General features: G+C 38.0%; 3 protein-coding genes and 1 long non-coding RNA gene across 8 annotated transcripts; 3 read left to right on the plus strand and 1 right to left on the minus strand.

Moving 5' to 3' along the window:
- Positions 1-688: 688 nt before the first annotated feature.
- LOC132048987 (receptor-like serine/threonine-protein kinase ALE2) lies at positions 689-12,286 on the minus strand. The gene is made up of 4 exons (XM_059439667.1): positions 12,082-12,286; positions 11,821-11,975; positions 1,190-1,421; positions 689-876 (listed from the first exon to the last, which is right to left on the minus strand). Exons 1-4 carry the CDS (start codon positions 12,284-12,286, stop codon positions 689-691), a joined length of 780 nt encoding a protein of 259 aa, XP_059295650.1.
- Positions 12,287-12,653: 367 nt separating this feature from the next.
- Positions 12,654-15,163, plus strand: LOC132050376 (uncharacterized). Of its 5 annotated transcripts, none has more exons than XR_009413395.1 (4): positions 12,654-12,921; positions 13,335-13,448; positions 13,638-13,680; positions 13,919-15,163. It is a non-coding gene; the product is annotated as an uncharacterized LOC132050376 (long non-coding RNA). The 5 variants fall into 5 exon arrangements; XR_009413396.1 differs by having other exon boundaries at positions 13,641-13,680; XR_009413392.1 differs by having other exon boundaries at positions 13,638-15,163.
- Positions 15,164-15,525: 362 nt separating this feature from the next.
- Positions 15,526-17,121, plus strand: LOC132050375 (uncharacterized). The gene is made up of 2 exons (XM_059441610.1): positions 15,526-16,090; positions 16,213-17,121. Exon 2 carries the CDS (start codon positions 16,354-16,356, stop codon positions 16,981-16,983), a length of 630 nt encoding a protein of 209 aa, XP_059297593.1. The 5' UTR covers positions 15,526-16,090; positions 16,213-16,353; the 3' UTR covers positions 16,984-17,121.
- Positions 17,122-44,689: 27,568 nt separating this feature from the next.
- Positions 44,690-48,265, plus strand: LOC132048988 (uncharacterized). Its single transcript, XM_059439668.1, has 7 exons — positions 44,690-44,876; positions 45,353-45,651; positions 45,880-46,326; positions 46,680-46,860; positions 47,068-47,231; positions 47,714-47,802; positions 48,004-48,265. The coding sequence occupies exons 1-7, from the start codon at positions 44,690-44,692 to the stop codon at positions 48,263-48,265; spliced, it is 1,629 nt and encodes a 542-aa protein (XP_059295651.1).
- The last annotated feature ends 23,824 nt before the right edge of the window (positions 48,266-72,089 follow it).

Below are 72,089 nucleotides of genomic sequence, written 5' to 3' on the forward strand. Positions count from 1 at the left end.
ACGACCGATAAACTTGATCAACCATAATAAAATCTCCGACCGGAGTAGACACATGAACAGATATAACTATGCTATCATAAGGCAAATCCCAATCAACGACATATTATGCTGACACATACAAATAAGTGGATCCAGGATCAAATAACACAGATGCTGCTCTATATCGGACAAAAACCGTACCTAAAATAATAACATTTGAGGCCTCTACCTCGGGTCTATCTAGGAATGGGTAACATTGGGCCCCACCACGTTCGGACTGAGATCCACATCTCGAACTCTGGGACCCACCTCTACCAACCTGGGATCCACCTCTAGAAACCTGAGAATCGCTACTGCCTAACTGAGCACCGCCCCTCTAAGAAGTAACTCCTCGACTACTTGACGATGCCCAGTCTTCTAGGAATGATGATCCTGCTTGGACTGGGGATACCTCTTAGAAATGTGGCCAAACACTCCACACACAAAATAACCCCTAAAAGGCGGAGACTGATAGGCTTAAACTGAGGACCCGACTGGAATGACCCAACTCGTTCATCGGTTGTGAAAATGATCTCTCGGGGAGCTGCGCTCGGCGGCTCGGCCGGAAAAAGCTTGCAAAGAATGTACAGTGGCGAAATATGGGCGAGACTTAAGCCCTGTAACATCGACCGACACCCCTCGAGCTAGAACCACTATAACTCCCAATCTGTCACTGCCTCTTCTCATTACCCTCTCCAAATGCACGGGCCTTAGCAGCCTCAAGTAAAGAAGCATGCTCAACGATGGACTGGAAAGAAGCCCCTATAGCCTCCATATGAAGGCACGAAATCTGAAGAGAACCAACAAGCCCACCAACAAAGCGCCAAATCTTGTCAGGCTCAGTAGGAATCAAAAGAGCTGAATAACGGGCCAGATATAGATAGTGAGTCACATAGGCCTCCACAGACAATCCCCTCTACTGAAGATGTAGAAACTCATCCCTACACGTCTCTCTCAAAACCCGAGGCACATACTTCTCAAGGAAGGCCTGGTAGAACTGAGTCCAAGTCAGGGAAGGAGAGCTCTTAGGTCTGCAAGTAAAATACCTCCACTAAGTCTTCGCGAAACTGGTAGGACACATAGTCAACTCCATGGGACTCTACAATCCCCATCCTATATAACAACTCATGCATATCCAAGATGAACTCATAAGCGTCCTCTATAGAAGTACCTGAGAACCTCGGCGACTCCAACTTTCTAAACCTCCCAACTAGATCCGGATCAGTTAAGGTCATAACAGGGCCCACCATGGGTCTAAGATCATCTCTCGAGGCCGGCACTGCATCAATCTGGGGAGCCACAGCTACAGCGGGGTGGGCTACTCGAGTGGGTATCTGTTCAGAGGTCTGCGCCCCAACCCTAGTCTGTGAACCTCCGCCCGGAATAGTAACACCAGCGGTAGCCTGTTGGGAATTTAGATAGAATAGAACACAAGCCATAGTATTAATAAATAACTAAATAAGCGGAAGAGATAGAAATATATAAGTCTGACATAATAATAGATAGAATATGCGGAATACATCAAAACCACCGCAGAAATCTATTTAGTCATACAAGAAAAACTAACTAGAATCTACGAGTCCGGAAATATAAATAATACATCAATAATCTGAATATGTCTCAGAATAGTAAGTAAGATATAAAATAAAGGAAGAATTTTCAAGGCGACGGACATCCCTGTGCTCACCCTATAAGACTCTAAGCAGCAACTCTAGCACCAAAATCAACCACAAAGAGCAAAGGTCGATCCTACCTGGAACTCTGCATTCATAAAAGAATGAAGCAAGTGTAGGTCAGTACAAACAACAAGTACTGGTAGGTATCATAGGCTAACTAAGTTTAGCTAACACATATTAAGACAACAAAGTAAGATAAACAGGTAAACCAACAAGCTATAAGTCAACACAAACCGTAAAATGAAGCACATGTCATCACCTATGTTATAGTATCTAAACCCAATTGTGTCAAGTCTCAAATACTTAGTCCGAATCCGTATATCACGAATACATCACAAGAATATCATAACAGAACCTATAATGCAATGCAATGCAATGCAATGCAATGCAATGCAATGAAATGTGAATGCAATGCATATGTTGTGTACATATGTACTCCAATGATGGAACATCACATCTCGGTAGCACAACCCATGGGGAACCCACGAAGTCCATGTACTTCACGGTTCCGACAATAACCTCGACAATCGCTACACACAATCTCAATTCCAGGACAGCCATCAAATATAGGTCCTCACGTCACTCTAATCCAACTAAGCCCAGCTCATCACATTGTTTCCTCAAGTATCATCAATGTATCAACAATATATCATGAAGGATGAGAATACATGCAATGTATGAGTTCAATATCAACAATCAATCAATATCACAAGTACCACGCATGGGCACACCAACAATATCATGAAAAGGCTACATAATAAGCCATAATAGAACACTATCCTCGTATCAAACGTCAACACGTAAGATACTACAACATCATGGTCAAGATATATCTACAGTCTCCAATAATTACTATCTCCACATGGCATCAAGCCAACAACAATAGAACAAGATAAGTCACAACACAACGGGGTGGCTATCCCCAATCACACAACAGGACCCAACCTAAGACAATATCCAACCAAACTTCATATCTGAAGGTTTACATGCTTTCTCTGACAATATCGTCTAAATAAATACTTCGCTAAATGAAGTCTCACTATAGGGTAAATCGTAACCTACCTGGAAGGTCGAACAACAATATCACCAACAATCACTCCTTAGACTTCCATTTCCTTTGAGCCTCGAGATAAAGAAAGTCACAGCACATTCGAATCAAGAAGAACATCAAACGAATCCTACTTCTATTCAAGACCCAAATCCTCAACCCACAGAATGGGTTTTATGAACTAGAAGGCTGAAATTCAGAATCTGAAGGTTCCAACATGAAATTGAAGCTCTAGGTGATCAATTCCCATCAATAGCCAGCTAGAACAATCAACAATTCACTCAAATTCAAATTCTAGGCAAAATCCCCAAATTTGGGTATAAACCCTATCTTTTAATTCCATAAATTTAGCCACTAGTTAGGAAGAATCATGAAATACAGTATTCTATTCATTAATTCAATGCTTAAAGAAGCTAACCCACCCAACAAATTATAATTTAGAAGCCTAGAAAGAATATCATTGAACCTACTTTTAATCTTCAGTGACTTAATGAACTATCAAGGTGGAATTCTAAGGTGATTAAGGACAATTGAATAGAAAAGGGATTAGAAGAACTTACCACCAAGAATATCCTAGAATTGCTCCCAATAGCCCAAATTTTGGAATAGTAATAAATGAGAGACCTAGGGCTTTTAATACACATCTAATGAAATAACCAGCCCGAACGGCAGCGGGACCGCTGCGACGGCCACTCAGACCGCCATGATAGTCCACTCCCAAAAATACTTAGCCGCTTCAGCAGCTAGACAACTGCTATAGCGGTGCCGCTATAGTGGGCACTAGAACTAAATTCCCCAAAATAATCACAATCTCAATCCCGAAATCTCCACTAATACCCGAGGCCATCTGTTCACAAACCACATATGCAGACATACATAAAAAGATGCTATGAACGCGTTCGCGGCCTCGAAATTCCCAATGGAGGTCTCGTTGCCCGAGTCAACCCCAATACCTCAATTCTAACTTCCTAACCCAAGTCCCAAAAGGCAACCGATTGCATTGGGAACCGAACTAGGTATGCATACAAGTTCTAAATGACTATCCAAACTTCTTGGAATCGACAGATTTTCAAAAAAGTTCTGTTTACCCAAAAGTCAACTTTTAGTCAACTCTTTTTTGCTTAAAGCCAAATTTTCCCAAAAGTCACCCAAATCAACCTTGAACACCTCGGGAAGCATGTCAATGGTCCTCTCGGGTAAAAAATGAGCTAACAAGCTCGGGGAAAGGTTAGAAAATGCCAAAAAACTATAACAACCAAGCGGGTCATTACATTTATGTAAAAGGTGCCTTAGCAAGTATAGGCCTTTAGGGTTAGGAAAAGTTGTCTCAATCCTCACATGACAGTAGGACAATGTACCTTTTCAGATTTTATGAATTTTACAATATACACTAAAGGTGCTTCAGGAGGGATGAACCTTTCTCCAAAATTTAAAAATTTCACTGAAGACTCATGGATAGTAGAGCACCTTCAGTGTAAATATATTTAACGGACCATTTATTTTTAGAAGTGAAAGTTGCACACTGAAGGTGCTCTACTAGGCATGCGTTTTTACCATTTAAGTTACTAAATTTCTGACAAACCCATTTGTTGGATTTGTCCCTCGAAGGACACCATTTCAGTCAAAAAATCTTTTTTTTTTGGCTTCCTCTCCTTAATTCCTATCCTGCCAAAAAATAAGAGAACTTTTAAACTAAGAAATCGATATTTTCAGATCACAAAACAACAAAACACACTAACTATTAAAGATCTTTCACCCACGTGCATCTGCAAAGGTTGGTTCCAGATGGAATAAAAGGATAGTTTCATGTCCATTATAAGTCAAATGAATGACCTTTAATAAATGAATAACCAGAAGACACTTGCTAACAGAGTAACAATCTTCATCAGGCTTTGATTTTAACTTTCTTTGTTCGAAAAATTTCTAGAAAGGCTACCTATTACACACAAACACACATCGATTTCCAGAAAATACCACTGTGTCAAGGAGTTCCAAGTGTGACTACGAAATTCAACGAATTGTTACAACCAAAAATTTTCACGAACACCTAAATGTCATCATAGCAGCTTAAGCCTTGAAATTAAGTATAGTGCAATAGGCATTTTGCATCCCTTAAGAAAACACTTCGGACAAGCACCAAGGTCCCAAGGCACACACTTCAACACCTATAGGTTCGTACTATCTGGGCAGCACTAACCAAAATATAACTGGCAAACCACTATAATATTTCTTCAAACGACATTATAAAATCATATCTTGGTGAGCAATAAGGGAAGTTTTGAAATTTAGTACATTAGAACTAGTAATTGTAAACTCAAACTATATCGATGCATCTACAACAATTATGGATTTGATTGAGGGACGCTAGGTAGAACTGATCGGGGAGATGCTCTTGAAGATCACTTACCCAACTTTGGAAGGACATGCGTGGAGAATTGTCGATAGATTTGTTCCAGAAAATACAGGGCAGTGTTACCTTATTTGGTGACTCTTGGTGGGGTTAGTGTTAAAGGAAGAAAACCTTATTGTCGGTTATTTTTATTTAAGTTGTGCCAAGTTCAGAAATAAAAGGAAAAAGATGCTTGTACGCACATTTGATTTTAAACTTGTTTTTGGACATGGTTGACATGACTTTACTTCCTATATTTTGCCTGATTGCAGATTTCTACAGTTCATTTATATAGTTATCTATTTACTTTAGAAATGTTTTTTCTACATTACATAAATACTTTTGTTCCTTCATATTGTACTTACTCCTATAAAACTTGTGTACAATTGTGCTCTATACTTATAGCTCCAGTAGAACTTTTGGTGCGTTTATACATGCCGCTCTTTTCATAACACTGCAAAGGCGCTTTAGTATTCCTATTTAGCTTATAAACAATCTTTATCAAGAAACCAACCAAATTGGACAAATTTCGGTTGGTTAATGTATTGGCTATCCGAACTTTTACGCTGTTGGCGAGGGGTCAAATCCCCCCGCGTTGTAAACCCCCTTCCTCTAACCCCCCCCCCCCCCCCTCGCCCCCCATGTAATAACTTCTTTTTTAAAAAAGAAAAAAAATCGGGCAGCATCCGTTTCGAAAGTATGTTCTAAACATTGCCATAAAAATCATCTACTCTAAGCTTTAGTTACTAAAGGAATCTCTTTTATTAAAGCTTTTCTTTCATTCAAAAGGATGTTTGAAAGACATGTTTAAATGTTATACACGATGTATCTCACATTGTGTACCCATTCATTTTTTGACTCTTGTTATTTTTGTCCTCTATTTTTCCTTTTCCTCTTTGTCGCCATGTCTTGCTAGTCTCTATTAGAGGAATCTCTTTATACACATGTTTTGAACATTGTACAAAATGTATCTCACGTGAATCTGTATCCATCAATTTTCTAACTCTTGATATCTCTTTTCTATTTCCCTTTTCCTACTAATATACTACCTGATAGCTCCATGGGCAAGGATGGTGCTATAGAAGCCCTAAGAAGATCTCATCAAGGTTAGAAGCTAAGGAGATGCAAGCCAAGGTTCTTTGAACTTCAATTGGAGATCAAGAAGATACTTATCATGGAAGAAAAGCCCAAGAACGAGTTCAAGAATTGTGAAAAGGAATGGATCCAAGTCCAAGAGGAGGAAGATTGGGGCCCACATAGAGCCCAAAGGGAAGCACAAATAGCTGAAAATCAGACCCATAAAAGGGCTGAAATTCTGCCCAAAAAGGGCAGCAAACTCACGTTTGAAGTGCCCTAGTATTAGGCAACTTTTCCTATTTTGATAGGGAGTAGTTTGGGCAATTATTTTACATGCTTTCCTAGTTTAATCCTAATTAGGTTCTAGTATTTAATTATTTCCATAAAAGTAGATTCTAATCCCATTCTATTTGGGATAAATTTTCCCTATATATAGGGGTGGATTTTGTTATTTTCATTAGACAAATATTATTATTATTGAGAGTTTCTCTACTTTACACCTTTGTGTGGCTACTTAGGATTTATCTTGCAACCTTATAAGAACGATTTTTTTAAGAGGTGAGATTAATTCGTACTTGATATCTTTGGTTCTTATTCGTAAATTAAATAAGGTAATTAGTCTTATACTAATTATTGTCACTAATTTATTCGAAATAGGGGCCTAGATCACCTTTCGATATAAGTTCTTGAATTGACTCTATTAGTATCTTAATTAGTCTTAATCCGCTAATTTTGAATACTAAGACAACTAGGGTTCTTATCATTTAATCTTGAAATTTGGGGATTTTATTCTTGAATTTCTCCTATCTTTACATTCTTGTCTTTAATATTCGTATTTTCGCTTCCGCATTATAATCTTGTTTTGTTCAAGTAACCCGATTCTTATCACTACCTCTCTCCACTACTAATATATAGAGGTGACCTATATATATATATATATATATATATATATATATATATATATATATATATATATATATATATATATATATATATATTAAGCACCCCAAAAACACAAGGTTGGTTGGGGGAGCCTTTGGGTAATCATTTGTAAGCTTTGCTCATGTTAGATGGCCGGTTTCGATTCTTAACTCTAGCAATACTTCAAAAAAATTTAGTGGGCCATCGCTGCCTTCAAATCCTAGGTTTTTCCTCAGCTAATATATTGCTAATCTCCATCAAAGGAATCTCTTTTATGAAAGCTATTTATTATCCAAATGGATGCTTTCAAAGCACGTGATTTGAATGTTTTGCACAATGTATATCACATGAAGTTGTACTCATCTATTTCTAATTCCTGCTATCTTTGTTTTTCTCCATTTCCGTATTCTCATGAATGCACTACCTCTCGTTTTCTCACCTCACGTGTTTTGAACATTACAATCCATTTTAAACTCTTGCATCTTTGTTTTTATCCATTTTTTAAAATTAAAACCATGAGGGGTTATTTTTTATTAATAAAAAAGAAAGAGGTTCAAATCGCAAAAGGTCCAAAGAAATAAAAACACAAAGCGTAAAAAAAATGGGAAAGTAAATGCTTTGTGAAAACCCTAGATTTGTTGTGATTTATCTACAATGTTGGCTCTCCTTATTCGTCTATTCCTCACATTGAGTTGGATTTCATCCTTCTCCAATCTTTTCTTGAGCTTCTTTGTGCCTTTGCTTGCCTATTTCCCACCTTTGTAGTTGTATATGCATGTTTCTTCCTCTTCTCTTTGACTTGGCAGTGCTCAAGTGACCGACTCTTCTCCTCTCATATTTCATCTTTATTTTGCTCTGCATATCACCTGAAAATTATTTTCTTGCATCTTCATATACCATCCAAGCTCGATCTAGCTCAAACACTTGAATCTACTTTGTAACCCTTCATCAGCTTTGATTTTGCTTCACCTCCTGCTGAATCTGGAAAAGGTGAGATCTCTTTCATAGACTCTTAGATGTGTGAACCTACAACTTCTTTGAACTTTCTGATTTGTGAATTTGTGACCCTTCTATTTCTAGCTGCTTTGTTTCCTCTGCGTATTAGCTTTCCATGTAGTGACTTTGCCCACATGCTTAATTTTCTTTTCAGATTTCTCCTCCTCTGCTGTGACTGCCTTGTGATCTTTCTGCATTTGATTCCTATGTTGGTATTTGCATTTGCACTTCATGATTTTCTCATTTCATATTCCTAATCCTCAAATGTGGTATATGTGATTTATCACTATTGATGATCCTCCTTTGTGCACTCTCCAATTCCATAAAATTGTGGCACCTAAAATTCCCTTTATCCAGTGTATGATTACCTAGAGAATCTGCTAATGTGTTCCCATCCCATAAAATATGGGTATACCTGACTTGAATCCCTCTACTAATTTCCCAAATCTCCTTATATGACATTCCAGCTTAGGAGGAAAGTCCCACATCGGCAAAATACAAGAAAGACGTTGGGTATATAAGTAAGCAGGCCTTACACCCCAGTGACTCGCTTTAAAGACGTGTGGACCTAGGACCAAGGAGGACAATATTACTAGCGAGTTGGGTCATTACAGATGGTATCAGAGCCACTCTTGTGTCAGCTTTTTTATGGTGGGTCAAAGTTCAATTGAGTTTAGGCAAATCCCGAGTAGGCGAAAAAAACCTCAGTGCTGAGTCTAGAAAAATCCCATGCAGTGGGGTAAACCTCGGCAAGGATACTGAGTTCATAATAGGGGGGTGTATGTGACACCCCAACTTAGGTGGAAAGTCTCACATCGGCAACACACAAGAGAGATGCTAGGTATATAAATAAATAGGCCTTACAACCCTAGTGACGTGTTTTAAAGCCGTGCGGGCCTAGGTCGAAAGTGGACAATATCACCAGCGAGTTGGATCATTACACCTCAATCCACACAGCAATGTTCCAAAGTGTCTTTTATTCCTCTAATAAAATTTGTTATACCAATTTTTGAATCAGTCTGAATGATTATATTTTTTATCTGCTTATTTTTCACAAAATTCGAGAGATTCACGGATAGCAATAGTCTCTATCTCAGTATTAGTTGAGTAACCAAACTCTTCTAATTGGGGCATAGATTAGATTTCCTTCTGAATCTCTCAAACAAAAACCATATGAGCAAAAAATGTGTTTTGAACATTATACGTGTGATACTTCACATGTATTTGGTCTTTTCTTGAATGTGAATAATTATATTCATAAACGACACAAAAGTAGGTGAAGAATTTTTTGTACAAGTCACAAAAAAAAGTATATCCCTCTTCTAATATTAGAGGAACTCTATAATTCTAGTGAATTTCAGACTCATTTGCATATTCCTTCTTACACGAAAAGTGAAATAACAAGATATAGTCTTAATCCTCTCAACTGACTTTTGCTTATCTTCAAAACATCTACAAATCACCCACCACATACAAGGAGGAGTTGTATGCCACCAATTATTTCTTACTTTGTTCCAACTCTTGCCTATACCAATAACTAAAAAAAAACTCGTGTATTCCCAAGCACAAAGCATTTGATTTAGGCAAAGTTGAGAAATAACTAACATAACTGGTCAATAATAGGTCAGTGCAAAAAAGGGTGATTGATGGTTTCTGTTTGGCATCCATATAAATAGCATCTGTGATGTATACATGATTTATCTCAAATGATGTGTATCGTCCATTTCTAATTCTTTCTATCTTTGTTTGTTTCCATTTCCTTTTTTACATACATCCATCTATTGCCTCTCTTGCTAGTTTCCATCGGTAAACATGTTCTAAGTAGTAAATAGGTTGCACAAAACTATATAGTTTGTATTCATCCACGTTTTAACTCTTGCATCTTTGTTCTTCTCTATTCTCTTTTCCCACTACCACTACCTCTTTCTATTGCATCTCCTGATAGTCCACATAAAAGGAACATCTTTTAAGGAAAGTTATGTTTTCTTCAAAGGATATGGTTGAAACATGTGATTGAATGTTATACCTGTTGTATCTCACATCATAGATACCCATCCGGTTTTAACTCTTGTAAACTTTGTTTTTGTCTATTTCCCTTTTACCAATGATACACTAGTGCTCTCTGTGCCGCATGTCCTGCTTTTCTCCATTAGAAAACATGTTTTCAGCAGTACGTAGGATGTATCGCACATAAATATGTACTCATCCATTTTCAATCTCAATCTCTATTTTCTCGTTTTTTTTATTCACTTGCTCACTACTACACCACTTATTGCCACTATAAACAGGTTCATCACTAATTTCACTTATTGCCATCTTTGCACCTCTCAATATTTCTTTTCCCATCGTGATACTAGCTTTCTTAGAAAAAGTTATCATTAAAGCCCATCACAAATAATCATTGATAAACTACCATAAACCACCAATAACATGCTATCCTTTGTGAGTCAAAGTCTCCTAACTGACAAAGTTATGAAAGTTATTATGCATCACTTAATTGTCAATCTTAAACGTAAGTTCAAATGTCCATATGCAATAGTGGCGTAGCCAGGAAGTTTGTTAAGGATGTTCAAAGTTAGGTGTAAAATATATATTTTTAATAAATGGGTGCACCAAAAATTTAAATCAAACTATACAATATTTAGCTAAATGACTTTTAAGATTTGTTTGTTTGAAATAAGATTAATTAAAAAAAGAAAAAAGAAAAGTCAAACAGAGACATGTGGTGAATTGGTACAGGTAGTTTAGCTTTTTAAAAGAGTAAAAAGTTGTCTTTGGGAATTGAACTTGGGTCTGCAAGACTTTCTGAACAACCTTCACTACTGGACTACCATCTCCAAATAGTCCAACTGTGTTCAAAATATCATATATACTGATATAAGATAGTATTTCACCTATATATACAGTATAATTATCCGGCGAAAGATATTGCTGAACACCTGTATTGGTGTATTCACTTTGATGCACGAGGGGAATATATTCTACGAAGAGAAGTTATTGAAGTGTGCATAAGAAACTGGGTATTGACTCTGATTCTCCTAAAGCTAAACCTCAGATTCTCAAATTTGCTTGTCGAATTCATTGATTCCCTCTCCTTTGGCATAAGTTCTTCTGAAATGTGAATGACTTCGTTCATCAAAGTACACTTTCTTTCCATATCTAGTTGTTCCATGGATATCAAGAAGGAAAGTAATTAAGAAGCGTGAGGGAAAATGTAGCAACATGTTTCTATCCCTTCAAATCATCCTGGAAGAACTTCAGCCTATTTGACATGAAGAATGGTACCAGTAATTTTAGCAAAGGTATGTGATTTTTTTTGAAGTCTCTATTTTTTGCATTGAGGCTAATATATTTTACATCTACTACTCTTTCATGATGCTCCCATGAGTCCATTTCATTTTTTAGTTAGTTTTAGAGCATATATGTGTATTCCATAGTTAATCTCCTTTTTTGATAGAAAATTTGATTAGGAAAGGAGGGTGTGCCGATGTTTACAATGATTGTTTTCCTGATGGTCAGCTTGTCGTAGTTAAGCGCCTCAATAAAGGTACACCATAGGAAACTAGAACAAAGCTTCCTATGTGAAATTGGTACTATAGCACATGTAGACCATCATAATACACTTAGAGAAGACCAGATTATTTTACCAAAATTGTAGATTATGGAAGATTTAGTAATGCCAGCTAGTATAGTACCTGAGGCACAAAATCTTCCGTAAGTAGAATATTATCAGCTTTGATATCACTGGGTACAATCCACCTTTGGCAATTCTCATGAAGATAAAGTAGACCATGTGCTATTCCAAAAATTATTTTGTACCTGGCGGCCCAATCTAGCTTATCCCTTGAGCCTAAAAAAATAGAAAACGGTAAAGTACCTTGTGTTAGAGCAGAAAAGGGCGGTTAATCAAATACAATAAAAAAAATTGTCTTGTAATGAGAAACTTTGAGACAAACCATGACTAAGTGATCCTAAGCTTCCTTGAGAAGATAACTGAAGAACAAGATATGTGCGTCCTTCCACTCTATAGTTAACCATCCTTGCAGTATTAGGATGGTCTACATGTGCTATAGTACCAATTTCACATAGGAAGCTTTGGTCCTGCTCACTTGGAGTACCTTTATTAAGGCGCGGGCAAACAACCCTTGTAAACTTCAGCATATCCTCCTTTGCCAATCAAGTTTTCTGCCAAAGAAAGAGATCAACTCTGGAATACACATTTATGCTCTAAAGCTTTCTTAAAAATGAAATAGAATCATGGAAGCATCATGAAAGAGTAGTAGATCACTACCACAAAAAGGGCCTTTAGCGGCAATTATTTAATGGCAATAAGATAATTGCCAGCATTTAGTCTTTAAACAATAAGTATTGCCCGCAAATATACATTGGCCAGAAAACACTACATTTTTATCGGCAATTAGAAGAAATGGCCATGAAAAGAGTCAAACATTTATTTTTAGTATTCCCTCCAAAAGCAAACCCTATGTTTGCCCATTTCCCTCTCTTTCCGGGACTCGAATTGACCACAAACCTTTTTCATTAAATCCCCAATTGACTCCCTCAGTCGTCCAGTTATTCATCGATTATTTTTCCGATAAAGTTCATAAATCTAACTTTATCAAGGCTATGGTGTGCTACTTCTGGTTTGGAATGCGGCTTTCAAGCGTCACCATTAATTTATTCGCCGACTTCTTCTTTACTTCTGCGTGAATCGATAAATAAGGGGACAATACGGTGCGTTTATTGAAACAATGGAACTTGATTTGACCCAGATGCATACTAAGTTTAGTACGAAGGTTTGTTGTTTTTCTTCGAATCTTTCCAACGAGTTATTTCTTAATATTTTTCTAATCAATTCGGAATACAAAAAGTTGAGCACAATTTGTTTATTACAATATTGCTTGTGGTCAAGTTCTGGTTCATTTGTTTAATCTTTTGTATTACTTGCGGTGTCCGGAAGCCTATATGATGTTTGAAAAATTGTCTCTCAGAGATGTTGTTACTGGGACAACAATATTTAATGGAAAAGAAGCTACCAACAATTAGTATCTGTTTTTGTCTATACCAAAAATGAAGTAGTTTACACACTTGATTTGGCAAGTTCTTGGTCAATTTGTAAATCATGAGAGGTTGGGATAGTGGAAATACTTCTTATGAAAAACTAAATAACTCTTCAGAAGTTACTGAGCTGATCTATAGAATTTTTCAGAAAACAGGATGATGCTCTATCTTATGGACAGTTGCAATGCTCCAAGCACTATGACATGCTACTCGATATCTTGTGTTAAAAAAGCGAAGAGGTGGCTTCTTTGGTCTGGCAAAGGTAATTCATACATGTATTATGTTCTTGTTTGTTGTCACATGTATAATTTATTCATATGTATACGCAGAGTATAAAAACTTGTTTGTTTTGTAGTGAAAATATTTATTATAAAAACAATGAATCAATATTAGTTCTTGATTTTATTTGGTTTCTTTCTGAAATATTGGGTACTGGATTGAACAAAACAAGAAGGAATAGCAACTGGGAGCAACGACCTTTAACTCAGTATCAGGTATATGTAATAAATGTGCTACATTTATACTATCACAGATAGAGTAGTGCTAGTATGTGGAATAGCTTCCCGCATGTATTTCACATCTAGTATGTTGACTGTTGTACTTTTCTAAAGACATAAGGTTAAGATCTGTGGTTTGTCCTTGTGAATGATATGATCTGATCGCCGTGCATTATTATGGTTTTTGGTTCTATAGTAATTGATAGTCATACCTCTTATTTGTACGGTTATGCAGCTAGAATATACTACTCTTGATGCTTCTGTTCTTGTTCACATATGGCTACACACAAACTGCTGGTGACCGAGATGGGCATTCCAAAATTGAGCGGAAGTCTCCATTGTACGAATAGAGTACCTCTTGCTTTGTCTCTTGTGTTGTCTTTATTTCATCAGGCATTGTGTTCTTTTGTTGTGTATTAATTCTATCAACAAATTTTTATATGCTCAGTTTTAACTTGTTTGTACATTCTAATGTGGCTATTCTACATTTCATAATCCTATCTATATTCTTGTTATGTAAGACTGAAATCCGATGGTGAGACTTTCATATTGTCCAACTTGGGCGTGTCTCGATATGGACAGGTTCGATGTTATTCTTCCTCTAGGCCAGGTTAGAAATTAGATACTGATATTTCATCTATTTCTTATTACAAGATATTCAGTTCATAGAAAGTAGCAACTATTTTAAAGGTGGGATCATTATTCAGGGGTCTATTATACCATAGGAAGTAGCAACTATTTCTCGTATGCTTTAATTCCTGTCCATTTCTCTCGATTCATGTTTCTATTTGTTATCTAATTAAAATTCTTGTTGTCTGAAAACTTATATTCCTTTTTTATTTTTTTTTGAAGCTGGTACTATTTTGTCTGAAAACTTATGTTCTTGTCATCACAGATTGAGTTTATTTTTCAATAATGACATGCATTTTTATTCTTAGATACATATCCTCTTTGTTGTTGTATTATACTAGAATTTGCATTTTCTTCCTAGTGATTAATACCTCAATGTAATGTGGCATAATGGTTTTGTAGATTTCTCTGCAACTATAAAAACCCAACTGATTTAGAATCGTGGAAGGCGAAGAGATATAGGTGACATTGCTACGAGAAGACAAGCAAAAGAAGTTCAATGGGTTGAAGACTTGATAATGGTCCAGAGCTGGAGAATGTCAATAAGCTTACTATAGTCTTGAGTTTAGATATTTGCTGACACTAGTTACTAGACTCAAAATAACACTACCTGAGAGATTCAAATGGTGTATTTTTTTTTTTTTTTAATGTTGTTCACTCTGAAATTATGAGAAGTTGTCTTTGTTATTAATTTAATGTAATATATTATGATTGGATGAATTTAGCATATTTTGTTATGAATATTTTATTTCGTTATGCATGTGTGAATATTATCACAAAAAAAAACATTGATGATGTTGGAATCACCTTCATTGACAAATTGACATATTTATTGTCGATATAAGCATTAACCAAGAAACAAGAAACTAAAAGATAAACTGCAATTAAAATGTGTTAAAAAGCTCATCTTTCGATCGGCAATTATTTAGATATTTACTGGCCATTACAAAAGCCATTAAAACCAAAACAAAAGGCCATCCAAGGTCAGCTTTAGTGGCTATTTAATTGCCGCTAAATAAATGCCACTAAAATCTAGATCTTTTAGCGGCAATAATTGAGACCTTTACCAGCGTTCAATTTAATGGCCGGCAAAGCCTTTAGCGACGGTGGATTCAACGGCAAATAATGAATTGCCGGTAAAGGTTTTTGCGGCAATTCTTATTGCCGCTAAAATGAATATTTATTGCCGCTAAAAGCCATTTTTCTAGTAGTGGATGTAGAAATGTATTAGCCCGCATGCAAAAAAGAGAGACATCAAGCCGGATTATAAACCTTTCCTAAAATTATTGGTAGCATTTTTTAGGTCAGATAGGGTGAAGTCCTTCCAGGATGATTTGAATGGATCAAGACACGTCGGTGCATTTTCCCTCACGCTTCTACTTTTCCTTCTGGATGTCTTTGGCACAACCAAAGTTGGAATAGAAGGTAGTCTTTTGCTTGAACTTCTTTTGCATATTTTGAAGAACTTTTGCTAGCGAGAGGACATCCGTGGATTTGACAAGCAGAGCTGAGACGTTGTGGGTTTAGCTTTAGGAGAACTGGAGCCATTCTCCTGGTTTCTAATGCATGCTTCAATAACCCCTTTAGGAGAAGAATCATCGTGTTTCTCGTTGTCTATCTCAAACAATTTGCAGTCTACAACAAATGATAATCCATCAGAGGCAAAGCAAAAGAAAAAACACACAATCTCTTTGGAATACAGCTGATGTCACCTTGAGCAAAAGCCGAGGAAGAGATATTATTATTCTGTCCAGCAACAACAACTTTGTTTTCTGAGGTACTTACTGCATCCATACTGATTTGCTTAGTAGTTTTACTGTAAATCATTCTAAATTATCCGAATCATATCAAATCACAAAAAGCTAAACTAAACAAAAAGATTATTCCTTTTCTTTTTAGCAGCTGGAGTTTTCAAAAGGATACCTGCACTTCACATAGATGGTGAAATTTATGAAGTTTAATGAGTCTCTATGTCCATGAAAGATGAGAATTAGGGTAAACTAGCAGTGAATTTGTTGTTGTGAGCTAAATTCCATTAAAATGGGGCGACCAGGATTGAGGAATTGGGATATTTTTTATGAAGCAAGACGTGGAAATAAAAAAAGAGAGACTATTAGTGATAATATTCGTTTCATGCAAAACATTTCAAGTTCAAAGAATGTCGATGAAGATTATTTCGAGTTTTTAAAGCCTCTCTATAACTACGATACAAATTCTCTGTCATACACAAATGAACATGGAAATGATGGCAACTATTATGAGGTTGAGATTGAGTATGAGGAGGAGGATGAAGCTAACCTGCAGTACAAGATGGTTTTGACTAATGCTAAGCCAGATGGGAAGTCATATGTGCTTGAAGCTGAAACAGAGGAAGGGTTACCTGTGTTCATAAAGTATGAAAAAGAGTGTGACTGTAATGATGAGTATGTATGTGCATGTTGGAAAAAACAGAAAGATATAGAGATGCAAAAGGATGAGAAAAACTTGCTTCCTACTCGTCGCAAATTTGAGGTAAAAAAACAGATATTTTCAACAGCTAGATCCATGGGAGATGTGGATGTGATATCAAAAACTCTGCACCTACGTTTGTCTCTATCAAATCACAAAGGATTCTTAGTTTCTTACTGTTCATATATTTTTTTTTTTATAACATATTCCGTTCACAATTAAGCCTACTGCTCTAAACTTCACTTAGCAATTGACCTCCTAAAACTTGGAAGGTTGTTACAACATCGAATAGACAGATTAATTTGTTTCTTTTTAGAATGAAGCAATATTAGAAATAAATTTACACCTTCCTTGGAGTAACTAGTCAACAGTCAACTTAATTATGCTATGGCCTATGGGTGGTATAAATGAATAAAATTCCATGAAATCTTACAACCAACCTATTCTTTTAATGAAAAATCCCTTTGGACTGGTCATCCTTTGTACTAAGTGAAATCTCAAATCATTTTATATTATTCATTTACCTTGACAAAGATAATTTACGTAAACTAGCAAGACATCCAAAGATGAAATCGTAGATCGGAAAATGTATAGTGTTTCACAATATACAAAGGAAATTACTCCAAGCAATTTGAGTGCAATGACAGGTGACAACAATTATCCAAATTTTTACTAATGTTTGAGTGGCTATTAATTCACCATAACAACACATTATACTAGAGATACTCCAAAACTCTGTAAATAGCGAAAATCGTATTATCGAGAAGTCTCCCATGCTAATCTTCTGCCTTGTAGTCCCATTTTTTTCTCTGAGAAGTCGGATCAGAAGGCTCAAATATCACATCCACATCTCCCATGGATCTAGCTATTGAAAATCTCCGTTTTTTTACCTTAACTTTGCGACTAGTAGAAAGCAAGTTTTTCTCATCCTTTTGCATCTCTATATCTTTCTGTTTTTTCCAACATGCACATACAAACTCATCATTCCAGTCACACTCTTTTTCATACTTTATCAACACAGGTAATCCATCCTCTGTCTCAAATTCAAGCACATATGACTTCCCATCTGGCTTAGCATTAGCCAAAAACATATTTTTCTGCGGGTCAACTTCATCCTCGTCCTCATACTCAACCTCAACCTTATAATAGTTGCCATCATTTCCATGTTCATTTGTGTATGACTGAGAATTTGTATCGTAGTTATAGAGGAGCTTCAAAAACTCAAAATAATCTTCATCGACATTCTTTGAGCTTGAAATGTTTTGCAGGAAAGGAATATTACCACTAATAGTCTCTGCCTTTTTGTTTCCACATCTTGCTTCATAAAAAATATCCCAGTTCCTCAATCCTGGTCGCCCCATTTTAATGGAATTCAGCTCACAACAACAAATACACTGCTAGTTTACCCTAATTCCCACATTTCATAGACAAAGAGACTCATTAAACTTCATAAATTTCACCATCTATGTGAAGTGAAGGTATCCTTCTGAAAACTCCAGCCGCTAGAAAAGAAAAGGAATAATGTTTTTGCTTAGCTTAGCATTTTGTGATTTGATAGACACAAAAGTAGGTGCAGAGTTTTTGATAGAAGTGAGCAAAAAACGTGTTCTGAACGTTACATATGTGATACTTCACATATGTTTGTTCTTTTCTTGAATGGTAATAATTATATTCGTAAACGACACAAAAGTAGGTGAAGAATTTTTTTTTTTTTACAAGTCGCAAAAAATGTCATGACCTATTTTGCCTAAGCCGTGCGGGCACTTACCTTCCCATCTCGGTAAGCAAACCCTCAACCCAACAACACATAAAGACATAAGTAATGAAGCAATCAAGTGGAAAAGTATAGATACTTAAGTCACTTAAGTCTCACAATAGGTATATATAATAAGGATAGTGCGGAACAACAAAATCACCCCCAGGGTCTAGTCTGAGTAATACACGAGTATCTAAGGGAATAAATACATGTCTAGGATAATAATACATAAAAGTCACTATGTCTCTGAATAGGAATAAGACATAATGATAGAGAAGTCTTCAAGGCAGTGAACGGCCATGCTCACCCTGGAAACTCGAAGATAATGCAGAAGCGACTATTAGTTACATGTAACAGAAGCGAATCCAACATGATGCTCTGCATTCATAAAGGAATGCAGCAAGTGCAGGTCAGTACAATACAACAGTACTGGTAGGCACCATCGGCCAACTAAGCATAGCCAACACAATCTAGATAATAAAGCAGATAAGCAAATAAACTAACAAGTATAAGTCAATATAGTAGAAACCAAGTATACGTCATCACCTAAGTAGAACATCTAATCCCAAGTATGCCAAGTCTCAATACATGGATCCGAATCCAACATCACAAGTACAACATCGAATCATCTCCAAATCAAGCCATAATGCACTGCAATAATGTATGAATGCAATGCGATGCCATGCAAATGCTATGTACACGTGTACTCCGGACGAAAATATCGACATCTCGGTAGCACAACCCAAGGTGACTCATGAAGTCTAAGTGCCACCCATCGCGGATCTTTGCTCAACAGACAAATGGGACCCCGGATCTTTGCCCACGGGGGGTTCTCACTGGCACCACCCTGGGGACCCATGGAGTCCATGCACTCACTCAATCAACGATTCCGGAACTAATATCGAATATCAGAATCTCACGTCACTCAAGTAAAACCGAGCCCAGCTCATCAACAGTGTATCATGAAAAATAAGAGTGTGTGCAATGCATGTATCATCATTAATAATCATACTCAATATCACAAGTACCAACAATGGGTACGCCAATAATATATATGAGTCATAAGTACCAATAGTGGGTACGCCAACAATATATCCGAACCACAAGTACCAACAGTGGGTACGCCAACAACATCGTAGTCAAGATGATAAAACAGAACCCAATATCTATCAACAACTCATGGCATCAAGCCAACACAATAGAACAATCAACTCACAACACAACGGGGTGGCTAGCCCCAAACACACAACAGGGCCCAGCCTAAGGCAATATCCAACCCAACTTCATACCCGAAGGTTCACAAATAAATGAATAATCATAAGACACTCTCTAATAGAGTAACAATCTTCATCAGGATTTGATTTTAACTTTCTTTATTAGAAACATTTCTAGAAAGGCTACCTATTACACACAGACACACACATCGATTTCTAGAAAATACCAGTGTGTGAAGGAGTTCTAAGTGTGACTACGGAATTCAATGAATTGTAACTATCATGACCCAATTTCAAAAAGTCGCGCGGCACCTACCTATCCACGTCAGTAGGCGAACCCTTAACCCAACATTCACAAACACAGTATAAATAGCAGAAGAAGATAAAGTAATGAAGTCTGTCATATGAATATATTATATATGCGGAAGTAAATCAAAAACCACTCCAGTATCTGGTCTGGTCATACAAGAGCATCTAACTAAAATCTATAAGGCTGGAAGTAATAATAATACATCAATAGTCTCAATAATGTCTCAGAATAACAAAGTAAGACATTATAGAAGAGGAGAAGACATTATAGAAGAGGAGTCTTTGGGTGGCAAAGCCTCCACATACTCACCCCAACAGACTCGAATCAGCAGCCTCGAACTCTCAGCCACGAAAGGTAGACATTGATCCCACCTAATACTCTACATTCATAAAGAAATTCAACAAGTGCAGGTCAGTACAAAACAACGCGTACTGGTAGGTATCATAAGTCGACTAAGATTAGCTAACATATACCAAGACAATAAAGTAAGATAAACAGGTAAATCAATAAGATATAAGTCAATCACGAGCCAGTAACCAAGTACAAGTCATCACCTATATTATAGCATCTAAACCCAACTGTGCCAAGTCTCAATATATCCAATTTGAATTCATCTATCACAATACATATCACGCATATAAAGCCCAATTGGGCCAAGTCTCAGTATTTCAACACCGAATGCGTATATCACAATGGTATCACAATAAATCACAGGAATATCATAAGAAGCCAAATGATACAATGCAATGCAATGATGTATGAAGTGTGAATGCAATGCATATGCACCGTACACATGTACTCCGATGATTGAACATCATATCACGGCAGCACAACCCATGGGGGACAGCGAAGTCCATGTACCCTTACGATTCCGGCAAAGACCTCGACAATCGCTACCAGCACCCATACCTCGATTCCTGGATAAACATCGGACAACAGTCCTCACGTCACTCTCATCCAACTGAACCGAACTTATATCAGTGTTTCCTTGTATATCATCAATGTATCAATAATATATCATGAAGGATGAGAATGCGTGCAATGTATGAGTTCAATATCAATAATCAAGTCAATATCAACAGCAACACACATGGGCACACCAGCAATATCAATAAAAGGCTACACAATATGCTGTAATAGAATCACAATCCTCGTCTCAGAAACAACAACAACTAAGGTACTACAATATCATCATCAAGATATATTACTAGTCACCAATATCTACTATCTCCACGTGGCATCGAGCCAACAACAAATAGAACAAGATAAGTCACAACACAATAGGGTGGCTAGCCCCAAATCACATAACAAGGCCCAACCTAAGGCAATATCCAACCCAACTTCATACCCGAAGGCTTACATGCATTCTCCAATAATATCATCTATATATATGCTTCGCTAATTGAAGTATCCCCATAGGGTAAACCGTAACCTACTTGGAAAGCCGAACAATAAGGTCTCCATAATCACACCTTAATCTTTCTTTCCTTTGAGCCTCGGGATAAAAAAAGTCTAAGCACATTCGAATCGTGAAATTAGAATTAAGAAGAACATCAATCAAATCCTACTTCTATTCAAGACCCAAATCCCCAACCTATGGAATTGGATTTATAAACTAGAAAGGTGAAATTAGGAATCTATAGGGTTCAACATGAAATTAACACTCTAGGTGATCAATTTCCATCAATAACAAGCTAGAACAATCAACAATTCACTTAATTTTGAATTCTAGGCAAAACCTCCAAATTTGGGTATAAAACCTAACTTTCAATTCCATAAATTAGCCACTAATTTGAAGGAATTCATGCAATAAAAGATTCTAATCATTAATTCCATGCTTACTAGAGCTAACCCAACCAATAAATCAAGATTACAAAGCCTTGAATGAAAAACCCAAATGGACCCTCTTTCAATTCTTAAGCTCTTAATGAACTAGCATGATAATGAATCCTAAGGTGATAATGAAATCATGGAATAGCAAAGAAGATAGAAGGACATACCATCAAGAATTCCCCCCCCCCCAAGAATCACGTTGAAATGCTCCCAATAACTCTAAAGTTGAAATAATAAAGAATGAGGGACTTAGGGCTTTTAACATTTATTTAATGAAATTAACTGCCCGCTTCCGCGTCCTACATACTGCTTCAGCGGCACCTTTTCGGCGGTTCCATGACCGATACAGCGGTCCTGCCAAATCTCTTAGGCCGCTTCAGCGGCAGGGTGACCTCTAAAGAGGTACCGCTGCCGCCATAGAAATTCCCAAGTTTTTCACAACTCAACTCGTAATCCTGACTATCACCCGAGGCCATCTGCTTACATACCATACATGCAGACATACATAAAAAACACACTACAAATGCACTCGTGGCCTCGAAATTCCTAACGGAAGCCTCGTTGATCGAGTCAACCCTCGATACCTCAACATCAACTTCCCAAATGAAGTACCACAATGCACCCAAGTGCATTGGGAACCGAACCAAATATATGCACAAGTTCTAAAAGACCATTCGGACCTCTCAAAATTGACGGATTCTCGAAAAGGTCCGTTTATCCAAAAGTCAACTTTGAGTCAACTTTTTTTCGTTTTAAGCCTAATTTTTCCAAAAAGTCACTCACATCAAATTTAAACACCTCGGGAAGCGTGTCAACAGTCCCCTCGGGTCAAATGTGAGCTAAACAAGCTTGGGGAAGTGTCAAAAGTTTCAAAACAAACTATAACGACCATACGGGTCGTTACATCAGATACCCATTAAACAAGCGCTTGTCCTCGAGCGACAAGGAAGAGAACGGGGAAAGATACCTGAGCCCGCAAAAGCTGGGGATATCTCGAACACATATCCGGCTCTTCCTACTAGGAAGGATTCTCATCCCTTAGAACTGAGTACCAATGAATGATACAGGAACTATCAGAATGGTACTTCTGCAACAGAGAAACATGGAAGATCGGATGAGCACCTGACCGTCCTGGTGAAAAACTAACTCATAAAACAGAGGATCAATACAACGGATAGTCTCAAACAGGCCAATATACCTCGGGCTCACTTTCCCTCCTTCTCGCATCGCATGACACCCTTATTGAGTGTAACATTCAGAAAAACCTAATCGCTCACTTTACTAGTCTCCTACTCTCCAAACTTAGCTCAAGCTCTAATTCTCATATCTCCGTATTCGAATTTCCCTCGCAACTGATCCTTGATCAAATTACTTTGCTCGAATTCTCTGATTTGATAAAATCGCAAATCTGAACGCGATCAATAGGCCTCACAAACAATTTCCTAAACCAACACAATCTTTTGAAACATGGTCACAAACCATAGCCCATTCTAAACCGATAAAATACTCTGATTCCGCTAACTCTTTCTCCCACATCTTCTAAGGCCATTACTCGCACCGTGATTTCTTAGAGACGCATGAACACACACTACAAGCCCGAAATCATGACTTACTCTTGCCAGAAATGAATCCTTGATTCACCTGAGTTCTTTATGCAATTCCATTAAAACTGACCTTACTGATAGCCAACTTGGCTAGTTCCAAGTCTTCTTAAAACTTCAAATCACAATATAGGAGACATACCACTGAATATATCGCTGAGGAAAGTCCGTCGAAACTCAACTGGTCACTATAAAGACCTCTCGCACAACAGTTCCTCTTTAAATCTGCACTAAGCTCATTGTAAACCACTATTCTATCCAAGTAACTATTCTAAAAAAATATCATCAAATCCACTAGGAAGCCTTAACAAAGCTCGGTAAATCTATCATACCTCAAATCTGAGCTGAAACACATCGAATCTTTAAATATCTTCCTGGAAATATAACCATAGACCATTAAGCTTAACTCGGACCATGTTGACCTTGAATGAATGCATAACTCTCGAATATCACCAATAATCGTTTGAACTGACTCCGAATTCCCTAAACCAATCACAGTCCTATCGCGCCTCTGTGGCAGTCAATTCTAATCTTTTCCTTACGTATAACAAATCATGTCTATCACTTTCGACTCCACAAGTTGAGTCCTATCCAAGTTATCAACTTAGTACCAAAGAGCTCTACCTTACGATTTAAATCTTCATGTTTTTCAACCTTTACCCGACACGCAAATCCGATACAACCCCAAACTTTTCGACCCAAAACATGAAGCCTTATATAGTAATTATATAACCATCGATCCTCTTATAATGTCACCTCGATATGCCCATAAATTTTTTGAATGTATCCAATCTTTCAACTAATGCTCTAAACCTCACGTAATTACTCCCAAGTCCTTAATATCCAAAGTGCGCACCCAAGCTATCCAGTCAATAATACTTGTAACATAATATATTACCACGAGTAGGGTCTCACCTCGAAATTATACCTCTAGTCTTCATATGATAAGGATTTCACAAATCTATTCTCTTAAAGCATGCTAACCCATTCACTGTAGAATATTACAAAACTTATCCAATGGTGTACCACCAAGCCACTTTTTATAAACTTCAACATGTCAGTTCACTAAAATATGCTTATCACTAGTTGCCGATCATGAACCCCACGGGATCGTCCTCATATCACATATTCCATTTCTATAGGCTTTCTTCCTTAAGCTCATACAACAATCACATCTCATATGAGTATGCAAGACAATGACTCCACAATCAAATTGGCTCAAGTAATCCCAAGATGTACCTCATTCGTGCCGACTCTAGATCAACTATACCTTTTATCGACTTGTCAATTTACCAATTTCTAATCAATTCACGATTATCGATACCGTAGTCAAACCTCAAATCCACTCAATTGAATATCGCATAATCATAAGTTTTGCAAGCTAGCCGAATCAATCAGGGAGATAGGATCATACCACACACTCTGCACATTAGAGTTTTCTTAACGCTTACAACTCTAAATTGAACACTCTCTAGATCCAGCGTATCACCCACACAGTCTCACTAATATCCTCATGTATTTCACTGAAGCGTTCTTGCCCGAATTGCCTTGCTCAATTTTTGAAATGTTATCCCGAACTCAACTCAGTTAACCCATCATTGATCTACCATTTCAAGTATCCATGTCCAATAATGCTTTACTCAAATCCTTAACGTTACTAGTCCTCGAAGAATCACCTTTTACCTCAATTATTGAAACTGAACACCTCTAACCACTCGCACGTCAATCCCTCTTCTAACACCACATAGGCCGAGTAATAACACCACTAGTAGCGGGATCTAGACAATTTTACACAACAAATACAAGGTTTCCAACCTTAGTTCGCCACTGACCTCTATTAGTCTATGACATGGCTGAACATACCAACTCATCCATAAACTCTCAAGCCCACTCTACACTATACAATCGCAACTAAGCTCTTACATCACTACTCACCTCAAGTCTTACGGACCTTAATCTCATGAACCTGATAACAAGATGCCTCATTGTAATCCTTCAGTTCCCGTATTTCATTTCAAATCACTTTTATCACAATCAACCAACTAACGCTAAAATGCACTCGATCCTCTAAACTAATCATCTATCTAAGCAAAATGAACCACAAAACAATATCCATATTTCTTCTCAAATCCCAATGAAACAACCAGTAACTCCTCAAGTCATTAACTCATCGCATTCGCCCATAATTGAAGTCATTTCTGTCAGTCGATTACTAGCTCCTCAGAAGCCTACAACCTAGTCAAATTCACCGATCAAACGATGTGACCATAGCATTCGCTTAATAACAAAGTAGTCCTTTAGCATCAACGAGCTTATATCAAGAATGACTTTTAGTACGATATCCCCGATATATCACGCGACCCTATAAGTACGACCGTTACCAAACCATGCCTAATTATTCTCACAAGATTCAATAATCCATAATCACCATAACTCAGACGACCACCTCTATCGGTACCATTCTATCAAGACGAACCCCTTTACCCTTCACAATCGAACATGAAATTCGCCCTCGCATCAATTGCAACCTTATCCTGACAACCATGTCAGACACCAATTTGAATCTACTAGATACCATTTTGAATAAAGTCGCACTAGGGAAAGAAAGAAAGTGAAGTTTCCTAGATATCCTATAGCCTCTCGCAGATAAGTACGGAGCTCATCATACCAATCCACAAGACTCTACTGTCACGACCAAATTTGACATAAGTCGTGCGGTGTGGGCACTTACCTTTCTCACCTCGGTAAGCGAACCCTCAAACCAACGATAAATAAAGACATGAATAATTAAATCAAGCAAGCGTAAAAGGATAAATAGGTAAGTCTCATAATAATATATAGTAGGATAGTGCGGAATAAGAAATACACCCAGGTCTAGTCTAAGTCATACAAGAGCATCTAATGAATAATATAAAAGTCTGGAATAATATTACATAAATTTGTCTATGTCTTAGAATAGCAAAAATAAGACATAAAATGAGAAGATTCTTCAAGGCAACGAACGTCCGTGCTCACCCAGGAAACTAGCAACAATGCTGAAGACAACAATCAATCACGAGAGATGAAAGCAGACCCAACCTGATACTCTGCCTTCATAAAGGAATGTAGCAAGTGTAGGTCAGTACAAAATAATGGTACTGGTAGGTATCATTAGCCGACAAAGCATAACTAACACAATTCAGATAATAAAGTAGGATAGGTAGATAAACCAAGTATAAATCAATCATAATTGAAGCCAAGTACATGTCGTTGCCTAAGTAGAGCATCTAATTCCAAATGTGCCAAGTCTCAATATCTCAAACCCGAATCCTATCATGACAAGTACAACACCAAAACATCTCAATGTAAGCCATGATGCAATGCAATGCAATAATGTATGCATGCAATGAAATGTAATGCAAATGTTGTGTACACATGTACTTCGGACAAAAATATCGACATCTCGGTAGCATAACTCAAGGTGACTCGCGAAGTCTAAGTGCCACCCGTTGCGGATCTTTGCCCAACAGACAGACATGACTTTAAATCTTTGCCCACGGGGGGTTCTAACCGGCATCACCCTGGGAGACCCGCGGAGTCCATGCACTCACTCAATTCACGATTTCGGAATTAATCATCGGATATCGGACTCTTACATCACTCTCATTTAAAAATGGAGCCAAGCTCATCACAATGTTTCATCAAGTGTCATCAGTATCTCAACAATATATCATGAAGAATGAGAGTGCGTGCAATGCATGTATCAACATCAATGATTATGCTCAATATCACAAGTACCAATAATGGGGACGCTAATAATATTTTCAAATCACAAGTACCAACAGTGGGTACGCCAACAATATATCAAGTCACAAGTACCAACAGTGGGTACGCCAACAATATCATAATTAAGATGGAAAGACAACATCCAATATCTACTAACAACACATGGCATCAAGCCAACACAATAGAACAACCAAATCACAACGCAACGGGGAGGCTAGCCCCAAACATACAACAGGGCTCAACCTAAGGCAATATGTCACGACCCAACTAGAGGGCCATGACAGGCACTCGAAGCTAACCTACCGAGCACCTCTTCACATATTCTCATAATCACATCTGGGTGAGCCACATGGCTAACTCATAATTACCACGAACCAAAAGGGCACAAGTTCTATCAAACATCGGCGCATCTATATACACATCATTAACGGTGCCCATATATACAAGCCGACAAGGCTACCAAAATGATATAAAAAAATATAGACCAATAAGGTTATGGGATATCTACCTATGTACATCTGTCCACGAGCCTCTACATGGAGTATGTAATATCATAAAGACGGGACAGGACCCCGCCATGCCCATATATGTACACAAAAGAATAATACCAACTACTGCAGCTCCGAATCAAATGGAGCACTTCTATACAATTACTGACGAAGCAGCCTAAAGATTTGGTCTGTCTCCTTGTCTACCCACGAGCATGAAAGCAACGTCCACAAATAAAAGGACGTCAGTACGAACAATGTACTGAGTATGTAAGGTATGGATAGTAACCTGATGAAAGCATAAAGATAACATAAAATAAAGAGAACAACTTATACCTCATAACACCTCTTAAGAAGATTGTCATACATACTTAACCTTTCTCTAAAGAAACATTTCATACATATACATCTAGTGATACCATACCCGGCCACAGCAAGGCTCGGTATTATCCATACCCGACCATATCAAAAATCAGTGTTGTCCATACCCAACTGCAGTGGTGTGCGTGCAATAGATATCATACTGGACATATAAGTTTGGTATCACAAAATAGCTATATACATATATGACATACATGAGTATCCAAAGGACACATTACAACTCTATCGAGGTGACATAAGGTTAGTAAACCCCCAATTTCTATTATGGAATCGCCATCATCATCGTCATCATTATCATCATAACTATGAAGATCTTTTATCAATAATATCTTAAGAATCTTGAAAGTCATGAGCTTCAAGCATTTTTTAGGAATAGGACGTTACAAATATCTTAGATGGATTCACAATAAGGAAATCATGCTAGCCTGAACATACCTTTACGTCTTCTTATTTACTTAACATTCTTCTCCAAAGTCTGCAAAATCTACATTCAAGAGAATTCAAACTAAGATTAGGTCTTAAAAACGCTCTTAAGTTCAAACTAGTATAATTGACGAGCTAATGAAATTAAAAAAAGCACTTCTCCTATTTTATTGACTTCATCCATATTACAAAATAACTCCCAAACAACAATAACAACATCCACAATATCATAATCAAGAAGTTATATTCAATTTAAACTCAAATTTATCCAAAATTCCTTTTCAAGTTCATCTCATAGTCATTTTCTTCACTTCAACACTTTATGACTTTCCACTTTAATTCTTTTCCTTTCCAAGAGTTACTAAACCTTTACATCAAATCAACCGTGCTAAACCTTTACATCAACTCAACCATGTAAATAGGAAGAACATACCTTATAATATAGGAACTTCACCTTCCTCAACTCCTTTCAAGGCCAAGTTCATCACAACTTTGAAGAGAAGCAAGAACCATCATCTTCCATGGATTTATCTTAAGGTTTTGATGTTTAATCTTCTCTCTTGATTGTATGGAAGGTTTTGGGGTATTGTGAAACCTTCAAGAACTTTCAATAACCCTCTAATAATGTGGGGAAATAAGTGAGGGAGTTTGAGATGAAAATGGGATCTTTTGGGATTTAAAAATGGGTCAAAGTCGCCTCCTGCATCAATTTACGGTGGAGATGCGGCCCAGCATATTGGATATGCGGCCGCATATCCCTTCCTCTCATTTGGGAGGAGGTTGGGAAGTGAGGCCAGCCCTTTTTGTGAGTTTGCAGCCAGTTTGCGACAACAAACAGGTCCATGAACTCCGATTTTCGGCAAAAAGTGTTCTTCTTGATTCGTTTGACCTCCAATCCTTATGGAACCTTCTTGGCACTTATATTAAACTTCATTAACCATATAAGGGGACCTATAACTCCCCATAAAAGTAGTTCTAAGCAATGTATAACTCAAATGATACGAAATCATCCCAAAACATGACTCAAATTCCAATTTCTTCAACGAACATACTTCCGCCGATTCATATGACTACAAAACCTTAAGGTACACACTTAGAGTTATAAGATACCTTACTTAAACTTATAATGGATTCATGTCCACTTTAGGCTTGTGTTAGTTTAGTCATAATGTAAATGACATGAAATTTCCAAGATGTAACATTCCTTCCCCTTTAGGAACATTCGTCCTCGAATGTTAGACTCTTGGGGATTCTATAAAAATTTTGCTAGAATTTCCCCTGTAATATGACACTAGCATCTTGTTGCAACAACCTAAAATTTGCAAAGCCTCACAGCGCTACAATATCAACAACAATAATGGCCACACACAACCAAGAAATCGTATAAAGAAAGCATTTCATACCTGAAGATAATGGTGGTTCTATCTGAACCTCCTCTGGGAGTGGAAATAAATATGGATACCTGAACTTCATAGCTTCCTCAGCTTCCCAAGTCATTTCTTCTCTATTATTGTTTCTCCATAGAACTTTAACTGAAGCTACATCTTTAGTCCTGAGTCTCCGAACTTGTCTATCTAAAATCGCATTGGGAATTTCTTCGTAAGATAATTGGTCGGTGATCTGGATATCATCCATAGGTAAAATTTTAGAAGGATATCCAATGTACTTGCGAAGCATTGACACATGAAAAATTGGGTGGACCGACTCCAAGTCCGGAGGTAGATTTAACTCATAAGCCACTTGGCCTACCTTGCATACAATCTTGTAAGGCCCAATACACCGAGAGTTAAGCTTTCCCTTTTTACCAAATCTCATGATGCCTTTCATCGGTGACACCTTCAAGAATACCCAGTCATTCACTTGGAACTCTAAGTCTCATTGGCGATTATTTGCATAAGATTTCTAATGACTCTGAGCTGTTAATAATCGATCCTGAATAAGTTTGACCTTTTCCATGGCTTGTTGGATCAAGTTTGGCCCTATTAGCTTAGTTTCTCCCACTTCAAACCACCCAACTGGTGATCTACACTTGCGCCCATATAAAGCCTCATACGGGGCCATTTCGATGCTGGAATAATAACTATTGTTATAAGAGAACTCTATAAGCGGTAAGTGATTATCCCAACTACCTTCGAAATCTAACACATATGCCCGTAGCATATCCTCGAGAGTCTGAATGGTGCTCTCCGCTTGTCCATCAGTCTGTGGATGAAACGCTGTACTAAGATTGACCCGAGTCCCCAATCCTTCTTGGAAGGACTTCCAGAAATTAGCTGTGAACTGTGTTCCTCTATCAGAAATAATAGATACTGGAACACGATGGAGTCGTACTATCTCTTTGATATAAAGCTTTGCATAATTTTCAGCTGCATATATAGTTCTGACTAGTAGAAAATGAGCTGACTTCGTAAGTCTATTCACAATTACCCATATAGAATCATACTTACGCGGAGAACGGGGTAGGCTTGTAATGAAATCCATATTAATTACTTCCTATTTCCAAGTCAAAATTTTCATAGCTTGCAACAACCCCCCAGGCTTCTGATGCTCAATTTTTACCTGCTAACAGTTAGAACATTGAGCTACGAACTCTGCTATGTCTTTTTTCATTCCGTCCCACCAATATATAGATTTAAGATCATGATACATTCTGGTTGCTCCCAAATGAACAGAATAACGGGAACAATGAGCTTCCTTCAAAATCTGGTGACGTAATCCTGCAACATCCAAACACACACACCGTTTCGACATCCGAGAACTCCGTACGTAAATCTTAAAGGATGACTTTTTCTTCTAAGGAAGTGTATTCCTGTAATGAACTAATATAGGATCCTCATACTGGAATTCTTTCACCTTAACTACTAATGATGAAACAAATGAATTCTGAATGGTAACTCCCATATTGCCCGAGTCCATTAGCCGGACTCCTAGGCTAGCTGATTGCTGAAGCTCACGAGTTAACTCTTTCTTCTTTGGCTGAATATCACATAAGCTACCTATAGATCTACGGCTAAGAGCATCAGCCACAACGTTCGCTTTCCCTGGATGATATAGGATACTAACATCATAATCTTTCATCAGCTCCAACTATCGCTTTTGCCGTAAATTCAACTCTTTTTGCTTGAAAATATACTGAAGACTCCTATGATCTGTATAAATATCAACATGAGACTATACAAATAATGCCTCCACATCTTCAATACATGAATCACAACAGCTAACTCTAGATCATGGGTTGGATAGTTTTTCTCGTGTTTCTGCAACTGTCTTGAAGCATAAGCAATAACTATACCGTGCTGCATCAACACACAAACTAAATCCACGCCTCAAGGATCACAATAAACAACATAGCCCTCCGATCCTTCTGGAAGTGTTAGAACCGGGGCCGAAGTCAATCTATCCTTTAGCTCTTGAAAACTGCGTTCACAAGCGTCGGTCCATTGAAATTTAACTGATTACTGAGTCAGTTTCATCAATGGTGCAGAAATAGAAGAAAAGCCTTATACAAATCTTCGATAATAACCTGCCAAGCCCAGAAAACTACGAACCTCCGTAGGTGTTTTTGGTCTAGGCCAAGTCTTTACAGCTTCAATCTTCTGGGTATCCACCCGAATGCCATCAATCGAAATAATATGCTCCAGAAAAGTCACAGAATTCAACCAAAACTCACATTTTGAAAATTTTGCATATAGCTCCCGAGCCTGAAGAACTCTAATGCAGATGTGTAGTGATCTGCATGTTCTTCCTGGGATCGAGAGTATACCAGGATATCATCGATAAACACAATCACAAATGAATCTAGAAAAGGCTTGAACACACTGTTCATCAAATCCATGAACACAGCCGGTGCATTAGTCAATCCGAACGACATTACCCGAAATTCAAAGTGACCATATCGGGTTCTGAAGGCCGTCTTCAGAATATCTTTCTCCTTAACTCTCACCTGGTGGTACCCGGATCGTAAATCTATTTTTGAGAACCATTTAGCACCCTGTAACAGGTCAAATAAATCATCAATTCTTGGGAGCGGATACTTATTCTTAATCGTCACCTTATTCAGCTATCTGTAGTCCATACACATTTGCAAGGAGCCATCTTTCTTTCTTACAAACAATACAGGTGCTCCCCACGGTGATGAACTAGGTTTGATAAAGCCTTTTTCCAGAAAATCCTTCAATTGCTCCTTCAACTCTTTCAACTCTGCAGGAGCCATTTTATAAGGAGGAATAGATATGGGCTTAGTATCCGATAGCACATCAATAGCGAAATCAATCTCCCGCTCGGGTGGAAGGACTGAAAGCTCATCCAGAAACACATCTGGAAACTCATTCACCACAGGGACAGATTGAAAAGTTGGCAACTCTGCTTCTATATCCAGAACCCGGGAAAAATGATAAATACAACCTTTTACAATTATCTTCCTTGGAGACGCTGTACTACCCTTCCACTCAAAAACTGGTTCTCCCGAAAATTGGCATTTTTGTTCTATAATCAACATTGGCGTAACAAGAAGCCAACGAATCCGTACCCATAATGACATCAAAATCTACCATATTCAGCTCATTTATATTAGCCATATTTAACTGTCACAAATTACAATCACACAATTTCTATATACCCGGCTAGCTATCACTGGGTCACCGATGGGTGTAAACACTTCAAAAGGATTAATTGACTCAGGTTTCACCCTAAATCGACGAACAACATAAGGAGTAACATATGACAATGTAGAGCCTGGATCAATCAATGCATATACATCATGAGAAGATACCGATAGTATGCCTGTGACCACATCGGGGAAAGACTCGAGATCCTGTCGCCCAGCCAGTGCATAAATACGGTGCTGAGGACCACTCGAGCTGGGCGCTCCTCCTCTACCACTACCACGACTGGCTGGTGTCTGTGAGCCTTGCCTCGAAGGGCGTATAGATGATGAAAAATCAGCTGCTGATCCTGTGGGCTGAACCGTACCTCTACCACCTCGAAATGGGCACTCATGCATAATATGACCTGACTGGACGCAAGCATGGAAAGCACCCAAACCTAATCGGCACTATCCCCAATGTAGCTTACCGTTGTCACGACCCATTTCGGGGTCGCGCAGGCACCTACCTTTCTCACCTCGGTAGGCGAACTCTCTCATTGATTACACATCAATTAAGTAAAGGCTATTCATTTAAATCAATAGATATTTAGAAATTTAGCGGAAGCTTCATAATATATTCAATAAACTCAATTTTTAATAAAATTACAATGATGTAACACATATAGACTCGATCCACTTCCCATGACCTAGTCTAGACTAGTACAAGAGTGACTAATAATCTCAGATTACCACTATATTCTAAGACTCAACCTCCATCTCGGAATGAAGTGGGAGGAGGCCTTCCAGATAGGCACCGTACATTTCAGCTTCATATCACAATCAACCACTTGAAACAATCTACACCCAAAAAGGGTGTACCGAGTGCAATATCAGTACAATCCACATGTACTGAGTAAGTATCATAGGCCGACAATGGTTAGCAACACATATCAGTAAAAAAATTCACAGATAAACATGATAACAACCTAATCAAGTCATACGTCTATATATCACACGCGGTATATCAATACCCTTAAGCATTAATTTCATTCTACTAATTCACCGGTTAAGCTCACAAAAATCTCGAAACTCACATATCATTAAATCGATCGTTTCAGTCTAGTAGTTAACTCATCATTAAGACACTCGTTACCCTACAAGAATAGAGACCAAACATATAACCAATTTTACGGACAGTCTATAGGATACCTCAACAAGTTGTATCAATAAATCCCGATCCAAGTACACGTCATTGCCTAAATAAAGCATCTAATCCCAAATGTGCGAAGTCTGAATAAATCAATCTGAATCCAATCATCACAAGTAAACACCAAATCATCTCAACAAGCCATAATGCAATGTAATGCAAGATGTATGGATGCAATGCCATACCATGCAAATGAGGTGTACACATGTACTCAGTGCCACCTATCCCGGATCTTTACCAAACAGATAGACGGGACCCTGGCTAATTGCTCACAGGGGAGTCTCACCGGCACCACTCTGTGGACCCGCGGAGCCCATTCACTACAATCGATTCCGGAATAACATCGGAATCGGCTATAAAAAAATGATGCCCGAATATACCATCCGACATCGGCCTCCTCACAATCACTCAAAAGAGTTCATCAAAATATCAATTTCGCTCAATCAACGATACCGAATCATCACTGGGTATCGGCCATACATCATGAGTATAAGAGAATGTATGCAATGCATATGTCAACGATTCCGGAATTGAACCTCGGACATCGGCCTTCTCACAATCACTCAAGTAAAAGAGTTTATCAAAATATCAATTTCACTCAATCAACGATACCGGATCATCACCGGGTATCGACCATGCATCATGAATATGAGAGAATGTATGCAATGCATATGTCAATAATTCCAGAATTAAACCTCGAACATCAGCCTTCTCACAATCACTTAAGTAAAAGAGTTTGTCAAAATACCAGTTTCACTCAATCAACGATACTAGATCATCATCGGGTATTGGCCATGCATCATGAACATGAGAGAATGTATGCGATGCATATGTCAACATCAACAACCAAGTTCAATATCACAAGCACCAATAATGGGATACGCCAACAATGTATCAATATCACAATACCAACACTGGGTATGCCAACGATATGTCAATATCACAATACCAACAATGGGTATGCCAAAAATGTATCTATATCACAATACCAACAGTGGGTATGTCAACAATATATCCAAACCAAGACAGATAACAGGATCTAATCTCTATCAACAACTCATGGCATCAAGCCAACATAATAGAACAGTCTAACACAACACAATAGGGTGGCTAGTCCCAACACACAATAGGTCAATCGATCGATATACATTATTACCACTTCCTTAAATTAAGTTATTAGCTTAGAACACGAATCTCACCCTACACTCAAAATCCTTCGTCACAACTCAATTAGAATTCAGTCACAATCGTTGGTACATTTTATCCTCCCATTTATCCATTAGATTTCACTAATAATGGCATAGCACAAGTAATCACATATTACGGGAAATTTTAATCATTAAGCACAAACAAGTTCCGTCCGCTACTCCCAAGTCACATAAATGCACCGATGTTCAAGAACAACCACATCAAACAACCTAAGGGATCTAAAGGCCACAAGCCCGAACACACAATCACACATCAATACCATCCTAGGATTTTATCCCAAATATCCAATTCCTATACATGCATTCTCCGTTCCTTCTAATCCACGTATATGGGAAACCAATCAAAGTCTACCAGAAAGGGAAGCCATAACCTACCCGGGGCACTCGAACAAAGCCACGAACCCACACACGTTACTCGCCTTTCGAAGCGTCTCCAAATAACCAAAATCTATCACATATGAATTCATTGTAAGAAACCATGAATAATAATACCCATATTGGCTAATTTCTATGCGGGTCAAATTCCAACTTTTAATTTAGGAAAAATGGGTCTTAAGGGCAAAACGGAAATTTTATGATCAAAATACCAAATTCAATACCAAAAAGGAAAAACCCATTACTTTAATCATAGGAATAGTATTCAATACCAAAAAGGAAAAACCCATTACTTTAATCATAGGAATAATCAATTAATTAATAAAATCATCATTGTTAAGAAGACCCTCAAATTTAGGTCCAAGAACCCTAACTTTGATTCAAGAATTTCAACTCTAGAATAGAAGATTATTGGTTAACAAGCCTAGATATATTATTATCTAGCATAAATAGAAACATTAACATTATTTATTCACAATCTAGGAAGTCAATTCATTTTTAGAACTCTTTCATGAAAAACCCCAATTTTGGGTTAAAGAACCCTAGGTTTTGCATAGAAATTTTTGGAAGAGGAAGGGTTTTACAAAACCAAAATGACAGATTAATTAATGGAGACTATTAAGCATGAGATTTATACCTTACCCATAGGAAAAATCTTGAGAAATAACCAAGAATCCATTCATCCTCAAGCTTCCAAGAGAGAAGGTATCCTAAATGAGGTCCAAATCCGACATAGTCTCTGTTTTTCCTCTATTTTCATGCCAAGATGACATCAAAATGCTTATTTGATGGTACCATTGGATTCCTCATGAAATGTCCTTGAATTTTGGCTTTTGAATCGCCACATTTGGACTTAAAATGAGGGAGATATGAGGGTTTTAATATGGCCCGACTTCGCTTAGCGGGACCGCTTTTTTAGCGGAACCAAGCACAAGCCAAAGCCACTAAACTCGCTTCAGGGGTCCTAAGGGTGCTGTAGAGGTTCCACCCCAGCGGTAAAGGGTCCACTGAAGCAGTCACCAGACACCAGATGCCCCAATTTATTTTTTTTCGTTTTTCGCCCCGGAACTCCGAAAGCTCATCCGGAACCCGATTTTGACAAACCAAATATGTAGATATAGGTAAAAACGCGCTACGAACTCATTCATGCACTCGAAATTCCCAACGGAGATACCGTTGACTAAATCAACTCCCGAGCGGCCAAAAATTAACTTTCCAACCTGATTTTCGATAATCATCCGAGGTCCGATTTCAACAAATGAAATATGTTTCCACATATAAAAACAGGCTACGAACGCACCCGTGACATCGGATTTCCCAACGGAGATACCGTTGACTAGGTAAACTCCCAAACCTTAATAACCATTCCCAAACCAAGTCCCAAAATGCACCCGAATGCATTGGGAGCTGAACCAGTCCCACCAATGCATCATAAATCAGTATATGAACCTCTCGGAATCGATGGATCTCCGAATGAAATCCGTTCACCTAAAAGTCAACTCTTGGTCAAACTATTTTCGCTTAAAGTCAAATTTTTCTAGAAAACATTCCAAAGCCCAAAACGATGCCTAAGAAGTCTTGCCAACTATCCTTTCAGGTCAAAATAGTTCTAACGAGACTTAGGAACTGGTCAACGAGGGAAAAAATGGAAGAATCACGGTAACGGCAAAATGGGTCGTTACATCATATATCAATTAAACAGTCGCTCGTCCTCGAGTGAAGAACGAGAGTAGGAGAATATTACGGTAACCAAGGGAATCATATCACAACCAACACGAAGCTCTTACAACAAGAAGCAAACCCAAACCACAATTCGTTCACACTTAGCCAAAAGACCCTATTACCATGTCTCTAAAACACATAATGGATCTCTCATAGATAAATCAAATAGCACGAACCTTTGGACATAACTAATCATAAAACATTCAGAACTGGTAAGATATTCTGAGCTAGTCGCTCCCTGAATCACAATTTCTTCGAAGTACACAATACAAACCGAAACCATGACTTACTCTTTCCAAAAGAGAATCCTAAATCTCCCAGAAAACTCTAAGCTATTTCATCGAAACTTGTCTTTCTCGTAGCTAACTTGGTCAGTCTTAAGTCTCCTTAACTCTTCATATCACTTATCTAGGAACTTACCATCAAGTACTGCTTAGAGCAAGATCTGCCAACATCCAATGATCAGAACGGAGACTTATCACAATCTTAGAATCTCTCCGAAGCACAACCATTATCATTATAGCCCATTGTACTAATCGAGGGGCTGACTCTGGTGAAATACCACAAGGACTGCTAATAACAAACCTAAAAAATCAGGCGTTCCTTATCACATTTGTTTAAACTGATTTACTTGGAACCCATAAGTTCCCTTGGAGTTACAAACTCGATCTAACCATTTCCATTCAAACCATAACGACCCACAATGAACGCACTATTTCAGAATATATCAATAATCACACAAACTGATTCCAAGATCCGAAACCCATCACACTCTTACCGTGCATAGCAAACCATAGTTCATTTCTCTCAATCTTAAAAGTTGAGTCTTATCCGAATCGTCCTCAAGGCACCTGATAACAAAATCTCGGGAACGCAACCTCTAGTTTCTCAACCGCACCCAATACATATATTTTATGCCACCCGAATTTTTTCGATACTAAGAACATGCTGTTCCATAAATCACTTCTAGTCCATAAAGTCCAAAGTCGTTCTATCAATATTACTCATTTATAGACCTCTTAGTACAACTCAGTAGTATTCCTTGGCCGAACTCATTGCTTTCACAGTCCATACAAAAGATCCATCACAAGGGTATCACGACTGATCCACGATTTTGGTAGAAGTGCCGCCTTAAATTAGAACTATGAATTCTAATCCTCAAAATAAATAGTGAGATATCATATCTCAATAATTCTATCTTCATAACACATTTAAGCCACTTTCATTACCGCTCAGAAATCATTCAAACCATCACACTTCTGCTGCGCCACTCTAAGGAACTTTACAATACTAGGCTCATCTCTGATTCACTAAATTAGAATGTCTCCATTGTCGAACCTAAGCAAACCTAACCCTTCAAGAAACTATACCATCAACTTCAACCGGATAACAACACCGATAAATAATAAAACTCACCGAACAAGCACAAAGGCTCTCGGCCTCAATCCGATACTGGACATAACTCCTAGCAGTTGCTTGGTTCCTAGAATCTCACTCTCACAATAGTCACAAACACATTCTTATAAGCATGCCAGATACCAATTTTTTCCTTCTTAGTGCTCAAGAATTTTCTATCCAAATCTTCTTTATCTTGACTCAATTTCATTTACACAACAAGTACCAATACCAATCCCCTTAATAATTTGAATTCTCTATGCTCCCTCACAATATCGACCTGTTAGTACTTACTCTTAACTTCTCTTATCTACCATACACAATCACTATACTCGTTGAATCTGGTAATCCCTAGCGAACTCACACTCTTCTTCGCATTCGGAGTCAAAACCCCTTCTTTTTTTTTCAAATCCATTCCTACCCTCGACAGATCGCTCTTACTAAGCCTACATGCATTGACCATTTCCGAGCAACCGACCACTAGGATCACAGATATCCTTCGGCACTTATTGCCAACTCCACATCTCTCAAAGAACCGACAATGAAACATCTTAACCAAATTCCCACAACGAAAACTCACACAATAACTAAAACTAAACTTGGTCAAGCATCCAAATTAAGATGACACTTTTTATATCGTATCGTAACCTGACATACGAAATCGATAGCACAAAATTTGGAACGGGTTTCTATCATTCGAGGGAGAATACAACAAGAATTCAAAGATACCAATTGGAATCTCCTAGATACCAATTGGAACCTACCGAGATACCAATTCGACCAAAGTAGCACGAATAGAAGGAATGAAAGGAGTTTAACACGTGTTACGGTCCGTAATGATGAACCGTCCTTTGGTCCAAAAGTTACGAGACGGTGATTTTTCAAGCGTGCTTATTACGGTATGAGAGACAGGCCGTAACACATGTTACGGGACGTCCCTTGGAGCGTAACACATGATTTTCTGAACTGAAACATGTTTTCGATTCCAACACTCTCCTTCTTGGATTTCTAACCTCCTGAGTCATGGATATGGTTTAGTACGGATTTTACGAGGTGTTACATAGCATCAAGAAGAAAGATTTTACTAGGTGTTGCATAGCATCAAAAAGAAAGGCAAAGTAATTGCCAAGATACTTGTTGATTGTAGAGCAAGGAGATCTGCCACGCCACCGAAAAAAGCTGATACTCTTGCTGATGTTGAGCCAAAAGTGCCTTAAAAGGTTGATATTTACAAGCATGTAAATCCCGCAAAGAGAAAAAACTTGAAAGGATCATTAATGCCAGGAAGAGTCCCGAGTTTATATACTCAATACATGAATTTAGTGGCCACGGCTTCAAGATGATGACAACTATGAATGAATGGTGGCTGGACAATGTAAGTTTGAACAATACTTGTCCTCTTTTTTGTTGAATTAGTTGCATAAAGTTAACTAGTTGTTGCAGCAAGTTAACTATCTGTTGCAACAAGTCAACTATCTATTGCAGCAAGTTAACCATCTGTTGCAATAAGTTAACTATCTATTATAGAAAGTTAACCAACTGTTGCAACAAGTTAACGATCTGTTGCAACAAGTTAACCATCTATTACAACAAGTTAACTATCTATTGCAGCAAGTCAACTAGTTGTTGCAGCAGGTTAACTAGTTGTTGTAACAAGTTAACCATCTGTTGCAGCAAGTTAACTAGTTGTTGCAACAAGTTAACCATCTGTTGCAGCAAGTTAACTATCTGTTGCAGCAAGTGACTAACTACTTTGATACTTTTACTGCAGTATGTAGATGAAATCTTATTGCTGATGCGTATGAGGCAGCTCAATTTCCCTGAGCACTATTATTCCTCTAATAGAATCCTGGACCTCATCTTCCACCATCACATGAGCAAGAGGTACTTATAGTTGACTAATGAGGCTATACTGGAGAGTGTTGTGTCCTATAAAGAAAGATTTTCTCTCTTTGAGTGGGACAATGATGTTCTCGCTTTTCCTAGAAGTAGTTTACTGTAGCAACCCTCCCAGTCTTTATGGAAACTATAGGAGCACCCCACCAAATAGAACCTTCCCAAGGGTAGAACGAGCTAATAGAAACTCGATTGTATAAGTATAAGAACTGAAAACTAGACTTGGTATGAAATGTTGGGTGGTAGAGTCAAAAAACTGTGGAATTAACGAGCTTACTGGCTCAGTGGTACCACTGCGGCGGGAGATATACTGCTACGGCGGGACTGCTGTAGCGGTGGGTGGACCGCCCCGCGATTAGTCAAGTCTGGGTGTGTCAGCTATGGCAGGCACTGGACCGCTGTAGCGGTGCCGCTATAGCGAGATCAAGCCCGCCACGGCGGAGGGAAGGATTTAGTGAGGTCCGCTACAGCGGGCACTTGCCCACTATGGCGGGACTGCTGTAGCGACGGATGGGCCGCCACAGCAGTCGATGGGGATAGAATGTCGGCTTTTAAACACTTAGTTCCGAATTTTTTATTCATAAAACTCCAAAACAGTTCCCCACAAGCACATAGGGCGAAATTAGAAGCTAGGGCAAGAATATCCTTGAGAGATAAGTCTCAACCATTCTTTCCATCATTACGCTTTCACCTTCATGATTATCATCCCTTGTATGGGTCTACAATGGTAAATTGGGAATAGTTACCCTAGAACTTAATAGACTTTTTATAGTTGGTGGGTTATAATTGTTATTGTGTATCTATCATCTAATGGTTAGGGTTATCACGTTTTAATCAAGAATTGAATTGTTAAAGACATAAACTAAGTTAATTGATGATAGGGTTCATAAAAGTGGTAGCTTGATCATAGAAATTGTTTGTAAGAGATGTTTTGATTAAATAGCCTTGTAAATTGATAGTCGGTGGTTGCTAAGGCCAATGTTAGGCTGATTTGCACCTAGAAATCACTCACCCATTGGAATAGGGCAAAAGAGAAGGGTGTTCTTCGAATTGATTTTGTGACTAGAGTGATTGTGACTTATGTAGCATCTTAAATGCTAGATTTTGAGCGTTCCGAGGCTTTACGGAAGGGAAAGGCTATAGCGGAGTAATCTGCATTGTTCCAGCTCTACAGTTGAGGTAGGTTACGGTCTACTTGAGTTAGACTTTGATTAGTTGATTGTATGTGTTGTGAAATTGATAGGAGAAGCATGTCTAGTCTTCAAAACATGATGTGTGTGGTCGAAATTCCTATATGTTATTGATTGAGTGATTATGTGGGCTTCGTGCCACTATTTATTATGTTGGAATCTACAGGTTGATAATGTTGTGGTGAGAAGTTAATATGATCTTCTTGATGAAAGTGAGATATAAAATGATAATCGATCATTGAAAATAATGTGACAATAGATACGGATATATATATATATATATATACATATATGTATATCTACATATACATATACCTATATGTATATATATATATATACATATATGTATATCTACATATACATATACCTATATGTATATATAGATATACATATATGTATATATGTAGATATATCTATATATATATAGTTATAGTTGTTTAAATTTTATATAATAGTTTTTCACACATTAATTAGATATTTTCATTATGTTTTAAATTATAATTGGAACTTAGAATTAATACCTATTTAATAAGAATTATTATATAGTTAGTTTCTTATATGGACTTAGAGATTAGCCATATTAATTTCTTAATACTTAGTGTAAATTAATAAAATAAAATTATGTAAGAATTTGTATAAATAAGAATTTGTGGTTAAAATACTACTATTGCAATGGTAACCTCACGTGCATAACAAAAATTATAGTTAACTATGGAAGTTTATTGTCACTCTAAATTTGTAGTTATTCATTTTGTCATGACAAATAATTGTAATTATTAAGCAAATTATTTTTACTTTTTCTCAAATATAACTTGAAGAAAAAAATATTTATTTAGCTACAAGATTTTTTGTCAAATAATTTAATGTGGCTAAAAGATTACTATTGTTACAGCAAATTTCAACTCGTGGTAAAAAATAATGATTAGCTACAAAATTTTATCACAATAAATTCATGGCTATATCATGTCGTCATGATAAATAATTGTAGATATTAAGCCTACTATTGCCACGGTTTCTTAGTACTCGAAGCAAAAATATCCATTTAGCTATAATATTTTGTTTTAAATAATTCTTTGTGGCTAAAAGGTTACTATTGCTACAGTAAGTTTCAACTTGTGACAAAAATTAATGATTAGCTACGAAATTTTATTATAGCAAAAGGTCCGTGGCTATATAATTTAGCTATTGCCACAATTTTTTAGAACTTGAAGCAAAAGTATCTATTTAGCTACAATATTTTGTTTTAAATAATTTATCGTGGCTAAAATGCTGCTATTGCTACGATAACTTCTATCGCGTCACAAAAACTTATGATTAGCTACAAAATTTTACTGTAGCAATAAGTTTTGTAGCTATTTAGGTTATTATTGCCACGATTGTTAGCAATTATAGCAAAACTAACGAATTAGCTTTGTCAATTAAATTTTTGTGGCTAAGGAATATTACGAATTTGTAGATAGCCGTGAAATTCAAATTTTCGTAGCTATTACTAGGTATTAGCCATGATTTTTAATAGCTAAGATTTCATAGCTATATATACCTTACATTGTAGTGCCTAGTTATGAACAGGCAGATTTGACCAGGGGTGAGGATGTGACCTAGTTGTGAGCTCGGGTTCGAGGAGTGAATCCGGAACGAGTGCTACATGGACACCATGGGTCCCCTGCAGGTCATGACTACTGAGCAATGATATCAGTTAGCATGTGTGTGTAGCGTGTTTATGGTTATTGTTGGTAGACTTATTCCGTTGTTCGCTTCCGTTGATCTGACTTTTGATATCGTTGGGTGACTTGATTGTTAATATCCTTGATTGACTCATTGTTGGGTTATTTGATTATGTGTTGTTGCCAGGCTTGTCTATTTTATTGATTTTATAATTTATGCATGATACTAATCTTAGTCGGCCTATGATATCTACCAGTACATAGTGGTTTTACTAATAGTACCTTGCTGCATTCTTTTGAGTGCAGATTGTGAACTAAAGACTGCTACCCGACCTCATATCTAGCGTTGAGGCCGTTTGCTGACAGATTAAGGGTGAGCTTCTATCCATTCGAGGCCGCCCGAAGATCTTCTTTTCTGATGTCTATTTCTATTCCAGACATTGTGGTTATTTATTTAGACAGCAAACATTCCGTATACATGTTTTGGATTAGAGTCCTGTATGGTGACTTTTGGATTTTGGGTTGTAATAGTTAGTACTTCCGCATTTACTTTCTTATTTTATGGCATGACTAAATTTTGGATCTATCTTGTGTTTGAATGGTTAATAACTGATTGAATTGGTTAATATAAAAATGGACTTGAATGTGTAGATGGCTTACATATTAGTTCGCCCACTAGGAGTTAGTGTGGGTGCCAGTCATCGGGGGTTGGGTCGTGACAGATTTGGTATCAGAGCTTTAGGTTCATCGATCTCATCGTACAAGGACATGTCTAGTAGAGTCTAGCGGATTGGTATGGAGACGTCTGTAATTATTTTTGAGAAGCTACCGGGCACTAGGAAAATTCCCTTTTCTTTCTTTCTTTCGTGCTATTTGATTCCAATTGGTATCTAACTATCCTTCATTCTCTCGCAGATGGCGAGAACACGTGTGGCAGCAGCCAGAGGTAGAGGAGCATGTACAGGGGCTGCGCCGGTTCAGGACGGAGTTCCAGCAGCTGATCCCGTGCCTCCAATGGATCCTAATGAAGCCGCAAAAAATGCAGCCGTACCTACTCAGCCAGCGGCAATGCCAGCTCCGCCAGGGGCCATAGCTACTCCAGGTTTACTAGATGCGATGGCTCAAGTGCTGAACTGATTACATGGGTTGGCACAGACTGTAGCGATACTGACCGTTCCAGCAGGTAGGGGTGCAGGGATAGCAGCCCCAGGTCCGGACAAAGTTCAAGCTCCGGGAAATCAACAAGCCGGCCCGTGGCTTCTCGCTTGGATGAAGTTTCGAGTTTTGAGGCATTTTCGAGGCCAATTGCAGAGCCGGTGATGACCGGTAAGGAGCATGATTTATTTTGGAGGTTCACAAAGATAAAGCCTCCGATTTTCTATGGTACTGAGTCAGCGGATGCGTATGAGTTCATTATAGATTATCATGAGAGGCTCTATAAAATGGGGGCAGTGGACAAGTATGGTGTTGAGTTTGTGACTTTTTAGTTCTTGGGTGATGCCAAGTTGTGATGGAGGGCATATGTGGAGTGATGGCCAGTTGGGTCACCTCCGTTGACTTGGGTTTAGTTCTACTCAGTGTTTCTGGATAAGTATATTCTGTGTACTCCGAGGGATAGAAGGAAGGATGAGTTAGCTAATATTGATCAGAGAAACTCGTCTGTTGCTATTTACGAGTCCCGTTTCCATTCCTTGTCCCGATATGCTTTTCAGTTGTTGCCTACTGAGGAGAAGAGGATCAGGCGTTTCATGAAGGTATTCAATATTGGACTTCAGCTATCAGCTCTTCAGCTTGTAGCCACTGGGGCTTCATTCCAGGAGGTAGTGGAGCATGTTTGTATTGTTGAGGGGATTAAACAGGAGGGTTATGCAAAGCAGGCAAAGAAGAAGGCCCAAAAGGATAGAAATTTCAGCAACTCCTTCTCTAGGGGCTAGAGTTCTCAGGTGTATTCAGCATGTCCTGTTCAGTCCGTTATACAGGTGTCTGTTGGGGGCCCATCAGGGGCTAATTATTAGTCTTCAGGTCAGCATGGGTGTTATACTACTTCATCAGTTTCTGTTCAGCGACCTACCTGGATCGTGTTTGTTATGAGTGTGGTGAGGTAGGGCATATTAAGAGGTTTTACGCCAGACTCAGACAATGTAGACAGGGGACTCAGTATCAGGCTCCCCGAGTTCCATTTGCACCAGATAGAGGAGGTAAAGACCGTGCACCAGCAGGGCGGGGCGGTCACACCACGGGTAGAGGTGGTGCTCAGCCCTCGAGAAGGTCCTCAGGCAGGCAGAGATGGACAGCAGCCCAGCAGGGGCGGGGCTCAGACTAGACAGGGTAATCACGATGGTTCACAGGCTACAGAAGGGCGAGTCCATTTGTACGCTTTCTTAGGTAGACCCGAGGCTGAGGCCTCCAATGCTATCATCACAAGTAGTATCTCAATTTATGACCAGATGGCTTCTGTTTTATTTGATCCGGGTTCTACTTTTTCATATGTGTATTCATATTTTGCTGTGGTATTGGATACGATGTGTGATACCCTTGATGCTCCTATCTATGTATCTACTCCAATTGGGATTCGGTGGTAGTAGATAAAGTCTACCCTTCTTACGCGATTACATTTATGGGATATAGTACTTGGGCGGATTTGATGATCCTAGATATGGTAGACTTTGATGTCATCTTGGGCATGAGTTGATTGTTCCCGCATTATGCAATTCTAGATTATCACTCCAAAATCGTTACCTTAGCTATACCCGGGGCATCTAGACTTGAGTGGAAGGGTAACCTTAGTCCCCTCGCGAAGAAAATCATATCCTTCGTTCATGCTAAGAAGCTAGTGGAGAAGGGTTGTTTAGCGTATTTAGCACATATCTGTGATACCAGCGCAGATACTTTATCTATTGATTAGGTTCCAGTGGTACGCGAGTTTGCGGATGTGTTCCTTGCGGACTTGCCAGGTATGCCACTTGACTGTGACATTGACTTCCGAGTTGATTTAGACCCAGGGACTCGTCCTATCACTATTCCACGTTATAGGACAGCGCCAACAGAACTCAGGAAATTGAAAGAACAGTTGCAAGATCTTTTGAGTAAGGGATTTATTCGCCCGAGTGCCTCTCCTTAAGGTGCTCCTGTGTTGTTTGTTAAAAAGAAGGACGGGTCTATGCGTATGTGTATTGATTACCGTCAGCTGAATAAGGTCACTATCTGAAACAAGTATCCCATTCCCCGTATTAATGACTTGTTTGATCAGTTACAGGAAGCTTCTATGTTCTCTAAAATTTACTTAAGGTCAGGGTATCACCAGTTAAATATTCAGGCAAAGGATGTCCCCAAGACAGCTTTCAAGATCAGGTATAAGCACTATGAGTTCTTGGTTATGTCTTTTGGGCTTACACATGCCCCAGCTGTGTTCATGGACCTGATGAAAAGTGTTTTTAAGCCCTTTTTAGACTCATTCGTAATAGTGTTCATTGATGATATCCTGGTGTATTCTAGAAGTAAGGAAGATCATGAGAAACATTTGAGGATTGCTCTTGGGGTGTTGCGGGAGAAGAAGCTGTATGCTAAGTTCTCAAGCTGAATTTTGGGTTGTCTTCGTGTCTTTCTTGGGCAATTTCAAAGAGGGTATTACGGTGGATGTAAATTCAGCGTCAGTGGGAATGGGCTAGGCCCACTTCTGTGATCGAAATTCGTAGTTTCATGGATTGGGCTAGCTATTATCGTCGGTTCGTGAAAGGGTTGGCCTCTATTTCTTCTCATTTGACCCACTTGACTCAGAAAGAGGTGCCTTTTCAGTGGTTTGACGAGTGTGAGGAGAGCTTTCAAAACCTCAAGACATTGTTGACTACAACGGCTATTCTAGCATTGCCTGTGGAGGGCAAGGATTTTATTGTTTATTGTGATGCTTCACGTTCTGGTTTGGGTGTTTTTTTTATGCAGGAAAAGAAGGTGATTGCTTACGCTTCTCAACAGTTGGAAGTGTATGAGAAGAACTATCCCACTCATGACTTTGAATTGGCAGCAGTGGTGTTCGCACTAAAAATCTAGAGGCATTACTTGTATGGTGTCCATTGTAAGGTTTACACTGACCATCGCAGCTTGCAGCATGTGTTCACTCAGAGGGATTTGAACTCTAGGCAGCGGCGATGGATGGAACTGCTGAAAGATTATGACATCACCATTCTGTATCATCCTGTTAAAGCAAATGTGGTGGCTGATGCGTTGAGCAGGAAGTCGGCTAGTATAGAAAGTCTGTCTCGTTTGATCTCTTCGGAGCGTCCATTAGCTAGAGAGGTTCAGACATTGGCTAACAGTTTTATGAGGCTGGATATTTCTAACACGAATAGGGTGTTGCCTTATGTTGAGGCTCGGTCATCGTTTCTGGAGCAGATCAAGGCTAAGCAGTTTGAGGATGCTAAGTTGTGTAAAATTCGTGATAATATGTTGCTTGGAGAGGCCAAGGAGGCCGTGATTACGAAGAGGGGCTTTTAGGATTAAGGGGCGCATTTGAGTGCCACGTGTGGGTGATTTGATCAAGACTATTCTGACAGAGGCTCACAGGTCGAGGTATTCCATTCATCTTAGCACTACTAAGATGTACCGCGATTTGAGACAACACCATTGGTGGACTAGGATAAAGCGTGATATAGTGGATTTTGTTGCTCAGTGTTTGAATTGCCAGCAAATGAAGTATGAACATCAAAAACCTAGGGTTATGCTTTAGAGGATGCCCATTCTTTAGTGGAAGTGAGAAAGGATAGTAATGGATTTTGTAGTTGGTTTTCTGAAGACGTTGAAGAAGTTTGATTTGATCTGGGCTATTGTGGACAGGTTGACAAAGTCTGCCCACTTTATTCCGGTGCGGATAACTTATGACGCGGAGAAACTAGACAAGATCTACATTTGTGAGGTGATTAGGCTACATAGGTTCCTATCTCCATCGTTTAGCACGCAGGCACAATGTTCACATGGATTTTGGAACTATATTGAGGAATCGGGTACTAGGTTGGACCCAGCAGTACCTTTCCACCCTCGGACGACGGTAGTCCAAGCGGACTATTCAGGTTCTTGAAGATATGCTTCGGGCCTGTGTGATAGACTTTGGTGGCCATTGGGATCAGTTCTTACCATTGGCCGAGTTTGCATATAACAATAACTACCACTCGAGCATTGATGGCTCAGGTGAGACGTGGCATGGGAGGAGACGCCGAGGGTCTCCCTATTGGTCAGTTCGATGCATTTGAGGTAAGACCTTAGAGTACGGACCTTCTGATAAAGTCCTCAGAGAAGGTGAAGGTGATTCAAGCTAAACTTCTGGCAGCACAGAGTAAGCAAAAGAAGTATGAGGACCGTAAGGTCCGAGATCTTGAGTTTAGGGAGGAAGAGCAAGTATTGTTAAAAGTCTCGCCCATGAAAGGTGTGATGCAGTTTGGGAAGAAGGGCAAGCTTAGCCTGAGATACATTGGGCCATTTGAGATTCTCAAGCGTGTGGGGGAGGTAGCTTATGAGTTGGCTTTACCTCCGGGCTTATCAAGCGTCCATCCAGTATTTCATGGTTCGATGTTGAAGAGGTATCACGGCGATGATTCATACATAATCTGTTGGGATTCGATGTTGCTAGATGAGAACTTGACATATGAGGAAGAGCCTGTCGCTATCTTAGATAGAGATGTTCGTAAACTAAAATCGAAGGAAATAGCCTCGGTGAAAGTTCAATGGAAGAATCGCCCGGTGGAGGAAGCTACTAGGGAAACAGAATCGGATATGCCTAGCAAGTATCCTCAGCTTTTCACCGAGTAAGGTAACTATTCCTAGATTTCTCATCTTTGTCCGTTCGGGGATGAACAGTATTTTAATTGGTATCTGGTGTAATGACCCTCCCAGACGTTATGGAAAATATAGGATCACCCCACCAAATAAAACATTCCCAAGAGTAGAACAAGCTAATAGAAACTCGGTTGTATAAGTCTAAGAACTAAAAAACTTGAGTTGGTTGTGATTATTGTTTGATTGTGTTGAGTCCATGGGGGAGTGACGTAGGAAATGAGAACTCCGTCAAAAATTTTGAAGCCACGGGTGAGTCTGTATGGTGTTTTTATATCTATGTTCATGTTTTATTTGTGTTTGTGAGGCCTCGGATGAAATGTTGGGTGGTAGAGTTGAAAAACAGTGGAATTAGCGAGCTTACTGGCTCAGTGGTACTGCTACGGCAGGGAATGTACCGCAACGGCAGGACTGCTATAGCCAACCGCCGTCGCGGTCAGTCAAGTCTGGGTGTGTCCGCCACGGCTGAAGGAAAGATTTAGTGAGGTCCCCTACAGCGGCCACTAGCCCATTATAGAGACCACCGCAAATGACGCAACGGGCCGCCACACGGTCGATGAGGGGCCGACGAGGGACGGTATCGTTGACTTTTAAACACTTAGTTCCGAATTCTTTATTCATAAAACTCCAACACAGTTCCCCATAAGCACCTAGGGTAAAATTCCAAGCTAATGCAAGAATATCATCGAGAGGTAAGTCTCAACCATTCTTTCCATCATTACGCTTTCATTTTCATGATTATCATCCCTTGTATGGGTCTAAAAAGGTAAATTAGAAATAGTAACCCTAGAACTCAATAGACTTTCAAAAGGTTGGTGGGTTATGATTGTTATTGTGTGTCTATCATCTAATGGCTTGGGTTATCACTTTTTAATCAAGAATTGGATCATTAGAGACGTGAACTAAGTTAATTGAGGCTAGGGTTTATAAAAATGGTAGCTTGACCTTGTAAATTGATAGTTGGTGGTTGCTAAGGCCAATGTTAGGCTGATTTGCACCTAGAAATCACTCACCCATTGGAATGGGGCAAAATGGAAGGGTGTTCTTTGAATTGATTTTGTGACTAGAGTGATTGTGACTTATTTAGCATCTTAATTGCTAGACTTTGAGCATTCGGAGGCTTTACGGAAGGGAATGGCTATAGTTATATAATGCATTGTTCCTCTCTCGATTTTCGAGGTATTTAGTCTACTTGAGTTAAACTTTGATTAGTTGTATGTGTTGTGAAATTGACAGGAGAAGCATGTCTAGTCTTCAAAGCATGATGTGTGTGGTTGAAATTTCTATATGCTATTGATTGAGTGATTATGTGGGTTTGGTGCCACTATTCATTGTGTTAGAACTTAGAGGTTGATGATGTTTTGGTGAGAAGTTAATATGATCTTCTTGGTGAAAGTGAGATACAAAATGATAATGCTATTATTGAAACTAGTGTGACCATAGATACGAATATATATATATGAAAAGGTTCATTTGACCAGGGGTGAGAATGAGGCCTAGATATGACCAGGCAGATTTGATCGAGGGTGAGGATGTGGCCTAGTTGTGAGCACTGGCCCGAGGAGTGAATCCCAAACTAGTGCTACATGGACACCATGGGTCCCCTGCAGGTCATGACTACTGAGCAATGATATCAGTTAGCATGTGTGTGCAGCGTGTTTATGGTTATTGTTGGTAGACTTATTCCGTTGTTTGCTTCTGTTGATCTGACTTTTGATATCGTTGGGTGACTTGATTGTTAATATCCTTGGTTGACTCGTTGTTGGGTTATTTGATTATGTGCTATTGGCTGGCTTATCTATTTTATTGATTTTATAATTTATGCATGATACTAATCTTAGTTGCCCTATGATATCCACCAGTACATAGTGGTTGTACTGATACACCTTGCTGCATTCTTTTGAGGGCAGATTGTGATCCAGATCGCTACCCGACCTCATATCTAGCGTTGAGGCCATTTGCTGACAGGTTTAGGGTGAGCTTCTATCCATTCCAGGCCGCCTGAAGATCTTCTTTTCTGATGTCTATTTCTATTCCAGACATTGTGGTTATTTATTTAGACCGCATACATTCCTTAGACATGTTTTGGATTAGAGTCCTTGTACGGTGATTTTCGAATTTTGGGGTTGTAATAGTTAGGACTTCCGCATTTACTTTATTATTTTATGGCATGACTAAATTTTGGATTTATCTTGTGCTTGATTGGTTAATAACTGATTGAATTGGTTAATATAAAAATAGACTTGAATGAGTAGATGGCTTACGTATTGGTTCGCCCACTAGGAGTTAGTGTAGGTGTCAGTCATGGCGGGTTGGGTCGTGACATTTACCTTACCCAAGTGGCATAGAGTGGGTTGGTGCCAAAAGGATCATAATTGTCATTAATATTAATGACAACCATTTTGTCACTCTTGAGTCATCATTGGGAAGGGTATCATAAATGTTTATGATTGCAACATCCCATGTAATGAAGATGTTTCTTTCTTCTGCCTCATGCAGCCGATATGGATTTGTTCCCCAAGTTGCTAATGCAGAGTGGCACGTTCTCACACTTGCCTGAAAATTTGTTGAATGAATCATGGGTGTCTGACCGGAAGAAGAATCTCCCCCGCAATGAGACCAATAGGGCATGTGCTCATGGTCACATGCTTTTATTGAGGCTTTCCTTACCCACACGAGTATGACCAAGCCCGAAACTTTATTGAGCGACAATACTGTGGGGAGGATGCAATTGAGGTGGGCTTGTGGAATTATTGATAAGGTGTTGGAGCCCTAATGTGGGAACAAACAATTTCTATGGTGGATAAATTTAAACAATTTCTCTTATGTTATGTTTGCATCAAACAATTTCTCTTATGTTTTGTTTGCATTTGACTTACGGTGGCTGAAGACATTATGTAATTTTGTTAAATATATATTCTATGTTCAGTACCCTTATATATTGTTTCAATAGTTTTAAACAAGTGCCAAATATGTTGAAACAAATGCCTAATCTGTTGGTAAAAATAAAACAGATTCTGCAACAGATGCCTAATATGTTACAACAGATACGTAAATTATTGCAACAGGTGCGTAATATGTTGCAACAAATACATCATTTGTTTCAATAGATACACCATCTATTGCAACAGATACCATTAGTTGCTGAAGTTGTTGCAACAAGTAAGGAATCTGTTACAGTAGATGGATCTTCCATTGCAACAGCAACAATATACCTAGTTGTTGCAACAATGTGCTTGCACTGTGACTTAAGTATATCTATTAATCACTAAATATGATTGACTTCCATTGTTTATCACTAAATACGGGTAAATCAAGTATTTCAAATCAATTCACTCTAATGATCACTCCATTTAGTGCATAGTAGACTTAGTTGATCATCCATCCTGACTCAAAACACCATCAAATTGATTAAGTATATATATTAATCACTAAATATGGTTGATTTCCATTGTTTATCACTAAACGTGGGTAAATCAAGCAGTTCACATCAATTCACTCTAATTATCACTCTATTAAGTGCATATTGGACTAAGCTGATCATCTATCTTGACTCAAAATACCATCAAATTGATTTAGTATACATATTGATCACTAATATGGTTGATTTCCATTGTTTGTCACTAAATATGGGTGAATCAAGCAAGTTCACATCAATTCACTCTAATGATCACTCCATTTAGTGCATAGTGGACTTAGTTGATCATCTATCCTGACTCAAAACACCATTAAATTGATTTAGTATATATATTGATCACTAAATATTGTTGATTTCCATTCTTTATCACTAAATATCATTGATTTCCTTTGTTGATCACTACATATGGGTGAATCAAGTATTATCTGTTCATATAAAGCAATTATAGTATCTGGTGCAACAACTGTAGTATCTGTTGTAACAACTGTATTATCTATTGCAACAAGTGTAGTATCTATTGCAGCGAGTTTAGTATCTGTTGCAACAACTGTAGTATCTGTTGCGACAACTGTAGTATTTGTTGCACCAAGTGATGTATATGTTGCAGCAAGTGACATAGTTGTTGAATAATTTCTTACTTTTGTTGAATAAAACACAACAAGTTACCCAATTTATGCAACAAGTCACTCCACTTGTTGAAAAAACCGCAACATGTAACTTAGTTGCTGCAACAGATTTGATACTTCGTAAAAACTCCCATTATTTGTAATATGTTCAATAACTTACAAGTTGCTGCAACAAGATCTATAAGTTGTTGCAATAGATTGCTTACTTGCTGGAAATCTTTTAGCAATTTATTAACAAAAGAACATACATTTGTTGGTATAACCCAAAAAGTTGTTAGTTGCTGCAGCAAGTCTTGTTACTTATTGGATAAAAACCAACAAGTCACAGAGATGTTGCAACAGATTCATCACTTGTTGGAAACTGTTCAGTAATTTATTGACAAGAATACACACATTTGTGATTTGAAAACGATCAACATATCATATAAACTAAGTTCACAAGAACAGAAATTACCATTCTAAGAAAGAACAACATTAAAATGTCATAAAAGTTCTAACAGATAACTATTATTACAACACAGTGCAATTAACAACTATGGAGCGTTTCAGCTTGGATATGTTATTTTTTTTGCGGCCAGCTGTTTTGCATAAGGAGCATTTGTTTTTCTTCGTTAGCAATGATTTCTCGATTCCATGCCTCCTCTTTGTCACTTTCTTCCGGGTTTGCTAGAACTTAATCCGGATGTACACATCTAAAGCAATACACAGTGCACGAATTAAACCTGTTTCTTGAATGACATTCCTTGTTCTTGAATGACATTCCTTTATAAAAACCCATTTCATCATCTTAAACATGGCTGGACTGTGACGATTGTGCACCACACGGTGTATTACTCGCAACTTCGAGTATAGGAATTAGCTCATCGCCACTTTCATTATCTGGAATATCCATATCCACCCCATCCAATTTATCATTTACTATATCTTGTTGGTCTTGAGCTAAATTATGGTTCTCTACAGGACTTCCAACCACGTATACCCTTAAAATGGGCCTAGCTACATCATTCAAATAAGTACACAAACGAGCCTGATCGGTTATCTTAAAAGGAGAAACCCTCTGGTTTTCAAAAAAGTTATGCATATAAATGATGACAAGTTTTTCGGTTCATAAGTTAATTCACAATAGGTGATGATTAAGTTCACAAAATCATCAAACTCAACATCTCTTTGGACAGTCATCGCTATTGTCTCTAACATGTGACTACCCTTCCATCGCCAAATAAACCGATTGTTCTTCTCGATCCATTCAACATGGCAATTGACACCTATTATTATTGAGTCCCCCATTAACGTACCTGAAGATATTTTGTTTTAAGAAAATCAGTCATGATAGTATAATAACAAAATCCAACAACTACGTGACTTGTTGGAGCAGCTCACTCATTTAATAGAGACAGCTTCAGTTTTTGTCTCTATTTCATAACAAAATGCAACAACTAAAGGACTTGTTAGAACTAGTAACTTCTTGGTGCAACAAGTAAGCTATTTGTTGCAACAAATTGGTTACTTGTTGGAGACAGCTTAAGTTTTTATTTGTTTCAGAACAAAATACAACAACTAAGTGACTTGTTGCAACAAGTAAGTTACTTGTTGCAATAGCTCACTTATCTGTTGGAGACAGCTTCAGTTTTTTACTCTATTACATAACAAAATACAACAACTAAGTGTCTTGTTGGAACAAATAAGTAACTTGTTGCAACAACTCACTTATTTGTTGGAGACAGCTTCAGTTTTTGTCTCTATTTCACAATAAAATGTAACAACTAAGTGACTTGTTGGAAAAACTAACTTAGGGAAAATACATAAAAATCCCCCCAATATATACTCGGATTAATTATGATGCACCCAACTTTTGCGGGCAACCTATTACCCCCCTGACCTTATTTTTTCTGTATTTTTGTACCTTTTTCAGCTGACGTGGCACAATCAAAATTTGATGCGCAGTTGCACAGTGGAGAGTGTTGCACGCTCTCCGCTACATTGGCGCCACATCAGTGCCACGTCACTGTCACGTCAGTGCCACTTTTTCTTTCTTTTTTTCATTTGATTTTTCTTTTATTAATTATATTTACACTAATTAACCTCTAATTAACCATTACACCATCCATTAATTTTGTCTTCTTCATCACTAAATCCTTCTTCTTCTTCTTCTTCTTCTTCTTCTTCTTCTTCATTTCAAGAAATCCATCAACCCATTTTCTTCCTCCATTAACACACACACATTCAACCCATTTTCTTCCTCCATTAACACACACACACACACACACACACATTCAACCCATTTTCTTCCTTCATTAACACACACACATTCAATTTCTTTCATCAATCATAAATATCTTTTCAGGAAATCAACCAACCCATATTCTTCTTCCACTAACACACACATTCAACCCATTTTCTTCCTCCATTAACACACACACACACACATTCAACCCCTTTTCTTCAAAATAAATAATGAAGAAATTGCACGAACTGCCCTTCAAATGGACTGGTTGCTCAAAAATATTTATTGCACGAATTGCCCTTCATTGTTTACAAAATAAACAATGAAGAAATTGCACGAACTGCCCTTCAAATGGACTGGTTGCCCTTCATTGTTTACACGAATTGCCCTTCAAATGGACTGGTTGCACGAATTGCCCTTCATTGTTTACAAAATAAACAATGAAGAAATTGCACGAACTGCCTTTCAAATGGACTGGTTGCCCTTCAATGTGTGTGTGTTAGTGAAGGAAGAAAATGGATTGAATGTGTGTGTGTTAATGGAGGAAGAAAATGGGTTGGTTGATTTCTTGAAAAGATATGTATGATTGATGATGAAATTGAATGTGTGTGTGTTAATGGAGGAAGAAAATGGGTTGAATGTGTGTGTGTTAATGGAGGAAGAAAATGGTTTGAATGTGTGTGTGTGTTAATGGAGGAAGAATATGGGTTTGTTGATTTCTTGACAATAAGCTTTTTATGATTGATGATAAAATTGAATATGTGTGTGTTAATGGAGAAAAATGGGTTGATTGATTTCTTGAAATGAAGAAGAAGAAGAAGAAGAAGAAGAAGAAGAAGAAGAAGAAGAAGAAGAAGAAGAAGACGTGGCGGTGATGTGTAACTGACGTGGCACCAATGTGGCGGAAAGTGTGCAACACTCTCCGCTGTGCAAGTGGACATCAAATTTTGATTGTGCCACGTCAGCCGAAAAAGGTACAAAAATACAGAAAAAATAAGGCCAGGGGTAATAGGTCACCCGCAAAGGTTGGGTGCATCATAATTAATCCGAGTATACGTTGGCGGGTTTTTATGTATTTTCCCACTAACTTACTTGTCGCAACAAGTAAGTAACTTGTTCCAACCACTTACTTAGTTGTTGGAGACAGCTTCAGTCTCTGTTTCAACCAACAACTATAAAATATGTCCAACAGCTATTGTACTTGTTGCAGCAAGTAACTCAGTTGTTGGAAAGACTAGAAGCTCTCCAACAGATTTCACAGTTATTGCATAAAGTACAACAGCTGTTGTAAATTATTTATACACATTTTTAGTAATTGTTGCAACATATTAGTACATCTGTTGCAAAAACTGCATAATTTATTGTAACTGTTGCGGAAACTACAACAATTGTTACAAAAAATTCAGAAGCTCTTATACAGCAGCTTTAGCACTTGTTGCAACAACTGCAACTGCTACTATAAATTGTTAAAAAATCAGCAACTATACCCAGATGAATAATTGAAACAAAACAGCATTGTTTGACTCACCAAATGAGCGAAAAACACTTATGAAGTATTGCCTAGTGCTACATGAATGAAATTTAGTCAAAAAAATTGCAAAATTGAATGATTTTAATTTTTTTCTTTCTTGAGCAATGGCGGCGGAAGAAGAAGAAGAAGAAGAAGAAGAAGAAGAAGAAGAAGAAGAAGAAGAAGAAGAAGAAGAAGAAGAAGAAGAAAGCAGCAACAATGACGGACCAAGAAGAAGAATAAAAAATAGAAAGTAGCAGCAAAAGAAGGAGAACAAGAAGAGAGCAACAGAAGAAGCAACAGAAGAAGAAGAAGAAGAAGAAGAAGAAGAAGAAGAAGAAGAAGAAGAAGAAGAAGAAGGAGAACAAGAAGAGAGCAAAAAGAAGAAGAAGAAGAAGAAGAAGAAGAAGAAGAAGAAGAAGAAGAAGAAGAAGAAGACTGGCAAGTTGGAATATGGTCAAAAGCCCTTAATGACTAGTTCAAATTTTATCACCTCTACTCAATAAAAAAAACTTGAGATACCTCCACTCAATTTTGAAACTTTTTAGTCACCTATAATTAATTAATAAAAAACAGAAAGTAGCAGCAAAAGAAGGAGAAGAAGGGCAAAGTGTTAAAAATAAAGCTTAGGGCTAAAGTGTTAAAAACAAAACTGGCAAGTTGCAAAATGGTCAAAAGTCCTCAATCACTAGTCCAAATTTTATCACCTCTACTCAATTAAAAAAACTTGAGTTACCTCCACTCAATTTTGAAACTTTTTAGTCACCTATAATTAATTGTCCCTCTAAAGATTTTATCCCTTTTCCTTATTTTTACCAAAATCCCATTGGTCTGTATAAGATTTTTGCTCCTTTGAAACTGAACGGCTAAAGTTTTCACTTTGAAATTGGAGAAGATTTGTGGAGTTTCAATTGAGAATAAGGCCAGTCAATTTCTTTTTTAATTATTTTTCAATATTAAGGTTTAGAAAAAGGGGAATGGGGTACATTTCATAATTTTAAGAAGTTTAGAGGTATTAAGTTATACACTTAAGTCCCTGTGACTTGTAATAAAATATACAATGCCCCTCTCTCTTTCTCCTAAAATATGAATAAGCCCCCTTCTCTCTTTCACTCTCTTCTCTATCAAGACCAATTTCTCCAGTCGATTTTTCTTCTCTCTAGAGCCCAGAAGCTCTCTAATCGTTGTCCTCAGGTATGTTAATTAAGAAATATAATAGAGGAGTTTGATCAAGAAAAGAAACGATGGAGGAGTTTTTTCCCAAAAAAAAAAAAAAGAATGAAGGAGTTTGAACTTTTGGTCGATTTTATATAGGGAAGGATGTATTGTTAAAGTTGTAAATTTAAGAATTTTTTGTTTTATTATAATTGTAGAGAAATTGGTGGTCCGTAAGTCGAAATAAAGCCAAATGTACTCGGTCAACTATAAACCAAATCGGAAATAAACCACCTTAGTATATAATAATGTAACAACCCATTTTGTCATTATAGTCATTCAGCACTTTTGACCCTTCTCCGAGCTTGTTTAGCTCACATTTGACCGGACGCAACTATTGACACGCTTCCCGAGGTGATTGGATGTGATTTGGGTGACTCTTTGGGAAAAATAGGCTTTAAGAGAAAAAGGATTGATTCAAAGTTGACTTTTGGGTAAACGGATCTTTTAAAAATTCATCAATTTTGAGAGGTTCGGATGATCGTTTAGAACTTGGTTGTATATTTGGCTCGGTTCCCAATGCACATGGGTGCATTTCAAGACTTGAGTTGGGAAGTTGATGTTGAGTTATCGGGGGTTGACTCGGTCAACGAACCTCCATTGGGAATTCCAAGGCCACGAGTGCGTTCGTAGTGTGTTTTTATGTATGTTTGCATATTTTCTATATGAGCGGATAGCCTCGGGAGATAGTCGAAAATTCAGGCTGAGAGTGTGAAAAACTTAGGATTTCTGCTGTTTGGTGCCCGCTTTGGCGGCACTAGCACCTCGGCAACGGTATCGCTTTAGCGGTTGCCCTGTCGTTGAAGCGGCCTATGTGATTTGGGAAAGACCGCTGTAGCGGTCATGGAGCCGCTGAAGCAGTAATGATCGCGGAAGCAGGTGACGAGCAGTTAATTTCATTAAATGAAGTGTTAAAAGCCCTAAGTCCCTCATTCATTACTACTCCGAAAACTAAGTTATTGGGAGCTGTTAAAGGCAATTCTTGTGGGTAAAATCTTGGTGGTAAGTCCTTCTATCTTCTTTCCTAGTCCATGATTTCATTATCACCTTAGCATTTCATATCATGCTATTTCACTAAGAGTTTAAGAATTGAAAGAAGGTTCAATGAGTTCTTCTTCTAGGCTTTGTAATCATGATTTATTGGTTGGGTTAGCTTCTTTAAGCATGGAATTAATGATTAGAATCTTTTATTGCATAATTTCTTCCTAATTAGTCGCTAAACTATGGGATTGGAAGTTAGGGTTTATACCCAAATTTAGGGATTTTACCTAGAATCCAAATTTGAGTAAATTGTTGGTTATTCTAGCTTGATATTGATGGGAATTGATCACCTAGAGCTTTAATTTCATGTTGGAATCTTTAGATTCCTAATTTCACCCTTCTGGTTCATAAAACCCATTCTATAGGTTGGGAATTTGGGTTTTGAATATAAGTAGGGTTTAATATATGTTCTTCTTGATGCTAATTTCATGATTTGAATATGCTTAGACTTTAATTACCTCAAGGATCAAAGGAAAGGAAAGACTAAGGTGTGATTGTGGAGACCTTACTGTTCGGCCTTCCAGGTAGGTTATAGTATACCCTATAGTGAGACTTCATTTAGCGAAGCACATATTTAGATGATATTGTCGGAGAATGTTCATAAACCTTCGGGTATGAAGTTGGGTTGGATATTATCTTACGTTGGGCCTTGTTGTGTGATTTGGGGGTTAGCCACCCCATTGTGTTATGACTTATCTTGTACTATTGTTGGCTCGATTCCATGTGGAGATAGTAGATATTGGTGACTTGATATATCTTGATTATGATATTGTAGCACCTTATTTGTTGTCGTTTCATATGAGGATAATGATTCTATTATGGCTTATTGTGTAGCCTTTTATTGATATTATTGGTGTGCCCATGTGTGATACTTTTGATATTGATTTGATTATTAACATTAAACTTATGCATTGCATGCATTCTTATCCTTCATGATATATTGTTGATACATTGATGATATACAGAAAACACTATTATGAGCTAGGCTTAGTTAGATGAGAGTGACGTGTACCTGGTTACTGTCTCGTGATTGACTATACGTTGTTGATTTACCTGTTTATCTTACTTTATATCCTTGATATATGTTAGCTAATCTTAGTCGGCTTTTATGATACCGCCAAGACTTGTTATTTGCATCGACTCGCACTTGATGCATTCTTTACGAAACGCAGTTCTAGGTGGGTTCGACCTCTACTCCTCGTGGCTGATGGTTGTTCGAGGGTTGTTGTTTAGAGTCTTACCGGGAAAGCACGAGGACGTTTGCCGCCTTGAAGATTCTTCTTTTATTTATGTCTTACTTGATATTCTGAGACATATTGAGACTATTGATGTACTATTATTACCTCCAGACTTGTAGATTCGAGTTAGTTGCTCTTGTATGACTAGATAAATTCTGGGGTGGTTTTGATGTGTCACCGCATTATTTATCTATTATTATGTCAGACTTTCGTGTTTCTATCTCTTCTGCTGATTTAATTATAATTTCATGTTTCTAAGATTGTTCGGATAAGGGTTCGCCTACCAGGTGGGAAAGGTAGGTGCCCGTGCGACTTAGCGAAATTGGGTCGTGACAAGTTGGTATCAGAGCCCTAGGTTATTCGGTTTATAAATACAAGAGCGTGTCTAGTAGAGTCTCGTGGATCAGTACGATGAGTTATGTACTTATCTACGAGAGGCTATAGGACATTTAGGAAACTCCACTTTCTTTCATTCTTTCGTGCTACTTTATTCTGAATGGTATCTGGAACAATCGAATTGATATCTGACTCTTATTTCTTCTCTCACAGATGGTGTGAACTCGAGCTACAATAGCCCGAGACCAGTGCCGCAGCTCGGTTATGGCCGGCACCGTAGGGCGAGCGATAGCCGCAGGGCCTGGGCCGAGCAGAGGCCGCGGAGATGCCCCGCCTAGGTGGCTCCGCGTAGGACAAATGGAGCGAGAGATCTCCGTCTCCAGAGCTGGAGGTTCAGTAGGTTCGGGACCAGGCCGCTAGGGATGATGTGGATCAAGCACGGGCACACCCTGAGGCCACTTCAGAGCAGATGATGCAAGATACTATGTCTCGTGTTCTACTCCATTTGGATGCCCGGCAGGATAACGCTGGTGGCTTTCTCCGGCCGGAGGATCGCTGACTAGGGTTAGGGCACAGACCCCTGAGCAGAGATCGACTTATTTAGCATACCCCCATTGTGGTTATGGCTCCGCAAATGGACAAAGGCGAAGCCATTTCCGGAGATGATTTTAGACCCGTGGGATGGCCCTGTTATGACCTTGACTAATTAGAATCTAATTGGTAGGTTTAGAAAGTTAGAGCCACCGAGATTCTCCGGCACTTCTGGAGAGAATGCGGATGAGTTCATCTTGGACATGCATGAGTTGTTACATAAAATGAGGATTGTAGAGTCCCATGGAGTTGACTATGTATCCTACCAGTTTTGCGGAGACGTGAAGACTTGGTAGAGGTATTTTATTGCTTGCCGACCTAAGGGTTCTCCTCTACTGATTTGGACACAGTTTTATCGGGCCTTCCTTGAGAAGTATATGCCCCAGGCTTTGAGAAAGGCACAAAGGGATGAGTTTCTACATCTGTAGCAGAGGGATTGTCTGTGGAGGCCTATGTTACTCATTACTCGCATTTGGCTCGTTATTCAGCTCCTTTGATTCCTACTGAGCCTAACAGGATTTGGCACTTTGTTGGTGGGCTCGTTGGTTCTCTTCATATTCCTTGCCTTTAACTTGAGGCCATGGGGGCTTCCTTCCAGTCCATCGTTGAGCATGCTTCTTTAGTCGAGGCCGCTAAGGCCCACGCATTTGAAAGGGGTAGTGAAAAGAGACAGCAACAGTTTAGAAGTTATGGGGGTTCCAGCTCGAGGGGCGCCGGACAGTCTTCTAGGCCGTATTAGCCCTATTCCGGTAGCCCTGTGCATTCAGCTTTGCTGGCTTCCTCTAGTGGGCCATCTAGGCTGAGAGCTTGTTCTTCGACCGGCCAGGACGTGCACTGTTCCACTCGGTTCACCTCTCTCGCCTATCAATCTCCGCTCTCTAAAGGCTATTTTGCATGTAGAGAGCTTGGTCATTTTGCTAGAGAGTGTCCCCGACCCAGGAAGCGTCATTAGTCCCAGAGGACTTCGGCATCTTCGTGCAAACCGAGAGTTGCTTCTAAAGCAAAAGGGGCCACCAGACACGGCGGTTCTCAGGTTTCTAGGGGTGGATCTCAGGCTGGTAAAGGTGGGTCCCAAAGTTCAAAAGGTGGATCTCAGGCTAGTAAAGGTGGGTCCTAAAGTTCAAGAGGTGGATCTCGTCCGGACGTGACGGGGGCCCCAGATACTGCTCCCTGCAGACCGTTGGGCATGGGCCCCGTATGCGTTATTTCAGAACCGCTTTTCGTCCGACATAGAGAAGCATCTGTGTTATTTGATCCTTGATCCACTTATTAGTATGTGTCTGCATATCATGCCATTGATTGGGATTTGCCTTGTGATAGTATAGCTGTACCTGTTTATGTGTCTACTCCGATCGGAGATTCTGTTGTGGTTGATCGAGTTTATCGGTCATGTTTGGTTACTTTTATGGGTTATGACACTTGGGTAGATTTAATGATACTTGACATGGTGGATTTGACATTATCTTGGGTATGACCTGGCTCTCTCCTTATCATGCGATCGTGGACTGTCATGCCAAGACAGTCACTTTAGCCATTCTGGGCATTCCTAGACTTTAGTGGAGGGTACTTCTAGCCCTGCTCCGAAGAAGATTATTTCCTTCCTTCAAGCAAAGAAATTAGTCAACAAGGGGTGTTTAGCTTATCTGGCTCATGTGTGTGACATTACAGTTGAATCTCCACCCCTTGAGTCTATTCCTATTGTGAGTGAGTTCGCGGAGGTATTCCCGACTAATCTGCCAGGTATGCCACCCGATTGCGACATTAATTTCTATATTGACTTGGACCCGAGCACTCGCCCTATTTCTATTTTGCCATATCAAATGGCACCTGCCGAGTTAAGAGAGCTTAAGGAGCAGTTATAGAATTTATTGAGCAAGGGGTTCATTAGACCGAGTGTCTTCCCTTGGGGTGCTCCTGTGTTGTTTGTGAAAAAGAAGGATGGATCTATGAGAATGTGTATTGACTATCGGCAGCTGAACAAGGTTACTATTCGGAACAAGTGTCATATGCCTCGTATTGATGATTTATTTGACCAGTTTCAGGTGCTTCAGTGTTATCGAAGATTAACTTGCGTTCAGGCTATCACCAGTTGAGGATATTCCGAAGACATCCTTTCGGACGAGATATAGACATTCTGAGTTTCTGGTGATGTCATTTGAACTTACCAATGCCCCGGCTGCATTTATGACTTTGATAAATGACATCTTTAGGCCATTCCTTGACTCCTTTATGATTGTGTTTATTGATGATATCTTGGTTTATTCCAAGAGTAGAGAGGATCATGAGAGCCATCTTCGCATTGTACTTGGGTTATTGAAGAAGAATAGCTTGTTTGCTAAGTTTTCGAAGTGCGAGTTTTGGTTGGAGTCTGTGGCGTATTTAGGCCACGTTGTGTCTAAGGACTGTTGACACCTAATTTTTGATCTCCCATAATTTATTTTAATCACTCAGAGTCATTGAAAAATAAATAAATTGAGCTATGCACCTTAAAGGGTTTAAATAATTTTTATAAATTGTTTAGATCAATATTTTACTCCTTTAAATTGATGAAAGGTTTTTCATGACATCACAAATTTATTTAGAAATTAATTGGTACTTTTATGACATTTATGAGATGCTTGTTAGATTTGATCAAAGAAAAAAGGGGCATTTTGTTTAATTGTTTAAATTGTCAAAAATCAAAATTAGCAAATACTTTTATTCCCTTCAATCCAAGGAGTTTGAGTAATTTAAATAATTAAGCATTTCACCCCTCAATCTTTAATTTTGTATAATTGTGTAATTTGTCAAAAAAAATTATTTATAATTGTCTATAAATGATTTAATTAATCAATTAAGTGGTCATTATTGCAAATTAAGTTTAAAATTATTTGATTATTTTGTTATGGCCACAATTAATTTAACTAATTCATGGTTTAAGGAAATTGGGGTAATTTTTGTAAAATTAGCCTCTTAATGGCCTTAATTGAAATAAGCATATTGATTGGCTCAAATTAATTAAGGTCATTAATGCAATTTAATTTTTAAATCTTCTAATTAGGCCAAATATGGCCATAATTGAAATAACCAATTAGATTAAAATCAATTAAGGCCAAATGTGGCCATAATTGAAATAATCAATTGGATTAAAATCAATCAGGTCCAACAACAACAAACAACAACAAGCCCAGTATAATCCCACCATGTGGGGTCTGGGGAGGGTGGAGTGTACGCAGACCTAACCCCCACCTTGAAAGGTAGGCGGTCTGTTTCTGAAAGACCCCTCGGCTCAAGAGAGAGAGGAGAGGAAGATAAGAGGAAAACAAGACAACAAAGTCGATAGGCCAAGCATATCGAAAACAATATGATAACACGAATACCAAAAGCGAGAAAGTCATGGTAGAACAAATGGAATAAAGGAGCATTAACTACTATAGATAAAAAAATAATCAAAGTACAACGGCCCAACAAATATAAGCAGCAATCAGATGCATAAACCAAAGGTAATAAACGAATGAGAGAAACTCGCAACTACTAAGGTGAAAGGGTAAGCCACCTAGCCTCTCTATCCTAACCGAGTCCTCCACAACCTCCTATCTAAGGTCATGTCCCTGTGAGCTAAAACCGTGTCATATCCTCGTCTAATCACCTCTCCCCAATACTTCTTCGGCCCTCCTTTACCTCGCCCAAACCATCCATAGCCAACCTCTCACACCTCCGTATCGCAAAGATCTCTCGTCTCTCCTCTTCACATGCCCAAACCATCTCAGCCTCGCTTCCCGCATCTTGTCCTCCACCGATGCCACTCCCATCTTGTCTCGGATATCTTCATTCCTAATTTTATCTCTCCTAGTGTGTCCACACATCCACCGCAAACATTCGTATTTCCCCGCGACTTTCATCTTCTGAATGTGGCATTTCTTAACTAGCCAACACTCCGCTCCGTACAATAAAGTCGGTCTAACCACCACTTTGTAGAACTTGCCTTTAAAATCAATCAGGTCCATGTCCGCAAAATTAAACCCATTAACACAATTGGCCATTTTTTAATTTATTTTAATAGATTAATTATGTCCTAATTTGTCTATAATTAAAATATTATTACCAATAATCAAATTCAATTTTTATCTGATTATTAAATTACCTATTTTTACTCTATATATACACATGTATACACTAGGTATACATATATACGTATACACTATAAAAAGGGGCCAGCCTTATAAAAATAAAAAAAATAAAAAAATAAAAAATTGGACCGAGTCCAGCCCAAAACAGGCCAAGACTCGATCCAACCCGGTCAATACGATGTATAAACGGGGTATATCCCCTTTTTGTTGTATTGCGTTCATTTTACTCAATTTCCATTGTTGGGGGGTGAATGGTTTGGATCGAGTCGAATAAGGCTCATATCTTGCCATTCATTTGTTGTTAAGTCATTTTGAGCCATAGATTGCTTTACTAGTTCATTTTCTGGGAAAGGTTAGTTGTACCACATCGATACTATGAGGGTTTGAACAATTTCTGGGGTTCTATAAATAGACCATGAAAGGAGGTCGGAAAAAATTCAAAAAAAAATAAAAGAGGCTAGAAACTTAAAATTCAGGCCTCTCAGTATAAAAATTTTAAAACTTTGACTTAAGTTGATGTTTTTCTTAGTTCTAAAAAATTGCTTCTTTTTGTTTTGAGTTTGGTGTGGCTGAGTGTGGGTTTCAGAAGCACAAAAGGCTTTCAAATTCAATCTTGGCCACGGCTGCACTTTAAAAAGGTAACATTTTATCTTTTTGCTTATTTTTGTTATTTTTCAGTAGTTTGTTATGTGATAGTGGTCTGTTTGATGTTAGTTAGATTATTTTTGGCCAAACCCATCGACAAACACCTGTGGTCGTCCGCTTCTTTCACTTGAGCACCTAAAATGACCCTTGTTCCATTTAGACACTTGTGTGGGCCATTCCTATTCCACTTAGACACTTTTTGCACCGTTATCGGAGCAAAACCAACACTAGTCGTCTCCTACGTGGATTAAGTGGCCAATTAAATTGTGACAGCTCATTTAAATTGTGTCAACTCAATTAAATTGTGCCAACTCATTTTAATTGTAAATTCACTAATTTGTAAATTCGTGGAGTTTTGACCATTAAAAATTGGGACTTTTGGGCTGGTTGGATGTGCAATGAGGTGGTGCCCCCTTTGGTGTTGGTTTTGCTCCGATAACGATGCAAAAAGTGTCTAAGTGGAATAGGAATGACCCACCTGAAGTGTTTAAATGGAATAAGGGTCACTTTAGGTGCTCAAGTGAAAGAAGTGGACGACCACAGGTGTCTGTCGATGGGTTTGGCCATTATTTTTGGTTCAATTAAGTGGTAATGTGATGTTCTAAGTGATGCTTAAGGTTCATTAGATGTTTGGAAATAGAGATTACTTCCTTATTTTGAAAAAGTACATGCTTAACCTTAGTATTAGTTGTTAATATGGACTGAATGTATAAGTCTAGATAATTTATTGATGTTGTTCTATAGATAGATAGGGGTGTACAGATTGTTGTGTGCTTTATTAGATGTTGATGTTCCTATTCGGCTGTTCATTTCTTAAACATGACAAAATATGATTACATGATTCATAATAGTAATTCTGGTGAAATTTCTAGACTAATATTAATCCTATGTGAGTTATTAGGAGTTGTTCAAGGCAATTCTTGGGGGGAAATCTTGGCGGTAAGTCCTTCTATATTCTTTCATATTCCATGATTTCATTATCAGCTTAGGATTTCATTATCATGCTAGTTCACTAGGAGTTTAAAAATTGAAAGAGGGTCCAATGAGTTCGTCTTCTAGGCTTTGTAATCTTGATTTATTGGTTGGGTTAGCTTCTTTCAGCATGGAATTGACGATTAGAATCTTTTATTCCATAATTTCTTCCTAATTAGTGGCTAAATTATGGGATTGGAAGTTAGGATTTATACCCAAATTTAGGGGTTTTACCTAAAATCCGAATTTAAGTAAATTGTTGGTTATTCTAGCTTAATATTGATGGGAATTGCTCACCTAGAGCTTTAATTTCATTTTGGAACCTTTAGATTCCTAATTTCACCATTCTGGTTCATAAAACCCATTCCATAGGTTGGTGATTTGGGTCTTGAATATAATTAGGGTTTAATTGATGTTCTTCTTGATTCTAATTTCATGATTCAAATATGCTTAGACTTTAATTACCTCAAGGCTCAAAGGAAAGGAAAGACTAAGGTGTGATTGTGGAGACCTTGTTGTTCGGCCTTCCAGGTAGGTTACGATATATCCTATAGTGAGACTTCATTTAGCGAAGCATATATTTAGACGATATTGTCGGAGAATGTATATAAAACTTCAGGTATGAAGTTGGGTTAGATATTGTCTTAGGTTAGGCCTTGTTGTGTGATTTGGGAGTTAGCCACCCCATTGTGTTGTGACTTATCTTGTTCTATTGTTGGCTCGATGCGACGTGGAGATAGTAGATATTAGTGACTTGATATATCTTGATTATGATACTGTAGCACCTTACTTGTTGTCGTTTCAGATGAGGATAATAATTCTATTATGGCTTATTCTGTGGCCTTTTATTGATATTGTTGGTGTGCTCATGTGTGGTACTTTTGATATTGATTTGATTATTGACATGAAACTTATGCATTGACGCATTCTTATCCTTCATGATATATTGTTGATACTTTGATGATATGCAAGGAAATACTATTATGAGCTAGGCTCAGTTGGATGAGAGTGACGTGAGGACCAATGTCTGATGTTTATCCTAGAATCGAGGTATGAGTGTTGGTAGCCATTGCCAAGGTTGTTGCCGGAATCGTGAGTGTACATGGACTTCGTGGGTCTCTCATGGGCTATGCTGTCGAGATGTGATGTTTCTTTATCAGAGTACGTGTGTACGGTGCATATGCATTGCATTCACATTTAATACGTTATTGCATTGCATTGTGTTATGGCTACTATTGTGATGTACTTGTGATATACGGATTCAGATTGAATATAGTGAGACTTAGCACATTTGGGTTAAGAGGTTATAACAAAGGTGATGACGTGTACTTGGTTACTGGCTCGTGATTGACTTATACCTTATTGATTTACCTGTTTATCTTACTTTATTGCTTTGATATATGTTAGCTAATCTTAGTCGGCCAATGATACTACCAGTACTTATTATTTGTACTGACCTGCACTTGATGCATTCTTGGCGAACGCAGCTCTGTGTGGGTTAGACCTCTACCCTAGTGGCCGACAAGAGTTCGAGGGTTGCTAGAGTCTACATGTGGTGAGCACGAGGACATTCGCCGCCTTGAAGATTCTTCTTTTATTCATGTCTTACTTGATATTCTGAGACATATTGAGACTATTGATATACTATTATTACCTTCAGACTTGTAGATTCGAGTTAGCTACTCTTGTATGACTAGACAGATTCTGGGGTAGGTTTGATGTATCTCCGCATTATTTATCTATTATTGTGTCGTACTTATGTATTTCTATCTCTTTCGCTGATTTATTTATAATTTCATGTTTCTAAGATTGTTGGGATAAGGGTTCGCCTACCGAGGTGGGAAAGGTAGGTGCCCGCGCGACTTAGAGAAATTGAATCGTGACAAATAACTCACTGCTTAGGACAATTTTAGACCATTTTCATCGATGATAAACCAGAGAAATAAAGGCGGCCGTTGGAATGAAAAGCATGCTGAATTTACACTAGTCTAATGGGAAAAAAAAAAAAAAAAACCCAAACCCCAAATTGCACAAATCTAAGGGATCGTGGATAGGTATACCATAAACCGACTATCCTCAATAGCTAATAGTTATCATTTAGGCTCTACTTCACGCATAGTCAATAATTATCCACATGTTATATATAGACCAAGGACAATATTTTGTCTAAAAATCCATAAATAAATAAAATAAAATAAATAAAGGACATGCCACTATTTAAACATTATAACACTTTAATACATTATATGAGAGTCCCCATCCATTGAGCACATGATCAAAAGAGTTTTAAGACAAGTAATGGTACTTAAAAGGCCAATATTTGTCTTAAAAAAAGTCATAAATAAAAAAAGGATATTTAACATTATAATAACACTTTAATACATCATAGGAGAGTCCCCATCCATTGAACACATGATCAAAATAGTTTTAGAACAAGTAATAGTGCTTAAAAGGCCAATATTTGTCTACAAAGCCATAAATAGATAAAATAAAATAAATAAAGACTTGATACTATTTAAACATTATAATAACACTTTAATATATCATATGAGAGTCCCCATCTATTAAATACATGATCCAAAGAGTTTAAGCACAAGTAATAGTTATCCTTAGAACAAGGTTATGCTTTGAGAACAATAACTTGTTGTCAGACTAATTAGATAGTAGTATTATGATTACCATTACTTGTCCTAAAACTCTTTTGATCATGTGTTCAATGTATTAATACTCTCATATGATGTATTAAAGTGTTATTATAATGCTTAAATAGTGGTATGTCCTCTTTTTTTATTATTATTAATTTATGGCTTTTTTAGACAAATATTGATCTTTTAAGTATCATTACTTGTCCTAAAACTCTTTTTATCATGTTTTCAATGAATATGACTCTCATATGATGTATTAAAGTTTTATTGTAATGATTAAATAGTGACATGTCCTTTTATTTATTTTATTTTTATTTATTTATGGCTTTTTAGTATCATTACTTGTCCTAAAACTCTTTTGATCATGTGTTCAATGGATGGAGACTCTCATATGATTTATTAAAGTGTTATTATAATGTTTAAATAGTGGTATGTCCTTTTTTATTTTATTTTATTTATTTATGGCTCTTTTTAGACAAATATTGGCCTTTTAAGTATCATTATTTGTCCTAAAACTCTTTTGATCATGTGTTTAATGGATGAAAACTCTCATATGATGTATTAGAATGTTATTATAATGTTTAAATAGTGGTATTTCCTTTTTTTTTTATTATTATTTATGGGTATTTAGACAAATATTAGCTTTTTAAGTACCATTACTTGTTCTAAAACTCTTTTGATCATGTGTTCAATGGATGGTGACTCTCATATGGTGTATTAAAGTGTTATTATACTCCCTCTATCCCAAAAAGATTGTCTTACTTTCCTTATTAGTTTGTCCAAAACAAATTGACATATTTCTATATTTAGCAACAATATAACTTTATGAGATGATTTACAGCTACACAAATATCTAAGACTTGTTTGGACTATACATTTCAAAAGTCTTCTTTTATTTCTTAAATTTCGTGCCAAGTCAAACTAAGACAATCTTTTTGGGACGAGGGAGTAATATTTAAATAGTGGCATGTACTTTTATTTATTTTATTTTATTTACTTATGACTTTTTAGACAAATATTATCCTTGGTCTATACATAACATGTGGAAAATTATTGACCATGCATGAAGTCGAGCCTAAATTATAATTGTTAGGTATTGACGACGATCGGTTTATGGTATACCTATCCACGATCCCTTAGATTTGTGCAATTTAGGGTTTGGGGTTTGTGGTTTTATTTTTTTATTGTTTTTGTCCATACACTCTTCATCATCACTATCAGGATCATCCTGTCACCTTACTCATAGAAATCAAATTACAACATTTTGGGGTCTCCTCCCATTCACCCATGTAATCACCACCTAATATAATATATTCTGCAATCGACGTCATAATAAATCTATTATAAACTACCGCTATGGTTTATGACTACAATCGACTCCATAATAAATCGATAATAGACTACGGCTATGGTCTATGACTGCAATCGACGCCATACTAAGTCTTTGGGGACAGATTTTCTGATGAAAAGCCAGATCTTTCACCGGAAACGGGATCTAAAAAGTGGATAAATCGAGAGCTTTTGGAGGGAAATATTTTTATTTTTATTTTTTTGGGGGTAATTAAAATGTTGGAGGTTGGGGACCAAAGTTTAGTTTTCAAAACTTTGCGGCTGGAATTTGACACAACACATCTTTGACATGCTAACGTCATAAATGGTGGCCAAAGCACCCACCAAGTTTTGAACACTTGTGGCCTTTTTGGCAAAATAGCTTTTTAATATGGCCTTTTAGCCAACTTCCCCTTGAAACTGCTTTGCAAAACTGAAACTACTCTTACTCTTTAGTTTGCTCCTTCTAGTTTTTTTAAACTGTTGCAATTTTTTTTTTAATTTTATTTTATCTTTATATTCTGATTTAAATTCTAATTTTTGTGGTGATGACACTTGTTATTCTATCATTCTTTTGCCTCTCCTATTCTATA

This window comes from Lycium ferocissimum, chromosome 3 (assembly GCF_029784015.1).
Source record: "Lycium ferocissimum isolate CSIRO_LF1 chromosome 3, AGI_CSIRO_Lferr_CH_V1, whole genome shotgun sequence".
NCBI classification, from domain to species: Eukaryota; Viridiplantae; Streptophyta; class Magnoliopsida; order Solanales; family Solanaceae; genus Lycium; species Lycium ferocissimum.

Bases quoted from the DNA above. Each gene is read 5' to 3' on its own strand.
- LOC132048987 (XM_059439667.1), bottom strand. From the start codon at position 12,286: ATGCTGAAGTTTACAAGGGTTGTTTGCCCGCGCCTTAATAAAGGTACT. The intron at 11,976-12,081 runs GTTTGTCTCAAA...CTATTTTTTTAG, and splicing joins CTTAGGATCACTTAGTCATG to GCTCAAGGGATAAGCTAGAT. The intron at 1,422-11,820 runs GTACTATACTAG...AATTCCCAACAG, and splicing joins CGGAAGATTTTGTGCCTCAG to GCTACCGCTGGTGTTACTAT.
- LOC132050375 (XM_059441610.1), top strand. From the start codon at position 16,354: ATGGGGCGACCAGGATTGAGGAATTGGGATATTTTTTATGAAGCAAGA.
- LOC132048988 (XM_059439668.1), top strand. From the start codon at position 44,690: ATGGCGAGAACACGTGTGGCAGCAGCCAGAGGTAGAGGAGCATGTACA. The intron at 46,327-46,679 runs GTATCTACTCCA...TCTATTGATTAG, and splicing joins CCCTTGATGCTCCTATCTAT to GTTCCAGTGGTACGCGAGTT. The intron at 47,232-47,713 runs GTAATAGTGTTC...TTTTTTATGCAG, and splicing joins AGCCCTTTTTAGACTCATTC to GAAAAGAAGGTGATTGCTTA.